Source organism: Chiloscyllium punctatum, chromosome 27, assembly GCF_047496795.1.
Source record: "Chiloscyllium punctatum isolate Juve2018m chromosome 27, sChiPun1.3, whole genome shotgun sequence".
Taxonomy (NCBI): Eukaryota; Metazoa; Chordata; class Chondrichthyes; order Orectolobiformes; family Hemiscylliidae; genus Chiloscyllium; species Chiloscyllium punctatum.
The window spans coordinates 2,091,569-2,158,381 of NC_092765.1; positions in this window are offsets into that span (position 1 = coordinate 2,091,569).

A 66,813-nucleotide genomic window follows, 5' to 3' on the forward strand; every position below is an offset into this window, starting at 1 on the left:
GGAGAGTGTTGTGTTGGGGAGGGTTGTGTTGGGGAGGGTTGTGTTGGGGATTGTTGTGTTGGGGATTGTTGTGTTGGGTAGTGTTGTGTTGGGAATTGTTGTGTTGGGGAGTGTTGTGTTTGGGTGTGTTGTGTTGGAGTGTGTTGTATTGGAGAGTGTTGTGTTGGGGAGTGTTCTGTTGGGGAGTGTTGTGTTGGAGAGTGTTGTGTTGGGGAGTGTTGTGTTGGGGAATGTTGTGCTGGGGAGTGTTGTGTTGGGGAATGTTGTGTTGGGGCGTGTTGTGTTGGGAATGTTGTGTTGGAGAGTGTTGTGTTGGAGAGAGCTGTGTTGGAGAGTGTTGTGTTGGAGAGTGTTGTGTTGGGGAGTGTTGTGTAGGAGAGTGTTGTGTTTGGGACTGTTGTGTTGCGGAGTGTTTGTTGGGGAGTGTTGTGTTGTGGAGTGTTGTGTTGGAGAGTGTTGTATTGGAGAGTGCTGTGTTGGGGAGCATTGTGCTGAGGACTGTTGTGTTGGGGAGTGTTGTGTTGTGGAGTGTTGTGTTGAGGAGTGTTGTGTGGGGATTGTTGTGTTGAGGAGTGTTGTGTTGGGGAGTGTTGTGTTAGGGAGTGTTGTGTTGGAGAGTGTTGTGTTGGAGAGTGTTGTGTTAGGGAGTGTTGTGTTGGAGAGTGTTGCGTTAGGGAGTGTTGTGTATGGGCGTGTTGTGTAGGGGAGTGTTGTGTTGGGGAGTGTTGTGTTAGGGAGTGTTGTGCTAATACTGTTGTTTTGGTGAGTGTTGTGTTGAGGAGTGTTGTGTTGGGGAGTGTTGTGTTGGGGAGTGTTGTGTTGAGGAGTGTTGTATTGAGGAGTGTTGTGTTGGGGAGCATTGTGTTAGGGAGTGTTTTGTTGGGGAGTGTTGTGTTAGGTAGTGTTGTGTTGGAGAGTGTTGTGTTGGAGAGTGTTGTGTTCGGGAGTGTTGTGTTAGAGAGTGTTGTGTTAGGGAGTGTCGTGTAGGGAGTGTTGTGTAGGGGAGTGTTGTGTTGGGGAGTGTTGTGTTAGGGAGTGTTGTGTTGGAGACTGTTGTGTTGGGGGATGTTGTGTTGGGAAGTGTTTTGTCGGGGAGTGCTGTATTGGAAAGTGTTGTGGTAGGGGAGTGTTGTGTTGGGGAGTGTTGTGTTGGAGAGTTTTGTAGTGGGGAGTGTTGTGTTGGAGAGTGTTGTATTGGGGAGTGTTGTGTTGGGGAGTGTTGTGTTGGGGGGTGTTGTGTTGGGGAGTGTTGTGTTGTGGAGTGTTGTGTTGGAGATTATTGTGTTGGAGAGAGTTGTATTGGGGAGTGTTGTGTTGGGGAGTGTTGCGTTCGAGAGGGTTGTGTTGGAGAGTGTTGTATTGGGGAGTGTTGCGTTGGGGAGTGTTGTGTTGGGGAATGTTGTGTTGGAGAGTGTTGTGTTGGGGAAAGTTGTGTTGTGGAATGTTGTGTTGGAGATTCTTGTGATGGAGAGAGTTATATTTGGGAGTGTTGTATTAGGGAGTGTTGTGTTGGAGATTCTTGTGTTGGAGAGAGTTGTATTGGGGAGTGTTGTGTTGGGGAGTGTTGTGTTAGAGAGGGTTGTGTTGGAGAGTGTTGTATTGGGGATTGTTGTGTTGGGGAGTGTTGTGTTGGAGAGTGTTGTGTTGGAGAGTGTTGTGTTGGTGAGTGTTGTATTGGAGAGTGTTGTGTTGGGGAGTATTGTGTTGGAGAGAGCTGTGTTGGAGAGTGTTGTGTTGGAGAGTGTTCTGTTGGTGAGTGTTGTGTAGGAGAGTGTTGTGTTTGGGACTGTTGTGTTGCGGAGTGTTTGTTGGGGGGTGTTGTGCTGAGGACTGTTGTGTTGGGGAGTGTTGTGTTGTGGAGTGTTGTGTTGAGGAGTGTTGTGTGGGGAGTGTTGTGTTGAGGAGTGTTGTGTTGGGGAGTGTTGTGTTGTGGAGTGTTGTGTTGAGGAGTATTGTGTGGGGAGTGTTGTGTTGAGGAGTGTTGTGTTGGGGAGTGTTGTGTTAGGGAGTGTTGTGTTGGAGAGTGTTGAGTTGGAGAGTGTTGTGTTAGGGAGTGTTGTGTTGGAGAGTGTTGTGTTAGGGAGTGTTGTGTAGGGAGTGTTGTGTAGGGGAGTGTTGTGTTGGAGAGTTTTGTAGTGGGGAGTGTTGTGTTGGAGAGTGTTGTATTGGAGAGTGTTGTGTTGGGGAGCGTTGTGCTGAGGACTGTTGTGTTGGGGAGTGTTGTGTTGTGGAGTGTTGTGTTGAGGAGTGTTGTGTGGGGAGTGTTGTGTTGAGGAGTGTTGTTTTGGGGAGTGTTGTGTTAGGGAGTGTTGTGTTGGAGAGTGTTGAGTTGGAGAGTGTTGTGTTATGGAGTGTTGTGTTGGAGAGTGTTGCGTTAGGGAGTGTTGTGTATGGGCGTGTTGTGTAGGGGAGTGTTGTGTTGGGGAGTGTTGTGTTAGGGAGTGTTGTGTTGGAGACTGTTGTGTTGGAGAGTGTTGTGTTGGGGAGTGTTGTGTTGAGACTGTTGTTTTGGTGAGTGTTGTGTTGAGGAGTGTTGTGTTGGGGAGTGTTGTGTTGGGGAGTGTTGTGTTGAGGAGTGTTGTATTGAGGAGTGTTGTGTTGGGGAGCATTGTGTTAGGGAGTGTTGTGTTGGGGAGTGTTGTGTTAGGTAGTGTTGTGTTGGAGAGTGTTGTCTTAGGGAGTGTCGTGTAGGGAGTGTTGTGTAGGGGAGTGTTGTGTTGGCAGTGTTGTGTTACGGAGTGTTGTGTTGGAGACTGTTGTGTTGGGGGATGTCGTGTTGGGAAGTGTTTTGTCGGGGAGTGCTGTATTGGAAAGTGTTGTGGTCGGGGAGTGTTGTGTTGGGGAGTGTTGTGTTGGAGAGTTTTGTAGTGGGGAGTGTTGTGTTGGAGAGTGTTGTATTGGGGAGTGTTGTGTTGGGGAGTGTTGTGTTGGGGGGTGTTGTGTTGGGGAGTGTTGTGTTGTGGAGTGTTGTGTTGGAGATTATTGTGTTGGAGAGTGTTGTATTGGGGAGTGTTGTGTTGGGGAGTGTTGCGTTCGAGAGGGTTGTGTTGGAGAGTGTTGTGTTGGGGAGTGTTGTGTTGTGGAATGTTGTGTTGGAGATTCTTGTGATGGAGAGAGTTATATTTGGGAGTGTTGTATTAGGGAGTGTTGTGTTGGAGATTCTTGTGTTGGAGAGAGTTGTATTGGGGAGTGTTGTGTTGGGGAGTGTTGTGTTGGAGATTCTTGTGTTGGAGAGTGTTGTATTGGGGATTGTTGTGTTGGGGAGTGTTGTGTTGGAGAGTGTTGTGTTGGAGAGTGTTGTGTTGGGGAGTGTTGTATTGGAGAGTGTTGTGTTGGGGAGTATTGTGTTGGAGAGTGTTGTGTTGGAGAGTGTTATGTTGGAGAGTTTTGGCTTGGGGAGTGTTGTGTTGGAGAGTGTTGTGTTGGGGAGTGTCATGTTGGGGAGTGTTGTATTGGCGAGTGTTGTGTTTGAGTGTGTTGTGTTGGAGAGTGTTGTGTTGGAGAGTGTTCTGTTGGGGAGAGTTGTGTTGGAGAGTGTTGTGTTGGGGAGAGTTGTGTTGGAGAGTGTTGTGTTAGAGAGTGTTCTGTTGGGGAGTGTTGTGTTGGGGAGTGTTGTGTTGGGGAGCGTTGTTTGGGGAGTGTTGTGTTGGGGAGGGTTGTGTTGGGGATTGTTGTGTTGGGGATTGTTGTGTTGGGTCGTGTTGTGTTGGGAATTGTTGTGTTGGGGAGTGTTGTGTTTGGGTGTGTTGTGCTGGAGTGTGTTGTATTGGAGAGTGTTGTGTTGGGGAGTGTTGTGTTGGGGAGTGTTTTGTTGGAGACTGTTGAGTTGGGGAGTGTTGTGTTGGTGAGTGTTGTGTTGGGGAGCACTGTGTTGTGTAGTCTTTTGTTAGGGAGTATTGTGCTGGTGCGTTGTTTTGGGCAGCGTTGTGTTGGGGTGTGTTGCATTGGTGAGTGGTTTGTTGGGGATTGTTGTGTTGGGGAGTGTTGTGTTGGGAGTGTTGTATTGGAGAGAGTTGTACTGGGGAGTGCTGTTTTGGGGAGTATTGTGTTGGATATTGTTGAGTTGGAGAGTGTTGTGTCGGAGAGTGTTGTGTTTTGGTGTGTTGCATTGGAGAGTATTGTGTTGGAGAGTGTTGTGTTGGGGAGAGTTGTATTGGGGAGTTTTATGTTGGGGAGTGTTGCGTTGGGGAGGGTTTTGTAGGGGAGTTTTGAGTTGGGGAGTGTTGTGTTGGGGAGTGCTTTGTTGGAGAGTCTTGTGTTTGGGAGTATTGTGCTGTAGAGTGTTGTGTTGGGGAGTGTCGTGTTGGGAAGTGTTTTGTCGGGGAGTGTTGTATTGGAAAGTGTTGTTGTAGGGAGTGTTGCATTGGGGAGTATTGTGTTGGGGGGTGTTGTGTTGGGGAGTCTTTTGTTGTGGAGTGTTGTGTTGGAGATTCTTGTGTTGGAGAGAGTTGTATTGGGGAGTGTTGTGTTGGGGAGTGTTGTGTTAGGGAGTGTTGTGTTGGAGAGTGTTGTGTTGGAGAGTGTTGTTTTGGGGAATGTTGTGCTGGGGAGTGTTGTGTTCGGGAGTGTTCTGTTTGGGAGTGTTGTGTTGGAGACTGTTGTGTTGGAGAGTGTTGTGATGGGGAGTGTTTTGTTGGGGAGTGTTCTGTTGGAGAGTGTTGTGTTGGGGAGTGTTGTGTTGGGGAGTGTTGTGTTGGGGAATGTTGTGCTGGGGAGTGTTGTGTTGGGGAATGTTGTGTTGGGGCGTGTTGTGTTGGGAATGTTGTGTTGGAGAGTGTTGTGTTGGAGAGAGCTGTGTTGGAGAGTGTTGTGTTGCAGAGTGTTCTGTTGGGGAGTGTTGTGTAGGAGAGTGTTGTGTTTGGGACTGTTGTGTTGCAGAGTGTTTGTTGGGGGGTGTTGTGTTGGGGAGCATTGTGCTGAGGACTGTTGTGTTGGGGAGTGTTGTGTTGTGGAGTGTTGTGTTGAGGAGTGTTGTGTGGGGAGTGTTGTGTTGAGGAGTGTTGTGTTGGGGAGTGTTGTGTTAGGGAGTGTTGTGTTGGAGAGTGTTGTGTTGGAGAGTGTTGTGTTAGGGAGTGTTGTGTTGGAGAGTGTTGCGTTGGGGAGTATTGTGTTGGAGAGTGTTGTGTTGGAGAGTGTTGTGTTGGAGAGTGTTGTGTTGGGGAGTGTCGTGTTGGGGAGTGTTGTATTGGCGAGTGTTGTGATTGAGTGTGTTGTGTTGGAGAGTGTTGTGTTGGAGAGTGTTCTGTTGGGGAGAGTTGTGTTGGAGAGTGTTGTGTTGGGGAGAGTTGTGTTGGAGAGTGTTGTGTTGGAGAGTGTTCTGTTGGGGAGTGTTGTGTTGGGGAGTGTTGTGTTGGGGAGCGTTATGTTTGGGAGGGTTGTGTTGGGGATTGTTGTGTTGGGGATTGTTGTGTTGGGTAGTGTTGTGTTGGGAATTGTTGTGTTGGGGAGTGTTGTGTTTGGGTGTGTTGTGTTGGAGTGTGTTGTGTTGGAGAGTGTTGTGTATGGGTGTGTTGTGTAGGGGAGTGTTGTGTTGGGGAGTGTTGTGTTAGGGAGTGTTGTGTTGGAGACTATTGTGTTGGAGAGTGTTGTGTTGGGGAGTGTTGTGTTAGGGAGTGTTGTGTTGGAGACTGTTGTGTTGGAGAGTGTTGTGTTGGGGAGTGTTGTGTTGAGACTGTTGTTTTGGTGAGTGTTGTGTTGAGGAGTGTTGTGTTGGGGAGTGTTGTGTTGTGGAGTGTTGTGTTGGGGAGTGTTGTGTTAGGTAGTGTTGTGTTGGAGAGTGTTGTGTTGGAGAGTGTTGTGTTCGGGAGTGTTGTGTTGGAGAGTGTTGTGTTAGGGAGTGTTGTGTAGGGAGTGTTGTGTAGGGGAGTGTTGTGTTGGGGAGTGTTGTGTTAGGGAGTGTTGTGTTGGAGACTGTTGTGTTGGGGGGTGTCGTGTTGGGAAGTGTTTTGTCGGGGAGTGCTGTATTGGAAAGTGTTGTGGTAGGGGAGTGTTGTGTTGGGGAGTGTTGTGTTGGAGAGTTTTGTAGTGGGGAGTGTTGTGTTGGAGAGTGTTGTATTGGGGAGTGTTGTGTTGGGGAGTGTTGTGTTGGGGGGTGTTGTGTTGGGGAGTGTTGTGTTGTGGAGTGTTGTGTTGGAGATTATTGTGTTGGAGAGAGTTGTATTGGGGAGTGTTGTGTCGGGGAGTGTTGCGTTCGAGAGGGTTGTGTTGGAGAGTGTTGTATTGGGGAGTGTTGCGTTGGGGAGTGTTGTGTTGGGGAATGTTGTTTTTGAGAGTGTTGTGTTGGGGAGTGTTGTGTTGTGGAATGTTGTGTTGGAGATTCTTGTGATGGAGAGAGTTATATTTGGGAGTGTTGTATTAGGGAGTGTTGTGTTGGAGATTCTTGTGTTGGAGAGAGTTGTATTGGGGAGTGTTGTGTTGGGGAGGTTGTGTTAGAGAGGGTTGTGTTGGAGAGTGTTGTATTGGGGATTGTTGTGTTGGGGAGTGTTGTGTTGGAGAGTGTTGTGTTGGAGAGTGTTGTGTTGGGGAGTGTCGTATTGGAGAGTGTTGTGTTGGGGAGTATTGTGTTGGAGAGTGTTGTGTTGGGGAGTGTTGTGTTGGAGAGTTTTGTCTTGGGGAGTGTTGTGTTGGAGAGTGTTGTGTTGGGGAGTGTTCTGTTGGGGAGTGTTGTGTTGGGGAGTGTTGTGTTGGGGAGCGTTATGTTTGGGAGGGTTGTGTTGGGGATTGTTGTGTTGGGTAGTGTTGTGTTGGGAATTGTTGTGTTGGGAATTGTTGTGTTTGGGTGTGTTGTGTTGGAGTGTGTTGAATTGGAGAGTGTTGTGTTGGGGAGTGTTGTGTTGGGGAGAGTTTTGTTGGAGACTGTTGAGTTGGGGAGTGTTGTGTTGGGGAGTGTTGTGTTGAGGAGTGTTGTATTGAGGAGTGTTGTGTTGGGGAGCGTTGTGTTAGGGAGTGTTGTGTTGGGGAGTGTTGTGTTAGGTAGTGTTGTGTTGGAGAGTGTTGTGTTGGAGAGTGTTGTGTTCGGGAGTGTTGTGTTGGAGAGTGTTGTGTTAGGGAGTGTTGTGTAGGGAGTGTTGTTTAGGGGAGTGTTGTGTTGGGGAGTGTTGTGTTGGGGAGAGTTGTATTGGGGAGTTTTATGTTGGGGAGTGTTGCGTTGGGGAGGGTTTTGTAGGGGAGTTTTGAGTTGGGGAGTGTTGTGTTGGGGAGTGCTTTGTTGGAGAGTCTTGTGTTTGGGAGTATTGTGCTGTAGAGTGTTGTGTTGGGGAGTGTCGTGTTGGGAAGTGTTTTGTCGGGGAGTGTTGTATTGGAAAGTGTTGTTGTAGGGAGTGTTGCATTGGGGAGTATTGTGTTGGGGGGTGTTGTGTTGGGGAGTCTTTTGTTGTGGAGTGTTGTGTTGGAGATTCTTGTGTTGGAGAGAGTTGTATTGGGGAGTGTTGTGTTGGGGAGTGTTGTGTTAGGGAGTGTTGTGTTGGAGAGTGTTGTGTTGGAGAGTGTTGTTTTGGGGAATGTTGTGCTGGGGAGTGTTGTGTTCGGGAGTGTTCTGTTTGGGAGTGTTGTGTTGGAGACTGTTGTGTTGGAGAGTGTTGTGATGGGGAGTGTTTTGTTGGGGAGTGTTCTGTTGGAGAGTGTTGTGTTGGGGAGTGTTGTGTTGGGGAGTGTTGTGTTGGGGAATGTTGTGCTGGGGAGTGTTGTGTTGGGGAATGTTGTGTTGGGGTGTGTTGTGTTGGGAATGTTGTGTTGGAGAGTGTTGTGTTGGAGAGAGCTGTGTTGGAGAGTGTTGTGTTGCAGAGTGTTCTGTTGGGGAGTGTTGTGTAGGAGAGTGTTGTGTTTGGGACTGTTGTGTTGCAGAGTGTTTGTTGGGGGGTGTTGTGTTGGGGAGCATTGTGCTGAGGACTGTTGTGTTGGGGAGTGTTGTGTTGTGGAGTGTTGTGTTGAGGAGTGTTGTGTGGGGAGTGTTGTGTTGAGGAGTGTTGTGTTGGGGAGTGTTGTGTTAGGGAGTGTTGTGTTGGAGAGTGTTGTGTTGGAGAGTGTTGTGTTAGGGAGTGTTGTGTTGGAGAGTGTTGCGTTGGGGAGTATTGTGTTGGAGAGTGTTGTGTTGGAGAGTGTTGTGTTGGAGAGTGTTGTGTTGGGGAGTGTCGTGTTGGGGAGTGTTGTATTGGCGAGTGTTGTGATTGAGTGTGTTGTGTTGGAGAGTGTTGTGTTGGAGAGTGTTCTGTTGGGGAGAGTTGTGTTGGAGAGTGTTGTGTTGGGGAGAGTTGTGTTGGAGAGTGTTGTGTTGGAGAGTGTTCTGTTGGGGAGTGTTGTGTTGGGGAGTGTTGTGTTGGGGAGCGTTATGTTTGGGAGGGTTGTGTTGGGGATTGTTGTGTTGGGGATTGTTGTGTTGGGTAGTGTTGTGTTGGGAATCGTTGTGTTGGGGAGTGTTGTGTTTGGGTGTGTTGTGTTGGAGTGTGTTGTGTTGGAGAGTGTTGTGTATGGGTGTGTTGTGTAGGGGAGTGTTGTGTTGGGGAGTGTTGTGTTAGGGAGTGTTGTGTTGGAGACTATTGTGTTGGAGAGTGTTGTGTTGGGGAGTGTTGTGTTAGGGAGTGTTGTGTTGGAGACTGTTGTGTTGGAGAGTGTTGTGTTGGGGAGTGTTGTGTTGAGACTGTTGTTTTGGTGAGTGTTGTGTTGAGGAGTGTTGTGTTGGGGAGTGTTGTGTTGTGGAGTGTTGTGTTGAGGAGTGTTGTATTGAGGAGTGTTGTGTTGGGGAGCGTTGTGTTAGGGAGTGTTGTGTTGGGGAGTGTTGTGTTAGGTAGTGTTGTGTTGGAGAGTGTTGTGTTGGAGAGTGTTGTGTTCGGGAGTGTTGTGTTGGAGAGTGTTGTGTTAGGGAGTGTTGTGTAGGGAGTGTTGTGTAGGGGAGTGTTGTGTTGGGGAGTGTTGTGTTAGGGAGTGTTGTGTTGGAGACTGTTGTGTTGGGGGGTGTCGTGTTGGGAAGTGTTTTGTCGGGGAGTGCTGTATTGGAAAGTGTTGTGGTAGGGGAGTGTTGTGTTGGGGAGTGTTGTGTTGGAGAGTTTTGTAGTGGGGAGTGTTGTGTTGGAGAGTGTTGTATTGGGGAGTGTTGTGTTGGGGAGTGTTGTGTTGGGGGGTGTTGTGTTGGGGAGTGTTGTGTTGTGGAGTGTTGTGTTGGAGATTATTGTGTTGGAGAGAGTTGTATTGGGGAGTGTTGTGTTGGGGAGTGTTGCGTTCGAGAGGGTTGTGTTGGAGAGTGTTGTATTGGGGAGTGTTGCGTTGGGGAGTGTTGTGTTGGGGAATGTTGTTTTTGAGAGTGTTGTGTTGGGGAGTGTTGTGTTGTGGAATGTTGTGTTGGAGATTCTTGTGATGGAGAGAGTTATATTTGGGAGTGTTGTATTAGGGAGTGTTGTGTTGGAGATTCTTGTGTTGGAGAGAGTTGTATTGGGGAGTGTTGTGTTGGGGAGGTTGTGTTAGAGAGGGTTGTGTTGGAGAGTGTTGTATTGGGGATTGTTGTGTTGGGGAGTGTTGTGTTGGAGAGTGTTGTGTTGGAGAGTGTTGTGTTGGGGAGTGTCGTATTGGAGAGTGTTGTGTTGGGGAGTATTGTGTTGGAGAGTGTTGTGTTGGGGAGTGTTGTGTTGGAGAGTTTTGTCTTGGGGAGTGTTGTGTTGGAGAGTGTTGTGTTGGGGAGTGTTCTGTTGGGGAGTGTTGTGTTGGGGAGTGTTGTGTTGGGGAGCGTTATGTTTGGGAGGGTTGTGTTGGGGATTGTTGTGTTGGGGATTGTTGTGTTGGGTAGTGTTGTGTTGGGAATTGTTGTGTTGGGAATTGTTGTGTTTGGGTGTGTTGTGTTGGAGTGTGTTGAATTGGAGAGTGTTGTGTTGGGGAGTGTTGTGTTGGGGAGAGTTTTGTTGGAGACTGTTGAGTTGGGGAGTGTTGTGTTGGGGAGTGTTGTGTTGAGGAGTGTTGTATTGAGGAGTGTTGTGTTGGGGAGCGTTGTGTTAGGGAGTGTTGTGTTGGGGAGTGTTGTGTTAGGTAGTGTTGTGTTGGAGAGTGTTGTGTTGGAGAGTGTTGTGTTCGGGAGTGTTGTGTTGGAGAGTGTTGTGTTAGGGAGTGTTGTGTAGGGAGTGTTGTTTAGGGGAGTGTTGTGTTGGGGAGTGTTGTGTTAGGGAGTGTTGTGTTGGAGACTGTTGTGTTGGGGGGTGTCGTGTTGGGAAGTGTTTTGTCGGGGAGTGCTGTATTGGAAAGTGTTTTGGTCGGGGAGTGTTGAGTTGGGGAGTGTTGTGTTGGAGAGTTTTGTAGTGGGGAGTGTTGTGTTGGAGAGTGTTGTATTGGGGAGTGTTGTGTTGGGGAGTGTTGTGTTGGGGGGTGTTGTGTTGGGGAGTGTTGTGTTGTGGAGTGTTGTGTTGGAGATTATTGTGTTGGAGAGAGTTGTATTGGGGAGTGTTGTGTTGGGGAGTGTTGTGTTCGAGAGGGTTGTGTTGGAGAGTGTTGTATTGGGGAGTGTTGCGTTGGGGAGTGTTGTGTTGGGGAATGTTGTGTTGGAGAGTGTTGTGTTGGAGAGTGTTGTGTTGGAGAGTTTTGTCTTGGGGAGTGTCGTATTGGAGAGTGTTGTGTTGGGGAGTATTGTGTTGGAGAGTGTTGTGTTGGAGAGCGTTGTGTTGGAGAGTTTTGTCTTGGGGAGTGTTGTGTTGGAGAGTGTTGTGTTGGGGAGTGTCGTGTTGGGGAGTGTTGTATTGGCGAGTGTTGTGTTTGAGTGTGTTGTGTTGGAGAGTGTTGTGTTGGAGAGTGTTCTGTTGGGGAGAGTTGTGTTGGAGAGTGTTGTGTTGGGGAGAGTTGTGTTGGAGAGTGTTGTGTTGGAGAGTGTTCTGTTGGGGAGTGTTGTGTTGGGGAGTGTTGTGTTGGGGAGCGTTATGTTTGGGAGGGTTGTGTTGGGGATTGTTGTGTTGGGGATTGTTGTGTTGGGTAGTGTTGTGTTGGGAATTGTTGTGTTGGGGAGTGTTGTGTTTGGGTGTGTTGTGTTGGAGTGTGTTGTGTTGGAGAGTGTTGTGTATGGGCGTGTTGTGTAGGGGAGTGTTGTGTTGGGGAGTGTTGTGTTGGGGAGTGTTGTTTTAGGGAGTGTTGTGTTGGAGACTGTTGTGTTGGAGAGTGTTGTGTTGGGGAGTGTTGTGTTGAGACTGTTGTTTTGGTGAGTGTTGTGTTGAGGAGTGTTGTGTTGGGGAGTGTTGTGTTGGGGAGTGTTGTGTTGAGGAGTGTTGTATTGAGGAGTGTTGTGTTGGGGAGCATTGTGTTAGGGAGTGTTGTGTTGGGGAGTGTTGTGTTAGGTAGTGTTGTGTTGGAGAGTGTTGTGTTGGAGAGTGTTGTGTTCGGGAGTGTTGTGTTGGAGAGTGTTGTGTTAGGGAGTGTTGTGTAGGGAGTGTTGTGTAGGGGAGTGTTGTGTTGGGGAGTGTTGTGTTAGGGAGTGTTGTGTTGGAGACTGTTGTGTTGGGGGGTGTCGTGTTGGGAAGTGTTTTGTCGGGGAGTGCTGTATTGGAAAGTGTTGTGGTAGGGGAGTGTTGTGTTGGGGAGTGTTGTGTTGGAGAGTTTTGTAGTGGGGAGTGTTGTGTTGGAGAGTGTTGTATTGGGGAGTGTTGTGTTGGGGAGTGTTGTGTTAGAGATTATTGTGTTGGAGAGAGTTGTATTGGGGAGTGTTGTGTTGGGGAGTGTTGTGTTGGAGATTATTGTGTTGGAGAGAGTTGTATTGGGGAGTGTTGTGTTGGGGAGTGTTGCGTTCGAGAGGGTTGTGTTGGAGAGTGTTGTATTGGGGAGTGTTGCGTTGGGGAGTGTTGTGTTGGGGAATGTTGTGTTGGAGAGTGTTGTGTTGGGGAGTGTTGTGTTGTGGAATGTTGTGTTGGAGATTCTTGTGATGGAGAGAGTTATATTTGGGAGTGTTGTATTAGGGAGTGTTGTGTTGGAGATTCTTGTGTTGGAGAGAGTTGTATTGGGGAGTGTTGTGTTGGGGAGTGTTGTGTTAGAGAGGGTTGTGTTGGAGAGTGTTGTATTGGGGATTGTTGTGTTGGGGAGTGTTGTGTTGGAGAGTGTTGTGTTGGAGAGTGTTGTGTTGGGGAGTGTCGTATTGGAGAGTGTTGTGTTGGGGAGTATTGTGTTGGAGCGTGTTGTGTTGGAGAGTGTTGTGTTGGATAGTTTTGTCTTGGGGAGTGTTGTGTTGGAGAGTGTTGTGTTGGGGAGTGTCGTGTTGGGGAGTGTTGTATTGGCGAGTGTTGTGTTTGAGTGTGTTGTGTTGGAGAGTGTTGTGTTGGAGAGTGTTCTGTTGGGGAGAGTTGTGTTGGAGAGTGTTGTGTTGGGGAGAGTTGTGTTGGAGAGTGTTGTGTTGGAGAGTGTTCTGTTGGGGAGTGTTGTGTTGGGGAGTGTTGTGTTGGGGAGCGTTATGTTTGGGAGGGTTGTGTTGGGGATTGTTGTGTTGGGGATTGTTGTGTTGGGTAGTGTTGTGTTGGGAATTGTTGTGTTGGGGAGTGTTGTGTTTGGGTGTGTTGTGTTGGAGTGTGTTGTATTGGAGAGTGTTGTGTTGGGGAGTGTTGTGTTGGGGAGAGTTTTGTTGGAGACTGTTGAGTTGGGGAGTGTTGTGTTGGGGAGTGTTGTGTTGAGGAGTGTTGTATTGAGGAGTGTTGTGTTGGGGAGCGTTGTGTTAGGGAGTGTTGTGTTGGGGAGTGTTGTGTTAGGTCGTGTTGTGTTGGAGAGTGTTGTGTTGGAGAGTGTTGTGTTTGGGAGTGTTGTGTTGGAGAGTGTTGTGTTAGGGAGTGTTGTGTAGGGAGTGTTGTTTAGGGGAGTGTTGTGTTGGGGAGTGTTGTGTTAGGGAGTGTTGTGTTGGAGACTGTTGTGTTGGGGGGTGTCGTGTTGGGAAGTGTTTTGTCGGGGAGTGCTGTATTGGAAAGTGTTTTGGTCGGGGAGTGTTGAGTTGGGGAGTGTTGTGTTGGAGAGTTTTGTAGTGGGGAGTGTTGTGTTGGAGAGTGTTGTATTGGGGAGTGTGGTGTTGGGGAGTGTTGTGTTGGGGGGTGTTGTGTTGGGGAGTGTTGTGTTGTGGAGTGTTGTGTTGGAGATTATTGTGTTGGAGAGAGTTGTATTGGGGAGTGTTGTGTTGGGGAGTGTTGCGTTCGAGAGGGTTGTGTTGGAGAGTGTTGTATTGGGGAGTGTTGCGTTGGGGAGTGTTGTGTTGGGGAATGTTGTTTTTGAGAGTGTTGTGTTGGGGAGTGTTGTGTTGTGGAATGTTGTGTTGGAGATTCTTGTGATGGAGAGAGTTATATTTGGGAGTGTTGTATTAGGGAGTGTTGTGTTGGAGATTCTTGTGTTGGAGAGAGTTGTATTGGGGAGTGTTGTGTTGGGGAGGTTGTGTTAGAGAGGGTTGTGTTGGAGAGTGTTGTATTGGGGATTGTTGTGTTGGGGAGTGTTGTGTTGGAGAGTGTTGTGTTGGAGAGTGTTGTGTTGGGGAGTGTCGTATTGGAGAGTGTTGTGTTGGGGAGTATTGTGTTGGAGAGTGTTGTGTTGGGGAGTGTTGTGTTGGAGAGTTTTGTCTTGGGGAGTGTTGTGTTGGAGAGTGTTGTGTTGGGGAGTGTTCTGTTGGGGAGTGTTGTGTTGGGGAGTGTTGTGTTGGGGAGCGTTATGTTTGGGAGGGTTGTGTTGGGGATTGTTGTGTTGGGGATTGTTGTGTTGGGTAGTGTTGTGTTGGGAATTGTTGTGTTGGGAATTGTTGTGTTTGGGTGTGTTGTGTTGGAGTGTGTTGAATTGGAGAGTGTTGTGTTGGGGAGTGTTGTGTTGGGGAGAGTTTTGTTGGAGACTGTTGAGTTGGGGAGTGTTGTGTTGGGGAGTGTTGTGTTGAGGAGTGTTGTATTGAGGAGTGTTGTGTTGGGGAGCGTTGTGTTAGGGAGTGTTGTGTTGGGGAGTGTTGTGTTAGGTAGTGTTGTGTTGGAGAGTGTTGTGTTCGGGAGTGTTGTGTTGGAGAGTGTTGTGTTAGGGAGTGTTGTGTAGGGAGTGTTGTTTAGGGGAGTGTTGTGTTGGGGAGTGTTGTGTTAGGGAGTGTTGTGTTGGAGACTGTTGTGTTGGGGGGTGTCGTGTTGGGAAGTGTTTTGTCGGGGAGTGCTGTATTGGAAAGTGTTTTGGTCGGGGAGTGTTGAGTTGGGGAGTGTTGTGTTGGAGAGTTTTGTAGTGGGGAGTGTTGTGTTGGAGAGTGTTGTATTGGGGAGTGTTGTGTTGGGGAGTGTTGTGTTGGGGGGTGTTGTGTTGGGGAGTGTTGTGTTGTGGAGTGTTGTGTTGGAGATTATTGTGTTGGAGAGAGTTGTATTGGGGAGTGTTGTGTTGGGGAGTGTTGTGTTTGAGAGGGTTGTGTTGGAGAGTGTTGTATTGGGGAGTGTTGCGTTGGGGAGTGTTGTGTTGGGGAATGTTGTGTTGGAGAGTGTTGTGTTGGAGAGTGTTGTGTTGGAGAGTTTTGTCTTGGGGAGTGTCGTATTGGAGAGTGTTGTGTTGGGGAGTATTGTGTTGGAGAGTGTTGTGTTGGAGAGTGTTGTGTTGGAGAGTTTTGTCTTGGGGAGTGTTGTGTTGGAGAGTGTTGTGTTGGGGAGTGTCGTGTTGGGGAGTGTTGTATTGGCGAGTGTTGTGTTTGAGTGTGTTGTGTTGGAGAGTGTTGTGTTGGAGAGTGTTCTGTTGGGGAGAGTTGTGTTGGAGAGTGTTGTGTTGGGGAGAGTTGTGTTGGAGAGTGTTGTGTTGGAGAGTGTTCTGTTGGGGAGTGTTGTGTTGGGGAGTGTTGTGTTGGGGAGCGTTATGTTTGGGAGGGTTGTGTTGGGGATTGTTGTGTTGGGGATTGTTGTGTTGGGTAGTGTTGTGTTGGGAATTGTTGTGTTGGGGAGTGTTGTGTTTGGGTGTGTTGTGTTGGAGTGTGTTGTGTTGGAGAGTGTTGTGTATGGGCGTGTTGTGTAGGGGAGTGTTGTGTTGGGGAGTGTTGTGTTGGGGAGTGTTGTTTTAGGGAGTGTTGTGTTGGAGACTGTTGTGTTGGAGAGTGTTGTGTTGGGGAGTGTTGTGTTGAGACTGTTGTTTTGGTGAGTGTTGTGTTGAGGAGTGTTGTGTTGGGGAGTGTTGTGTTGGGGAGTGTTGTGTTGAGGAGTGTTGTATTGAGGAGTGTTGTGTTGGGGAGCATTGTGTTAGGGAGTGTTGTGTTGGGGAGTGTTGTGTTAGGTAGTGTTGTGTTGGAGAGTGTTGTGTTGGAGAGTGTTGTGTTCGGGAGTGTTGTGTTGGAGAGTGTTGTGTTAGGGAGTGTTGTGTAGGGAGTGTTGTGTAGGGGAGTGTTGTGTTGGGGAGTGTTGTGTTAGGGAGTGTTGTGTTGGAGACTGTTGTGTTGGGGGGTGTCGTGTTGGGAAGTGTTTTGTCGGGGAGTGCTGTATTGGAAAGTGTTGTGGTAGGGGAGTGTTGTGTTGGGGAGTGTTGTGTTGGAGAGTTTTGTAGTGGGGAGTGTTGTGTTGGAGAGTGTTGTATTGGGGAGTGTTGTGTTGGGGAGTGTTGTGTTGGAGATTATTGTGTTGGAGAGAGTTGTATTGGGGAGTGTTGTGTTGGGGAGTGTTGTGTTGGAGATTATTGTGTTGGAGAGAGTTGTATTGGGGAGTGTTGTGTTGGGGAGTGTTGCGTTCGAGAGGGTTGTGTTGGAGAGTGTTGTATTGGGGAGTGTTGCGTTGGGGAGTGTTGTGTTGGGGAATGTTGTGTTGGAGAGTGTTGTGTTGGGGAGTGTTGTGTTGTGGAATGTTGTGTTGGAGATTCTTGTGATGGAGAGAGTTATATTTGGGAGTGTTGTATTAGGGAGTGTTGTGTTGGAGATTCTTGTGTTGGAGAGAGTTGTATTGGGGAGTGTTGTGTTGGGGAGTGTTGTGTTAGAGAGGGTTGTGTTGGAGAGTGTTGTATTGGGGATTGTTGTGTTGGGGAGTGTTGTGTTGGAGAGTGTTGTGTTGGAGAGTGTTGTGTTGGGGAGTGTCGTATTGGAGAGTGTTGTGTTGGGGAGTATTGTGTTGGAGCGTGTTGTGTTGGAGAGTGTTGTGTTGGAGAGTTTTGTATTGGGGAGTGTGGTGTTGGGGAGTGTTGTGTTGGGGGGTGTTGTGTTGGGGAGTGTTGTGTTGTGGAGTGTTGTGTTGGAGATTATTGTGTTGGAGAGAGTTGTATTGGGGAGTGTTGTGTTGGGGAGTGTTGTGTTCGAGAGGGTTGTGTTGGAGAGTGTTGTATTGGGGAGTGTTGCGTTGGGGAGTGTTGTATTGGGGAATGTTGTGTTGGAGAGTGTTGTGTTGGGGAGTGTTGTGTTGTGGAATGTTGTGTTGGAGATTCTTGTGATGGAGAGAGTTATATTTGGGAGTGTTGTATTAGGGAGTGTTGTGTTGGAGATTCTTGTGTTGGAGAGAGTTGTATTGGGGAGTGTTGTGTTGGGGAGTGTTGTGTTGGAGAATTTTGGCTTGGGGAGTGTTGTGTTGGAGAGTGTTGTGTTGGGGAGTGTCGTGTTGGGGAGTGTTGTATTGGCGAGTGTTGTGTTTGAGTGTGTTGTGTTGGAGAGTGTTGTGTTGGAGAGTGTTGTGTTGGGGAGAGTTGTGTTGGAGAGTGTTGTGTTGGAGAGTGTTGTATTGGGGATTGTTGTGTTGGGGAGTGTTGTGTTGGAGAGTGTTGTGTTGGAGAGTGTTGTGTTGGTGAGTGTTGTATTGGAGAGTGTTGTGTTGGGGAGTATTGCGTTGGAGAGTGTTGTGTTGGAGAGTGTTGTGTTGGAGAGTTTTGGCTTGGGGAGTGTTGTGTTGGAGAGTGTTGTGTTGGGGAGTGTCGTGTTGGGGAGTGTTGTATTGGCGAGTGTTGTGTTTGAGTGTGTTGTGTTGGAGAGTGTTGTGTTGGAGAGTGTTGTGTTGGTGAGTGTTGTATTGGAGAGTGTTGTGTTGGGGAGTATTGCGTTGGAGAGTGTTGTATTGGGGATTGTTGTGTTGGGGAGTGTTGTGTTGGAGAGTGTTGTGTTGGAGAGTGTTGTGTTGGTGAGTGTTGTATTGGAGAGTGTTGTGTTGGGGAGTATTGCGTTGGAGAGTGTTGTGTTGGAGAGTGTTGTGTTGGAGACTGTTGTGTTGGGGGGTGTCGTGTTGGGAAGTGTTTTGTCGGGGAGTGCTGTATTGGAAAGTGTTTTGGTCGGGGAGTGTTGAGTTGGGGAGTGTTGTGTTGGAGAGTTTTGTAGTGGGGAGTGTTGTGTTGGAGAGTGTTGTATTGGGGAGTGTTGTGTTGGGGAGTGTTGTGTTGGGGGGTGTTGTGTTGGGGAGTGTTGTGTTGTGGAGTGTTGTGTTGGAGATTATTGTGTTGGAGAGAGTTGTATTGGGGAGTGTTGTGTTGGGGAGTGTTGTGTTCGAGAGGGTTGTGTTGGAGAGTGTTGTATTGGGGAGTGTTGCGTTGGGGAGTGTTGTATTGGGGAATGTTGTGTTGGAGAGTGTTGTGTTGGGGAGTGTTGTGTTGTGGAATGTTGTGTTGGAGATTCTTGTGATGGAGAGAGTTATATTTGGGAGTGTTGTATTAGGGAGTGTTGTGTTGGAGATTCTTGTGTTGGAGAGAGTTGTATTGGGGAGTGTTGTGTTGGGGAGTGTTGTGTTGGAGAGTTTTGGCTTGGGGAGTGTTGTGTTGGAGAGTGTTGTGTTGGGGAGTGTCGTGTTGGGGAGTGTTGTATTGGCGAGTGTTGTGTTTGAGTGTGTTGTGTTGGAGAGTGTTGTGTTGGAGAGTGTTGTGTTGGGGAGAGTTGTGTTGGAGAGTGTTGTGTTGGAGAGTGTTGTATTGGGGATTGTTGTGTTGGGGAGTGTTGTGTTGGAGAGTGTTGTGTTGGAGAGTGTTGTGTTGGTGAGTGTTGTATTGGAGAGTGTTGTGTTGGGGAGTATTGCGTTGGAGAGTGTTGTGTTGGAGAGTGTTGTGTTGGAGAGTTTTGGCTTGGGGAGTGTTGTGTTGGAGAGTGTTGTGTTGGGGAGTGTCGTGTTGGGGAGTGTTGTATTGGCGAGTGTTGTGTTTGAGTGTGTTGTGTTGGAGAGTGTTGTGTTGGAGAGTGTTGTGTTGGTGAGTGTTGTATTGGAGAGTGTTGTGTTGGGGAGTATTGCGTTGGAGAGTGTTGTATTGGGGATTGTTGTGTTGGGGAGTGTTGTGTTGGAGAGTGTTGTGTTGGAGAGTGTTGTGTTGGTGAGTGTTGTATTGGAGAGTGTTGTGTTGGGGAGTATTGCGTTGGAGAGTGTTGTGTTGGAGAGTGTTGTGTTGGAGAGTTTTGGCTTGGGGAGTGTTGTGTTGGAGAGTGTTGTGTTGGGGAGTGTCGTGTTGGGGAGTGTTGTATTGGCGAGTGTTGTGTTTGAGTGTGTTGTGTTGGAGAGTGTTGTGTTGGAGAGTGTTGTGTTGGGGAGAGTTGTGTTGGAGAGTGTTGTGTTGGGGAGAGTTGTGTTGGAGAGTGTTGTGTTGGAGAGTGTTCTGTTGGGGAGTGTTGTGTTGGGGAGTGTTGTGTTGGGGAGCGTTGTGTTGGGGAGTGTTGTGTTGGGGAGTGTTGTGTTGGGGAGTGTTTTGTTGGAGACTGTTGAGTTGGGGAGTGTTGTGTTGGTGAGTGTTGTGTTGGGGAGCACTGTGTTGTGTAATCTTTTGTTCGGGAGTATTGTGCTGGAGCGTTGTTTTGGGCAGCGTTGTGTTGGGGTGTGTTGTATTGGTGAGTGGTTTGTTGGGGATTGTTGTGTTGGGGAGTGTTGTGTTGGGAGTGTTGTATTGGAGAGAGTTGTACTGGGGAGTGCTGTTTTGGGGAGTATTGTGTTGGATATTGTTGAGTTGGAGAGTGTTGTGTCGGAGAGTGTTGTGTTTTGGTGTGTTGCATTGGAGAGTATTGTGTTGGAGAGTGTTGTGTTGGGGAGAGTTGTATTGGGGAGTTTTATGTTGGGGAGTGTTGCGTTGGGGAGGGTTTTGCAGGGGAGTTTTGAGTTGGGGAGTGCTTTGTTGGAGAGTCTTGTGTTAGGGAGCATTGTGCTGTAGAGTGTTGAGTTGGGGAGTGTTTCATTGGGGAGTGTCATATTGGGGAGTGTTGTGATGGGGAGTGTTGTGTTGGGGAGTGTCGTGTTGGGAAGTGTTTTGTCGGGGAGTGTTGTATTGGAAAGTGTTGTTGTAGGGAGTGTTGTATTGGGGAGTGTTGTGTTGGGGGGTGTTGTGTTGGGGAGTCTTGTGTTGTGGAGTGTTGTGTTGGAGATTCTTGTGTTGGAGAGAGTTGTATTGGGGAGTGTTGTGCTGGGGAGTGTTGTGTTCGGGAGTGTTGTGTTGGAGAGTGTTGTGTTGGAGAGTGTTGTTTTGGGGAATGTTGTGCTGGGGAGTGTTCTGTTGGAGAGTGTTGTGTTGGGGAGTGTTGTGTTGGGGAGTGTTGTGTTGGGGAATGTTGTGCTGGGGAGTGTTGTGTTGGGGAATGTTGTGTTGGGGCGTGTTGTGTTAGGAATGTTGTGTTGGAGAGTGTTGTGTTGGAGAGAGCTGTGTTGGAGAGTGTTGTGTTGGAGAGTGTTCTGTTGGGGAGTGTTGTGTTGGGGAGTGTTGTGTAGGAGAGTGTTGTGTTTGGAACTGTTGTGTTGCGGAGTGTTTGTTGGGGAGTGTTGTGTTGTGGTGTGTTGTGTTGGAGAGTGTTGTATTGGAGAGTGTTGTGTTGGGGAGCATTGTGCTGAGGACTGTTGTGTTGGGGAGTGTTGTGTTGTGGAGTGTTGTGTTGAGGAGAGTTGTGTGGGGAGTGTTGTGTTGAGGAGTGTTGTGTTGGGGAGTGTTGTGTTAGGGAGTGTTGTGTTGGAGAGTGTTGTGTTGGAGAGTGTTGTGTTAGGGAGTGTTGTGTTGGAGAGTGTTGCGTTTGGGAGTGTTGTGTATGGGTGTGTTGTGTAGGGGAGTGTTGTGTTGGGGAGTGTTGTGTTAGGGAATGTTGTGTTGGAGACTGTTGTGTTGGAGAGTGTTGTGTTGGGGAGTGTTGTGTTGAGACTGTTGTTTTGGTGAGTGTTGTGTTGAGGAGTGTTGTGTTGGGGAGTGTTGTGTTGGGGAGTGTTGTGTTGAGGAGTGTTGTACTGAGGAGTGTTGTGTTGGAGAGTGTTGTGTTAGGGAGTGTTGTGTTGGAGAGTGTTGTGTTAGGGAGTGTTGTGTAGGGAGTGTTGTGTAGGGGAGTGTTGTGTTGGGGAGTGTTGTGTTAGGGAGTGTTGTGTTGGAGACTGTTGTGTTGGGGGGTGTCGTGTTGGGAAGTGTTTTGTCGGGGAGTGCTGTATTGGAAAGTGTTGTGGTAGGGGAGTGTTGTGTTGGGGAGTGTTGTGTTGGAGAGTTTTGTAGTGGGGAGTGTTGTGTTGGAGAGTGTTGTATTGGGGAGTGTTGTGTTGGGGAGTGTTGTGTTGGGGGGTGTTGTGTTGGGGAGTGTTGTGTTGTGGAGTGTTGCGTTGGAGGTTATTGTGTTGGAGAGAGTTGTATTGGGGAGTGTTGTGTTGGGGAGTGTTGCATTCGAGAGGGTTGTGTTGGAGAGTGTTGTATTGGGGAGTGTTGCGTTGGGGAGTGTTGTGTTGGGGAATGTTGTGTTGGAGAGTGTTGTGTTGGGGAGTGTTGTGTTGTGGAATGTTGTGTTGGAGATTCTTGTGATGGAGAGAGTTATATTTGGGAGTGCTATATTAGGGAGTGTTGTGTTGGAGATTCTTGTGTTGGAGAGAGTTGTATTGGGGAGTGTTGTGTTGGGGAGTGTTGTGTTAGACAGGGTTGTGTTGGAGAGTGTTGTATTGGGGATTGTTGTGTTGGGGAGTGTTGTGTTGGAGAGTTTTGTGTTGGAGAGTGTTGTGTCGGGGAGTGTTGTATTGGAGAGTGTTGTGTTGGGGAGTATTGTGTTGGAGAGTGTTGTGTTGGAGAGTGTTGTGTTGGAGAGTTTTGGCTTGGGGAATGTTGTGTTGGAGAGTGTTGTGTTGGGGAGTGTCGTGTTGGGGAGTGTTGTATTGGCGAGTGTTGTGTTTGAGTGTGTTGTGTTGGTGAGTTGTGTTGGAGAGTGTTGTGTTGGGGAGAGTTGTGTTGGAGAGTGTTGTGTTGGAGAGTGTTCTGTTGGGGAGTGTTGTGTTGGGGAGCGTTGTGTTGGGGAGCGTTGTGTTGGGGAGTGTTGTGTTTGGGTGTGTTGTGTTGGAGTGTGTTGTATTGGAGAGTGTTGTGTTGGGGAGTGTTGTGTTGGGGAGTGTTTTGTTGGAGACTGTTGAGTTGGGGAGTGTTGTGTTGGTGAGTGTTGTGTTGGGGAGCACTGTGTTGTGTAGTCTTTTGTTCGGGAGTATTGTGCTGGAGCGTTGTTTTGGGCAGCGTTGTGTTGGGGTGTGTTGTATTGGTGAGTGGTTTGTTGGGGATTGTTGTGTTGGGGAGCGTTGTGTTGGGGAGCGTTGTGTTGGGGAGTGTTGTGTTTGGGTGTGTTGTGTTGGAGTGTGTTGTATTGGAGAGTGTTGTGTTGGGGAGTGTTGTGTTGGGGAGTGTTTTGTTGGAGACTGTTGAGTTGGGGAGTGTTGTGTTGGTGAGTGTTGTGTTGGGGAGCACTGTGTTGTGTAGTCTTTTGTTCGGGAGTATTGTGCTGGAGCGTTGTTTTGGGCAGCGTTGTGTTGGGGTGTGTTGTATTGGTGAGTGGTTTGTTGGGGATTGTTGTGTTGGGGAGTGTTGTGTTGGGAGTGTTGTATTGGAGAGAGTTGTACTGGGGAGTGCTGTTTTAGGGAGTATTGTGTTGGATATTGTTGAGTTGGAGAGTGTTGTGTCGGAGAGTGTTGTGTTTTGGTGTGTTGCATTGGAGAGTATTGTGTTGGAGAGTGTTGTGTTGGGGAGAGTTGTATTGGGGAGTTTTATGTTGGGGAGTGTTGCGTTGGGGAGGGTTTTGTAGGGGAGTTTTGCGTTGGGGAGTGCTTTGTTGGAGAGTCTTGTGTTAGGGAGTATTGTGCTGTAGAGTGTTGTGTTGGGGAGTGTTTCATTGGGGAGTGTCGTATTGGGGAGTGTTGTGATGGGGAGTGTTGTGTTGGGGAGTGTCGTGTTGGGAAGTGTTTTGTCGGGGAGTGTTGTATTGGAAAGTGTTGTTGTAGGGAGTGTTGTATTGGGGAGTGTTGTGTTGGGGGGTGTTGTGTTGGGGAGTCTTGTGTTGTGGAGTGTTGTGTTGGAAATTCTTGTGTTGGAGAGAGTTGTATTGGGGAATGTTGTGTTGGAGTGTGTTGTGTTGGGGAGTGTTGTGTTGTGGAATGTTGTGTTGGAGATTCTTGTGATGGAGAGAGTTATATTTGGGAGTGTTGTATTAGGGAGTGTTGTGTTGGAGATTCTTGTGTTGGAGAGAGTTGTATTGGGGAGTGTTGTGTTGGGGAGTGTTGTGTTGGAGAGTTTTGGCTTGGGGAGTGTTGTTTTGGAGAGTGTTGTGTTGGGGAGTGTCGTGTTGGGGAGTGTTGTATTGGCGAGTGTTGTGTTTGAGTGTGTTGTGTTGGAGAGTGTTGTGTTGGAGAGTGTTGTGTTGGGGAGAGTTGTGTTGGAGAGTGTTGTGTTGGAGAGTGTTGTATTGGGGATTGTTGTGTTGGGGAGTGTTGTGTTGGAGAGTGTTGTGTTGGAGAGTGTTGTGTTGGTGAGTGTTGTATTGGAGAGTGTTGTGTTGGGGAGTATTGCGTTGGAGAGTGTTGTGTTGGAGAGTGTTGTGTTGGAGAGTTTTGGCTTGGGGAGTGTTGTGTTGGAGAGTGTTGTGTTGGGGAGTGTCGTGTTGGGGAGTGTTGTATTGGCGAGTGTTGTGTTTGAGTGTGTTGTGTTGGAGAGTGTTGTGTTGGAGAGTGTTGTGTTGGGGAGAGTTGTGTTGGAGAGTGTTGTGTTGGGGAGAGTTGTGTTGGAGAGTGTTGTGTTGGAGAGTGTTCTGTTGGGGAGTGTTGTGTTGGGGAGTGTTGTGTTGGGGAGCGTTGTGTTGGGGAGTGTTGTGTTGGGGAGTGTTGTGTTGGGGAGTGTTTTGTTGGAGACTGTTGAGTTGGGGAGTGTTGTGTTGGTGAGTGTTGTGTTGGGGAGCACTGTGTTGTGTAATCTTTTGTTCGGGAGTATTGTGCTGGAGCGTTGTTTTGGGCAGCGTTGTGTTGGGGTGTGTTGTATTGGTGAGTGGTTTGTTGGGGATTGTTGTGTTGGGGAGTGTTGTGTTGGGAGTGTTGTATTGGAGAGAGTTGTACTGGGGAGTGCTGTTTTGGGGAGTATTGTGTTGGATATTGTTGAGTTGGAGAGTGTTGTGTCGGAGAGTGTTGTGTTTTGGTGTGTTGCATTGGAGAGTATTGTGTTGGAGAGTGTTGTGTTGGGGAGAGTTGTATTGGGGAGTTTTATGTTGGGGAGTGTTGCGTTGGGGAGGGTTTTGTAGGGGAGTTTTGAGTTGGGGAGTGCTTTGTTGGAGAGTCTTGTGTTAGGGAGTATTGTGCTGTAGAGTGTTGTGTTGGGGAGTGTTTCATTGGGGAGTGTCATATTGGGGAGTGTTGTGATGGGGAGTATTGTGTTGGATATTGTTGAGTTGGAGAGTGTTGTGTCGGAGAGTGTTGTGTTTTGGTGTGTTGCATTGGAGAGTATTGTGTTGGAGAGTGTTGTGTTGGGGAGAGTTGTATTGGGGAGTTTTATGTTGGGGAGTGTTGCGTTGGGGAGGGTTTTGTAGGGGAGTTTTGCGTTGGGGAGTGCTTTGTTGGAGAGTCTTGTGTTAGGGAGTATTGTGCTGTAGAGTGTTGTGTTGGGGAGTGTTTCATTGGGGAGTGTCGTATTGGGGAGTGTTGTGATGGGGAGTGTTGTGTTGGGGAGTGTCGTGTTGGGAAGTGTTTTGTCGGGGAGTGTTGTATTGGAAAGTGTTGTTGTAGGGAGTGTTGTATTGGGGAGTGTTGTGTTGGGGGGTGTTGTGTTGGGGAGTCTTGTGTTGTGGAGTGTTGTGTTGGAAATTCTTGTGTTGGAGAGAGTTGTATTGGGGAATGTTGTGTTGGAGTGTGTTGTGTTGGGGAGTGTTGTGTTGTGGAATGTTGTGTTGGAGATTCTTGTGATGGAGAGAGTTATATTTGGGAGTGTTGTATTAGGGAGTGTTGTGTTGGAGATTCTTGTGTTGGAGAGAGTTGTATTGGGGAGTGTTGTGTTGGGGAGTGTTGTGTTAGAGAGGGTTGTGTTGGAGAGTGTTGTATTGGGGATTGTTGTGTTGGGGAGTGTTGTGTTGGAGAGTGTTGTGTTGGAGAGTGTTGTGTTGGGGAGTGTCGTATTGGAGAGTGTTGTGTTGGGGAGTATTGTGTTGGAGCGTGTTGTGTTGGAGAGTGTTGTGTTGGAGAGTTTTGTCTTGGGGAGTGTTGTGTTGGAGAGTGTTGTGTTGGGGAGTGTCGTGTTGGGGAGTGTTGTATTGGCGAGTGTTGTGTTTGAGTGTGTTGTGTTGGAGAGTGTTGTGTTGGAGAGTGTTCTGTTGGGGAGAGTTGTGTTGGAGAGTGTTGTGTTGGGGAGAGTTGTGTTGGAGAGTGTTGTGTTGGAGAGTGTTCTGTTGGGGAGTGTTGTGTTGGGGAGTGTTGTGTTGGGGAGCGTTATGTTTGGGAGGGTTGTGTTGGGGATTGTTGTGTTGGGGATTGTTGTGTTGGGTAGTGTTGTGTTGGGAATTGTTGTGTTGGGGAGTGTTGTGTTTGGGTGTGTTGTGTTGGAGTGTGTTGTATTGGAGAGTGTTGTGTTGGGGAGTGTTGTGTTGGGGAGAGTTTTGTTGGAGACTGTTGAGTTGGGGAGTGTTGTGTTGGGGAGTGTTGTGTTGAGGAGTGTTGTATTGAGGAGTGTTGTGTTGGGGAGCGTTGTGTTAGGGAGTGTTGTGTTGGGGAGTGTTGTGTTAGGTCGTGTTGTGTTGGAGAGTGTTGTGTTGGAGAGTGTTGTGTTCGGGAGTGTTGTGTTGGAGAGTGTTGTGTTAGGGAGTGTTGTGTAGGGAGTGTTGTTTAGGGGAGTGTTGTGTTGGGGAGTGTTGTGTTAGGGAGTGTTGTGTTGGAGACTGTTGTGTTGGGGGGTGTCGTGTTGGGAAGTGTTTTGTCGGGGAGTGCTGTATTGGAAAGTGTTTTGGTCGGGGAGTGTTGAGTTGGGGAGTGTTGTGTTGGAGAGTTTTGTAGTGGGGAGTGTTGTGTTGGAGAGTGTTGTATTGGGGAGTGTGGTGTTGGGGAGTGTTGTGTTGGGGGGTGTTGTGTTGGGGAGTGTTGTGTTGTGGAGTGTTGTGTTGGAGATTATTGTGTTGGAGAGAGTTGTATTGGGGAGTGTTGTGTTGGGGAGTGTTGTGTTCGAGAGGGTTGTGTTGGAGAGTGTTGTATTGGGGAGTGTTGCGTTGGGGAGTGTTGTATTGGGGAATGTTGTGTTGGAGAGTGTTGTGTTGGGGAGTGTTGTGTTGTGGAATGTTGTGTTGGAGATTCTTGTGATGGAGAGAGTTATATTTGGGAGTGTTGTATTAGGGAGTGTTGTGTTGGAGATTCTTGTGTTGGAGAGAGTTGTATTGGGGAGTGTTGTGTTGGGGAGTGTTGTGTTGGAGAGTTTTGGCTTGGGGAGTGTTGTGTTGGAGAGTGTTGTGTTGGGGAGTGTCGTGTTGGGGAGTGTTGTATTGGCGAGTGTTGTGTTTGAGTGTGTTGTGTTGGAGAGTGTTGTGTTGGAGAGTGTTGTGTTGGGGAGAGTTGTGTTGGAGAGTGTTGTGTTGGAGAGTGTTGTATTGGGGATTGTTGTGTTGGGGAGTGTTGTGTTGGAGAGTGTTGTGTTGGAGAGTGTTGTGTTGGTGAGTGTTGTATTGGAGAGTGTTGTGTTGGGGAGTATTGCGTTGGAGAGTGTTGTGTTGGAGAGTGTTGTGTTGGAGAGTTTTGGCTTGGGGAGTGTTGTGTTGGAGAGTGTTGTGTTGGGGAGTGTCGTGTTGGGGAGTGTTGTATTGGCGAGTGTTGTGTTTGAGTGTGTTGTGTTGGAGAGTGTTGTGTTGGAGAGTGTTGTGTTGGTGAGTGTTGTATTGGAGAGTGTTGTGTTGGGGAGTATTGCGTTGGAGAGTGTTGTATTGGGGATTGTTGTGTTGGGGAGTGTTGTGTTGGAGAGTGTTGTGTTGGAGAGTGTTGTGTTGGTGAGTGTTGTATTGGAGAGTGTTGTGTTGGGGAGTATTGCGTTGGAGAGTGTTGTGTTGGAGAGTGTTGTGTTGGAGACTGTTGTGTTGGGGGGTGTCGTGTTGGGAAGTGTTTTGTCGGGGAGTGCTGTATTGGAAAGTGTTTTGGTCGGGGAGTGTTGAGTTGGGGAGTGTTGTGTTGGAGAGTTTTGTAGTGGGGAGTGTTGTGTTGGAGAGTGTTGTATTGGGGAGTGTTGTGTTGGGGAGTGTTGTGTTGGGGGGTGTTGTGTTGGGGAGTGTTGTGTTGTGGAGTGTTGTGTTGGAGATTATTGTGTTGGAGAGAGTTGTATTGGGGAGTGTTGTGTTGGGGAGTGTTGTGTTCGAGAGGGTTGTGTTGGAGAGTGTTGTATTGGGGAGTGTTGCGTTGGGGAGTGTTGTATTGGGGAATGTTGTGTTGGAGAGTGTTGTGTTGGGGAGTGTTGTGTTGTGGAATGTTGTGTTGGAGATTCTTGTGATGGAGAGAGTTATATTTGGGAGTGTTGTATTAGGGAGTGTTGTGTTGGAGATTCTTGTGTTGGAGAGAGTTGTATTGGGGAGTGTTGTGTTGGGGAGTGTTGTGTTGGAGAGTTTTGGCTTGGGGAGTGTTGTGTTGGAGAGTGTTGTGTTGGGGAGTGTCGTGTTGGGGAGTGTTGTATTGGCGAGTGTTGTGTTTGAGTGTGTTGTGTTGGAGAGTGTTGTGTTGGAGAGTGTTGTGTTGGGGAGAGTTGTGTTGGAGAGTGTTGTGTTGGAGAGTGTTGTATTGGGGATTGTTGTGTTGGGGAGTGTTGTGTTGGAGAGTGTTGTGTTGGAGAGTGTTGTGTTGGTGAGTGTTGTATTGGAGAGTGTTGTGTTGGGGAGTATTGCGTTGGAGAGTGTTGTGTTGGAGAGTGTTGTGTTGGAGAGTTTTGGCTTGGGGAGTGTTGTGTTGGAGAGTGTTGTGTTGGGGAGTGTCGTGTTGGGGAGTGTTGTATTGGCGAGTGTTGTGTTTGAGTGTGTTGTGTTGGAGAGTGTTGTGTTGGAGAGTGTTGTGTTGGTGAGTGTTGTATTGGAGAGTGTTGTGTTGGGGAGTATTGCGTTGGAGAGTGTTGTATTGGGGATTGTTGTGTTGGGGAGTGTTGTGTTGGAGAGTGTTGTGTTGGAGAGTGTTGTGTTGGTGAGTGTTGTATTGGAGAGTGTTGTGTTGGGGAGTATTGCGTTGGAGAGTGTTGTGTTGGAGAGTGTTGTGTTGGAGAGTTTTGGCTTGGGGAGTGTTGTGTTGGAGAGTGTTGTGTTGGGGAGTGTCGTGTTGGGGAGTGTTGTATTGGCGAGTGTTGTGTTTGAGTGTGTTGTGTTGGAGAGTGTTGTGTTGGAGAGTGTTGTGTTGGGGAGAGTTGTGTTGGAGAGTGTTGTGTTGGGGAGAGTTGTGTTGGAGAGTGTTGTGTTGGAGAGTGTTCTGTTGGGGAGTGTTGTGTTGGGGAGTGTTGTGTTGGGGAGCGTTGTGTTGGGGAGTGTTGTGTTGGGGAGTGTTGTGTTGGGGAGTGTTTTGTTGGAGACTGTTGAGTTGGGGAGTGTTGTGTTGGTGAGTGTTGTGTTGGGGAGCACTGTGTTGTGTAATCTTTTGTTCGGGAGTATTGTGCTGGAGCGTTGTTTTGGGCAGCGTTGTGTTGGGGTGTGTTGTATTGGTGAGTGGTTTGTTGGGGATTGTTGTGTTGGGGAGTGTTGTGTTGGGAGTGTTGTATTGGAGAGAGTTGTACTGGGGAGTGCTGTTTTGGGGAGTATTGTGTTGGATATTGTTGAGTTGGAGAGTGTTGTGTCGGAGAGTGTTGTGTTTTGGTGTGTTGCATTGGAGAGTATTGTGTTGGAGAGTGTTGTGTTGGGGAGAGTTGTATTGGGGAGTTTTATGTTGGGGAGTGTTGCGTTGGGGAGGGTTTTGCAGGGGAGTTTTGAGTTGGGGAGTGCTTTGTTGGAGAGTCTTGTGTTAGGGAGCATTGTGCTGTAGAGTGTTGAGTTGGGGAGTGTTTCATTGGGGAGTGTCATATTGGGGAGTGTTGTGATGGGGAGTGTTGTGTTGGGGAGTGTCGTGTTGGGAAGTGTTTTGTCGGGGAGTGTTGTATTGGAAAGTGTTGTTGTAGGGAGTGTTGTATTGGGGAGTGTTGTGTTGGGGGGTGTTGTGTTGGGGAGTCTTGTGTTGTGGAGTGTTGTGTTGGAGATTCTTGTGTTGGAGAGAGTTGTATTGGGGAGTGTTGTGCTGGGGAGTGTTGTGTTCGGGAGTGTTGTGTTGGAGAGTGTTGTGTTGGAGAGTGTTGTTTTGGGGAATGTTGTGCTGGGGAGTGTTCTGTTGGAGAGTGTTGTGTTGGGGAGTGTTGTGTTGGGGAGTGTTGTGTTGGGGAATGTTGTGCTGGGGAGTGTTGTGTTGGGGAATGTTGTGTTGGGGCGTGTTGTGTTAGGAATGTTGTGTTGGAGAGTGTTGTGTTGGAGAGAGCTGTGTTGGAGAGTGTTGTGTTGGAGAGTGTTCTGTTGGGGAGTGTTGTGTTGGGGAGTGTTGTGTAGGAGAGTGTTGTGTTTGGAACTGTTGTGTTGCGGAGTGTTTGTTGGGGAGTGTTGTGTTGTGGTGTGTTGTGTTGGAGAGTGTTGTATTGGAGAGTGTTGTGTTGGGGAGCATTGTGCTGAGGACTGTTGTGTTGGGGAGTGTTGTGTTGTGGAGTGTTGTGTTGAGGAGAGTTGTGTGGGGAGTGTTGTGTTGAGGAGTGTTGTGTTGGGGAGTGTTGTGTTAGGGAGTGTTGTGTTGGAGAGTGTTGTGTTGGAGAGTGTTGTGTTAGGGAGTGTTGTGTTGGAGAGTGTTGCGTTTGGGAGTGTTGTGTATGGGTGTGTTGTGTAGGGGAGTGTTGTGTTGGGGAGTGTTGTGTTAGGGAATGTTGTGTTGGAGACTGTTGTGTTGGAGAGTGTTGTGTTGGGGAGTGTTGTGTTGAGACTGTTGTTTTGGTGAGTGTTGTGTTGAGGAGTGTTGTGTTGGGGAGTGTTGTGTTGGGGAGTGTTGTGTTGAGGAGTGTTGTACTGAGGAGTGTTGTGTTGGAGAGTGTTGTGTTAGGGAGTGTTGTGTTGGAGAGTGTTGTGTTAGGGAGTGTTGTGTAGGGAGTGTTGTGTAGGGGAGTGTTGTGTTGGGGAGTGTTGTGTTAGGGAGTGTTGTGTTGGAGACTGTTGTGTTGGGGGGTGTCGTGTTGGGAAGTGTTTTGTCGGGGAGTGCTGTATTGGAAAGTGTTGTGGTAGGGGAGTGTTGTGTTGGGGAGTGTTGTGTTGGAGAGTTTTGTAGTGGGGAGTGTTGTGTTGGAGAGTGTTGTATTGGGGAGTGTTGTGTTGGGGAGTGTTGTGTTGGGGGGTGTTGTGTTGGGGAGTGTTGTGTTGTGGAGTGTTGCGTTGGAGGTTATTGTGTTGGAGAGAGTTGTATTGGGGAGTGTTGTGTTGGGGAGTGTTGCATTCGAGAGGGTTGTGTTGGAGAGTGTTGTATTGGGGAGTGTTGCGTTGGGGAGTGTTGTGTTGGGGAATGTTGTGTTGGAGAGTGTTGTGTTGGGGAGTGTTGTGTTGTGGAATGTTGTGTTGGAGATTCTTGTGATGGAGAGAGTTATATTTGGGAGTGCTATATTAGGGAGTGTTGTGTTGGAGATTCTTGTGTTGGAGAGAGTTGTATTGGGGAGTGTTGTGTTGGGGAGTGTTGTGTTAGACAGGGTTGTGTTGGAGAGTGTTGTATTGGGGATTGTTGTGTTGGGGAGTGTTGTGTTGGAGAGTTTTGTGTTGGAGAGTGTTGTGTCGGGGAGTGTTGTATTGGAGAGTGTTGTGTTGGGGAGTATTGTGTTGGAGAGTGTTGTGTTGGAGAGTGTTGTGTTGGAGAGTTTTGGCTTGGGGAATGTTGTGTTGGAGAGTGTTGTGTTGGGGAGTGTCGTGTTGGGGAGTGTTGTATTGGCGAGTGTTGTGTTTGAGTGTGTTGTGTTGGTGAGTTGTGTTGGAGAGTGTTGTGTTGGGGAGAGTTGTGTTGGAGAGTGTTGTGTTGGAGAGTGTTCTGTTGGGGAGTGTTGTGTTGGGGAGCGTTGTGTTGGGGAGCGTTGTGTTGGGGAGTGTTGTGTTTGGGTGTGTTGTGTTGGAGTGTGTTGTATTGGAGAGTGTTGTGTTGGGGAGTGTTGTGTTGGGGAGTGTTTTGTTGGAGACTGTTGAGTTGGGGAGTGTTGTGTTGGTGAGTGTTGTGTTGGGGAGCACTGTGTTGTGTAGTCTTTTGTTCGGGAGTATTGTGCTGGAGCGTTGTTTTGGGCAGCGTTGTGTTGGGGTGTGTTGTATTGGTGAGTGGTTTGTTGGGGATTGTTGTGTTGGGGAGCGTTGTGTTGGGGAGCGTTGTGTTGGGGAGTGTTGTGTTTGGGTGTGTTGTGTTGGAGTGTGTTGTATTGGAGAGTGTTGTGTTGGGGAGTGTTGTGTTGGGGAGTGTTTTGTTGGAGACTGTTGAGTTGGGGAGTGTTGTGTTGGTGAGTGTTGTGTTGGGGAGCACTGTGTTGTGTAGTCTTTTGTTCGGGAGTATTGTGCTGGAGCGTTGTTTTGGGCAGCGTTGTGTTGGGGTGTGTTGTATTGGTGAGTGGTTTGTTGGGGATTGTTGTGTTGGGGAGTGTTGTGTTGGGAGTGTTGTATTGGAGAGAGTTGTACTGGGGAGTGCTGTTTTAGGGAGTATTGTGTTGGATATTGTTGAGTTGGAGAGTGTTGTGTCGGAGAGTGTTGTGTTTTGGTGTGTTGCATTGGAGAGTATTGTGTTGGAGAGTGTTGTGTTGGGGAGAGTTGTATTGGGGAGTTTTATGTTGGGGAGTGTTGCGTTGGGGAGGGTTTTGTAGGGGAGTTTTGCGTTGGGGAGTGCTTTGTTGGAGAGTCTTGTGTTAGGGAGTATTGTGCTGTAGAGTGTTGTGTTGGGGAGTGTTTCATTGGGGAGTGTCGTATTGGGGAGTGTTGTGATGGGGAGTGTTGTGTTGGGGAGTGTCGTGTTGGGAAGTGTTTTGTCGGGGAGTGTTGTATTGGAAAGTGTTGTTGTAGGGAGTGTTGTATTGGGGAGTGTTGTGTTGGGGGGTGTTGTGTTGGGGAGTCTTGTGTTGTGGAGTGTTGTGTTGGAAATTCTTGTGTTGGAGAGAGTTGTATTGGGGAATGTTGTGTTGGAGTGTGTTGTGTTGGGGAGTGTTGTGTTGTGGAATGTTGTGTTGGAGATTCTTGTGATGGAGAGAGTTATATTTGGGAGTGTTGTATTAGGGAGTGTTGTGTTGGAGATTCTTGTGTTGGAGAGAGTTGTATTGGGGAGTGTTGTGTTGGGGAGTGTTGTGTTGGAGAGTTTTGGCTTGGGGAGTGTTGTTTTGGAGAGTGTTGTGTTGGGGAGTGTCGTGTTGGGGAGTGTTGTATTGGCGAGTGTTGTGTTTGAGTGTGTTGTGTTGGAGAGTGTTGTGTTGGAGAGTGTTGTGTTGGGGAGAGTTGTGTTGGAGAGTGTTGTGTTGGAGAGTGTTGTATTGGGGATTGTTGTGTTGGGGAGTGTTGTGTTGGAGAGTGTTGTGTTGGAGAGTGTTGTGTTGGTGAGTGTTGTATTGGAGAGTGTTGTGTTGGGGAGTATTGCGTTGGAGAGTGTTGTGTTGGAGAGTGTTGTGTTGGAGAGTTTTGGCTTGGGGAGTGTTGTGTTGGAGAGTGTTGTGTTGGGGAGTGTCGTGTTGGGGAGTGTTGTATTGGCGAGTGTTGTGTTTGAGTGTGTTGTGTTGGAGAGTGTTGTGTTGGAGAGTGTTGTGTTGGGGAGAGTTGTGTTGGAGAGTGTTGTGTTGGGGAGAGTTGTGTTGGAGAGTGTTGTGTTGGAGAGTGTTCTGTTGGGGAGTGTTGTGTTGGGGAGTGTTGTGTTGGGGAGCGTTGTGTTGGGGAGTGTTGTGTTGGGGAGTGTTGTGTTGGGGAGTGTTTTGTTGGAGACTGTTGAGTTGGGGAGTGTTGTGTTGGTGAGTGTTGTGTTGGGGAGCACTGTGTTGTGTAATCTTTTGTTCGGGAGTATTGTGCTGGAGCGTTGTTTTGGGCAGCGTTGTGTTGGGGTGTGTTGTATTGGTGAGTGGTTTGTTGGGGATTGTTGTGTTGGGGAGTGTTGTGTTGGGAGTGTTGTATTGGAGAGAGTTGTACTGGGGAGTGCTGTTTTGGGGAGTATTGTGTTGGATATTGTTGAGTTGGAGAGTGTTGTGTCGGAGAGTGTTGTGTTTTGGTGTGTTGCATTGGAGAGTATTGTGTTGGAGAGTGTTGTGTTGGGGAGAGTTGTATTGGGGAGTTTTATGTTGGGGAGTGTTGCGTTGGGGAGGGTTTTGTAGGGGAGTTTTGAGTTGGGGAGTGCTTTGTTGGAGAGTCTTGTGTTAGGGAGTATTGTGCTGTAGAGTGTTGTGTTGGGGAGTGTTTCATTGGGGAGTGTCATATTGGGGAGTGTTGTGATGGGGAGTGTTGTGTTGGGGAGTGTCGTGTTGGGAAGTGTTTTGTCGGGGAGTGTTGTATTGGAAAGTGTTGTTGTAGGGAGTGTTGTATTGGGGAGTGTTGTGTTGGGGGGTGTTGTGTTGGGGAGTCTTGTGTTGTGGAGTGTTGTGTTGGAGATTCTTGTGTTGGAGAGAGTTGTATTGGGGAGTGTTGTGCTGGGGAGTGTTGTGTTCGGGAGTGTTGTGTTGGAGAGTGTTGTGTTGGAGAGTGTTGTTTTGGGGAATGTTGTGCTGGGGAGTGTTCTGTTGGAGAGTGTTGTGTTGGGGAGTGTTGTGTTGGGGAGTGTTGTGTTGGGGAATGTTGTGCTGGGGAGTGTTGTGTTGGGGAATGTTGTGTTGGGGCGTGTTGTGTTAGGAATGTTGTGTTGGAGAGTGTTGTGTTGGAGAGAGCTGTGTTGGAGAGTGTTGTGTTGGAGAGTGTTCTGTTGGGGAGTGTTGTGTTGGGGAGTGTTGTGTAGGAGAGTGTTGTGTTTGGAACTGTTGTGTTGCGGAGTGTTTGTTGGGGAGTGTTGTGTTGTGGTGTGTTGTGTTGGAGAGTGTTGTATTGGAGAGTGTTGTGTTGGGGAGCATTGTGCTGAGGACTGTTGTGTTGGGGAGTGTTGTGTTGTGGAGTGTTGTGTTGAGGAGAGTTGTGTGGGGAGTGTTGTGTTGAGGAGTGTTGTGTTGGGGAGTGTTGTGTTAGGGAGTGTTGTGTTGGAGAGTGTTGTGTTGGAGAGTGTTGTGTTAGGGAGTGTTGTGTTGGAGAGTGTTGCGTTTGGGAGTGTTGTGTATGGGTGTGTTGTGTAGGGGAGTGTTGTGTTGGGGAGTGTTGTGTTAGGGAATGTTGTGTTGGAGACTGTTGTGTTGGAGAGTGTTGTGTTGGGGAGTGTTGTGTTGAGACTGTTGTTTTGGTGAGTGTTGTGTTGAGGAGTGTTGTGTTGGGGAGTGTTGTGTTGGGGAGTGTTGTGTTGAGGAGTGTTGTACTGAGGAGTGTTGTGTTGGAGAGTGTTGTGTTAGGGAGTGTTGTGTTGGAGAGTGTTGTGTTAGGGAGTGTTGTGTAGGGAGTGTTGTGTAGGGGAGTGTTGTGTTGGGGAGTGTTGTGTTAGGGAGTGTTGTGTTGGAGACTGTTGTGTTGGGGGGTGTCGTGTTGGGAAGTGTTTTGTCGGGGAGTGCTGTATTGGAAAGTGTTGTGGTAGGGGAGTGTTGTGTTGGGGAGTGTTGTGTTGGAGAGTTTTGTAGTGGGGAGTGTTGTGTTGGAGAGTGTTGTATTGGGGAGTGTTGTGTTGGGGAGTGTTGTGTTGGGGGGTGTTGTGTTGGGGAGTGTTGTGTTGTGGAGTGTTGCGTTGGAGGTTATTGTGTTGGAGAGAGTTGTATTGGGGAGTGTTGTGTTGGGGAGTGTTGCATTCGAGAGGGTTGTGTTGGAGAGTGTTGTATTGGGGAGTGTTGCGTTGGGGAGTGTTGTGTTGGGGAATGTTGTGTTGGAGAGTGTTGTGTTGGGGAGTGTTGTGTTGTGGAATGTTGTGTTGGAGATTCTTGTGATGGAGAGAGTTATATTTGGGAGTGCTATATTAGGGAGTGTTGTGTTGGAGATTCTTGTGTTGGAGAGAGTTGTATTGGGGAGTGTTGTGTTGGGGAGTGTTGTGTTAGACAGGGTTGTGTTGGAGAGTGTTGTATTGGGGATTGTTGTGTTGGGGAGTGTTGTGTTGGAGAGTTTTGTGTTGGAGAGTGTTGTGTCGGGGAGTGTTGTATTGGAGAGTGTTGTGTTGGGGAGTATTGTGTTGGAGAGTGTTGTGTTGGAGAGTGTTGTGTTGGAGAGTTTTGGCTTGGGGAATGTTGTGTTGGAGAGTGTTGTGTTGGGGAGTGTCGTGTTGGGGAGTGTTGTATTGGCGAGTGTTGTGTTTGAGTGTGTTGTGTTGGGGAGAGTTGTGTTGGAGAGTGTTGTGTTGGGGAGAGTTGTGTTGGAGAGTGTTGTGTTGGAGAGTGTTCTGTTGGGGAGTGTTGTGTTGGGGAGCGTTGTGTTGGGGAGCGTTGTGTTGGGGAGTGTTGTGTTTGGGTGTGTTGTGTTGGAGTGTGTTGTATTGGAGAGTGTTGTATTGGGGAGTGTTGTGTTGGGGAGTGTTTTGTTGGAGACTGTTGAGTTGGGGAGTGTTGTGTTGGTGAGTGTTGTGTTGGGGAGCACTGTGTTGTGTAGTCTTTTGTTCGGGAGTATTGTGCTGGAGCGTTGTTTTGGGCAGCGTTGTGTTGGGGTGTGTTGTATTGGTGAGTGGTTTGTTGGGGATTGTTGTGTTGGGGAGCGTTGTGTTGGGGAGCGTTGTGTTGGGGAGTGTTGTGTTTGGGTGTGTTGTGTTGGAGTGTGTTGTATTGGAGAGTGTTGTGTTGGGGAGTGTTGTGTTGGGGAGTGTTTTGTTGGAGACTGTTGAGTTGGGGAGTGTTGTGTTGGTGAGTGTTGTGTTGGGGAGCACTGTGTTGTGTAGTCTTTTGTTCGGGAGTATTGTGCTGGAGCGTTGTTTTGGGCAGCGTTGTGTTGGGGTGTGTTGTATTGGTGAGTGGTTTGTTGGGGATTGTTGTGTTGGGGAGTGTTGTGTTGGGAGTGTTGTATTGGAGAGAGTTGTACTGGGGAGTGCTGTTTTAGGGAGTATTGTGTTGGATATTGTTGAGTTGGAGAGTGTTGTGTCGGAGAGTGTTGTGTTTTGGTGTGTTGCATTGGAGAGTATTGTGTTGGAGAGTGTTGTGTTGGGGAGAGTTGTATTGGGGAGTTTTATGTTGGGGAGTGTTGCGTTGGGGAGGGTTTTGTAGGGGAGTTTTGCGTTGGGGAGTGCTTTGTTGGAGAGTCTTGTGTTAGGGAGTATTGTGCTGTAGAGTGTTGTGTTGGGGAGTGTTTCATTGGGGAGTGTCGTATTGGGGAGTGTTGTGATGGGGAGTGTTGTGTTGGGGAGTGTCGTGTTGGGAAGTGTTTTGTCGGGGAGTGTTGTATTGGAAAGTGTTGTTGTAGGGAGTGTTGTATTGGGGAGTGTTGTGTTGGGGGGTGTTGTGTTGGGGAGTCTTGTGTTGTGGAGTGTTGTGTTGGAGATTCTTGTGTTGGAGAGAGTTGTATTGGGGAGTGTTGTGTTGGGGACTGTTGTGTTCGGGAGTGTTGTGTTGGAGAGTGTTGTGTTGGAGAGTGTTGTTTTGGGGAATGTTGTGCTGGGGAGTGTTGTGTTTGGGAGTGTTCTGTTGGGGAGTGTTGTGTTAGGAATGTTGTGTTGGAGAGTGTTGTGTTGGAGAGAGCTGTGTTGGAGAGTGTTGTGTTGGAGAGTGTTCTGTTGGGGAGTGTTGTGTTGGGGAGTGTTGTGTAGGAGAGTGTTGTGTTTGGAACTGTTGTGTTGCGGAGTGTTTGTTGGGGAGTGTTGTGTTGTGGTGTGTTGTGTTGGAGAGTGTTGTATTGGAGAGTGTTGTGTTGGGGAGCATTGTGCTGAGGACTGTTGTGTTGGGGAGTGTTGTGTTGTGGAGTGTTGTGTTGAGGAGAGTTGTGTGGGGAGTGTTGTGTTGAGGAGTGTTGTGTTGGGGAGTGTTGTGTTAGGGAGTGTTGTGTTGGAGAGTGTTGTGTTGGAGAGTGTTGTGTTAGGGAGTGTTGTGTTGGAGAGTGTTGCGTTTGGGAGTGTTGTGTATGGGTGTGTTGTGTAGGGGAGTGTTGTGTTGCGGAGTGTTGTGTTAGGGAATGTTGTGTTGGAGACTGTTGTGTTGGAGAGTGTTGTGTTGGGGAGTGTTGTGTTGGGGAGTGTTGTGTTGAGGAGTGTTGTACTGAGGAGTGTTGTGTTGGAGAGTGTTGTGTTAGGGAGTGTTGTGTTGGAGAGTGTTGTGTTAGGGAGTGTTGTGTAGGGAGTGTTGTGTAGGGGAGTGTTGTGTTGGGGAGTGTTGTGTTAGGGAGTGTTGTGTTGGAGACTGTTGTGTTGGGGGGTGTCGTGTTGGGAAGTGTTTTGTCGGGGAGTGCTGTATTGGAAAGTGTTGTGGTAGGGGAGTGTTGTGTTGGGGAGTGTTGTGTTGGAGAGTTTTGTAGTGGGGAGTGTTGTGTTGGAGAGTGTTGTATTGGGGAGTGTTGTGTTGGGGAGTGTTGTGTTGGGGGGTGTTGTGTTGGGGAGTGTTGTGTTGTGGAGTGTTGCGTTGGAGGTTATTGTGTTGGAGAGAGTTGTATTGGGGAGTGTTGTGTTGGGGAGTGTTGCATTCGAGAGGGTTGTGTTGGAGAGTGTTGTATTGGGGAGTGTTGCGTTGGGGAGTGTTGTGTTGGGGAATGTTGTGTTGGAGAGTGTTGTGTTGGGGAGTGTTGTGTTGTGGAATGTTGTGTTGGAGATTCTTGTGATGGAGAGAGTTATATTTGGGAGTGCTATATTAGGGAGTGTTGTGTTGGAGATTCTTGTGTTGGAGAGAGTTGTATTGGGGAGTGTTGTGTTGGGGAGTGTTGTGTTAGACAGGGTTGTGTTGGAGAGTGTTGTATTGGGGATTGTTGTGTTGGGGAGTGTTGTGTTGGAGAGTTTTGTGTTGGAGAGTGTTGTGTCGGGGAGTGTTGTATTGGAGAGTGTTGTGTTGGGGAGTATTGTGTTGGAGAGTGTTGTGTTGGAGAGTGTTGTGTTGGAGAGTTTTGGCTTGGGGAATGTTGTGTTGGAGAGTGTTGTGTTGGGGAGTGTCGTGTTGGGGAGTGTTGTATTGGCGAGTGTTGTGTTTGAGTGTGTTGTGTTGGGGAGAGTTGTGTTGGAGAGTGTTGTGTTGGGGAGAGTTGTGTTGGAGAGTGTTGTGTTGGAGAGTGTTCTGTTGGGGAGTGTTGTGTTGGGGAGCGTTGTGTTGGGGAGCGTTGTGTTGGGGAGTGTTGTGTTTGGGTGTGTTGTGTTGGAGTGTGTTGTATTGGAGAGTGTTGTATTGGGGAGTGTTGTGTTGGGGAGTGTTTTGTTGGAGACTGTTGAGTTGGGGAGTGTTGTGTTGGTGAGTGTTGTGTTGGGGAGCACTGTGTTGTGTAGTCTTTTGTTCGGGAGTATTGTGCTGGAGCGTTGTTTTGGGCAGCGTTGTGTTGGGGTGTGTTGTATTGGTGAGTGGTTTGTTGGGGATTGTTGTGTTGGGGAGCGTTGTGTTGGGGAGCGTTGTGTTGGGGAGTGTTGTGTTTGGGTGTGTTGTGTTGGAGTGTGTTGTATTGGAGAGTGTTGTGTTGGGGAGTGTTGTGTTGGGGAGTGTTTTGTTGGAGACTGTTGAGTTGGGGAGTGTTGTGTTGGTGAGTGTTGTGTTGGGGAGCACTGTGTTGTGTAGTCTTTTGTTCGGGAGTATTGTGCTGGAGCGTTGTTTTGGGCAGCGTTGTGTTGGGGTGTGTTGTATTGGTGAGTGGTTTGTTGGGGATTGTTGTGTTGGGGAGTGTTGTGTTGGGAGTGTTGTATTGGAGAGAGTTGTACTGGGGAGTGCTGTTTTAGGGAGTATTGTGTTGGATATTGTTGAGTTGGAGAGTGTTGTGTCGGAGAGTGTTGTGTTTTGGTGTGTTGCATTGGAGAGTATTGTGTTGGAGAGTGTTGTGTTGGGGAGAGTTGTATTGGGGAGTTTTATGTTGGGGAGTGTTGCGTTGGGGAGGGTTTTGTAGGGGAGTTTTGCGTTGGGGAGTGCTTTGTTGGAGAGTCTTGTGTTAGGGAGTATTGTGCTGTAGAGTGTTGTGTTGGGGAGTGTTTCATTGGGGAGTGTCGTATTGGGGAGTGTTGTGATGGGGAGTGTTGTGTTGGGGAGTGTCGTGTTGGGAAGTGTTTTGTCGGGGAGTGTTGTATTGGAAAGTGTTGTTGTAGGGAGTGTTGTATTGGGGAGTGTTGTGTTGGGGGGTGTTGTGTTGGGGAGTCTTGTGTTGTGGAGTGTTGTGTTGGAGATTCTTGTGTTGGAGAGAGTTGTATTGGGGAGTGTTGTGTTGGGGACTGTTGTGTTCGGGAGTGTTGTGTTGGAGAGTGTTGTGTTGGAGAGTGTTGTTTTGGGGAATGTTGTGCTGGGGAGTGTTGTGTTTGGGAGTGTTCTGTTGGGGAGTGTTGTGTTGGAGACTGTTGTGTTGGAGAGTGTTGTGATGGAGAGTGTTTTGTTGGAGAGTGTTCTGTTGGAGAGTGTTGTGTTGGGGAGTGTTGTGTTGGGGAGTGTTGTGTTGGGGAATGTTGTGCTGGGGAGTGTTGTGTTGGGGAATGTTGTGTTGGGGCATGTTGTGTTGGGAATGTTGTGTTGGAGAGTGTTGTGTTGGAGAGAGCTGTGTTGGAGAGTGTTGTGTTGGAGAGTGTTCTGTTGGGGAGTGTTGTGTTGGCGAGTGTTGTGTAGGAGAGTGTTGTGTTTGGGACTGTTGTGTTGCGGAGTGTTTGTTGGGGAGTGTTGTGTTGTGGTGTGTTGTGTTGGAGAGTGTTGTATTGGAGAGTGTTGTGTTGGGGAGCATTGTGCTGAGGACTGTTGTGTTGGGGAGTGTTGTGTTGTGGAGTGTTGTGTTGAGGAGTGTTGTGTGGGGAGTGTTGTGTTGAGGAGTGTTGTGTTGGGGAGTGTTGTGTTAGGGAGTGTTGTGTTGGAGAGTGTTGTGTTGGAGAGTGTTGTGTTAGGGAGTGTTGTGTTGGAGAGTGTTGCGTTAGGGAGTGTTGTGTATGGGCGTGTTATGTAGGGGAGTGTTGTGTTGGGGAGTGTTGTGTTAGGGAGTGTTGTGTTGGAGACTGTTGTGTTGGAGAGTGTTGTGTTGGGGAGTGTTGTGTTGAGACTGTTGTTTTGGTGAGTGTTGTGTTGAGGAGTGTTGTGTTGGGGAGTGTTGTGTTGGGGAGTGTTGTTTTGTGGAGTGTGTCTTGGAGACTGTTGTGTTGTAGAGAGTTGTGTTGAGGAGTGTTGTGTTGGAGAGTGTTGTGTTAGGGAGTGTTGTGTTGGAGAGAGTTGTGCTGAGGAGTGTGGTGTTGGAGAGAGTTGTGTTGGGGAGTGTTGTGTTGAGGAGTGTTGTATTAAGGAGTGTTGTGATGGGGAGCGTTGTTTTGGAGATTGTTGTTTTGGAGAGTGTTGTGTTGAGGAGTGTTGTGTTGAGGAGTATTGTGTTGGGGAGTGTTGTGTTGAGGAGTGTTTTTTTGGGGAGGGTTGTGTTGGAGAGTGTTGTGTCGGAGAGTGTTGCGTTAGGGAGTGTTGTGTTGGAGAGTGTTGTGTTAGGGAGTGTTGTGTTGGGGTGTGTTGTGTTAGGGAGTGTTGTGTTAGGGAGTGTTGTGTTGGAGAGTGTTGTGTTGGGGAGTGTTCTGTTGGGGAGTGTTGTGTTGGAGACTGTTGTGTTGGGGACTGTTGTGTTGGAGACTGTTGTGTTGTAGAGTGTTGTGTTGGGGAGTGTCGTGTTGGATAGTGTTGTGTTGGAGAGTGTTGTGTTGGAGAGCTTTGTCTTGGGGAGTGTTGTGTTGGGGAGTGTTGTATTGGGGAGTGTTGTGTTTGAGAGTGTTGTGTTGGAGAGTGTTCTGTTGGGGAGAGTTGTGTTGGAGAGTGTTGTGTTGGGGACAGTTGTGTTGTAGAGTGTTGTGTTGGAGAGTGTTCTGTTGGGGAGAGTTGTGTTGGGGAGTGTCGTGTTGGGGAGTGTTATATTGGAGAGTGTTCTGTTGGGGAGTGTTGTGTTAGAGACTGTTGTGTTGGGGAGTGTTGTGTTGGAGACTGTTGTGTTGTAGAGTGTTGTGTTGGGGAGTGTCGTGTTGGGGAGTGTTGTATTGGGGAGTGTTGTATTGGAGAGTGTTGTGTTGGAAAGTGTTGTGTTGGAGATTGTTCTTTTGGGGAGACTTGTGTTGGTGAGTGTTGTGCTGGAGAGTGTTGTGTGAGAGAGGGTTGTGTTGGGGAGTGTTGTGTAGGGGAGTGTTATGTTAGGAGTTTTGTAATGGAGAGTGTTGTGTTGGGGAATGTTGTATTGGGGAGTGTTGTGTTGGATAGTGTTGTGTTGGAGAGTGTTGTGTTGGAGAATGTCGTGTTGGGGAGTGTCGTGCTGGGGAGTGTTTTGTTGGGGAGTGTTGTGTTGGAGAGTGTTGTGTTGGGGAGAGTTGTATTGGGGAGTGTTGTGGTGGGGAGTGTTGTGTTGGAGAATGTTGTGTTGGAGACTGTCGTGTCGGAGATTGTTTTGTTGAGGAGTGTTGTGTTGGAGAGTGTTGTGTTAGGGTGTGTTATGTTGGAGAGTGTTGTGTTGGGGAGTGTTGTGCTGGAGAGTGTTGTGTTGGAGAGAGTTGTGTTAGAGAATGTTGTGTTGGGGAGGTTTGTGTTGGAGAGTGTTGTATTGGGGAGTATTACATTTGAGAGTGTTGTGTTGGAGAGTGTTTTGTTGGAGATTTTTCTGTTGGGGAGAGTTGTGTTGGAGAGTATTGTGTTGGAGAGTGTTCTGTTGGGGAGAGTTGTGTTGGGGAGTGTTGTTTTGGAGAGTGTTGTGTTGGAGATTGTTGTGTTGGGGAGTGTTGTGTTGGAGAGTGTTGTGTTGGAGATTGTTGTGTTGGGGAGTCTTGTGTTGGAGAGTGTTGTGTTGGGGAGTGTTGTGTTGGAGAGTGTTGTGTTGGAGAGTGTTCTGTTGGGGAGAGTTGTGTTGGGGAGTGTTGTGTTGGGGAGCGTTGTGTTGGGGATTGTTGTGTTGGGGATTGTTGTGTTGGGGAGTGTTGTGTTGGGTAGTGTTGTGTTGGGGATTGTTATCTTGGGGAGTGTTGTGTTGGGGAGTGTTGTGTTGGGGTGTGTTGTATTGGGGAATGTTGTGGTGGGGAGTGTTGTGTAGGGCAGTGTTGTGTTGGGTAGTGTTGTGTTGGAGAGTTTTGTGTTGGAGAATGTTGTGTTGGGGAGTGTTGTATTGGAGAGTGTTGTGTTGGGTAGTGTTGTGTTGGAGAGTGTTGTGTTGGGGAGCACTGTGTTGGGTAGTCTTTTGTTAGGGAGTATTGTGCTGGAGAGCTTTGTTTTGGGCAGCGTTGTGTTTGGGTGTGTTGTATTGGTGAGTGTTGTGTTGGAAAGTGTTGTGTTGGAGAGTGTTGTGTTGGAGAGAGTTGTGTTGGGGAGTGTTGTGTTGGGTAGTGTTGTATTGGGGATTGTTGTATTGGGTAGTGTTGTGTTTGAGAGTGTTGTGTTGGAGAGTGTTGTGTTGGAGAGTGTTCTATTGGGGAGAGTTGTGTTGGAGAGTGTTGTGTTAGGGAGAGTTGTGTTGGAGAGTGTTGTGTTGGAGAGTGTTCTGTTGGGGAGAGTTGTGTTGGGGAGTGTCGTGTTGGGGAGTGTTATGTTGGAGAGTGTTCTGTTGGGGAGTGTTGTGTTAGAGACTGTTTTGATGTGGAGTGTTGTGTTGGAGACTGTTGTGTTGTAGAGTGTTGTGTTGGGGAGTGTCGTGTTGGTGAGTGTTGTATTGGGGAGTGTTGTATTGGAGAGTGTTGTGTTGGAAAGTGTTGTGTTGAAGATTGTTCTTTTGGGGAGACTTGTGTTGGTGAGTGTTGTGCTGGAGAGTGTTGTGTTAGAGAGGGTTGTGTTGGGGAGTGTTGTGTAGGGGAGTGTTGTGTTAGGAGTTTTGTAATGGAGAGTGTTGTGTTGGGGAATGTTGTATTGGGGAGTGTTGTGTTGGATAGTGTTGTGTTGGAGAGTGTTGTGTTGGAGAGTGTCGTGTTGTGGAGTGTCGGGATGGGGAGTGTTTTGTTGGGGAGTGTTGTGTTGGAGAGTGTTGTGTTGGGGAGAGTTGTATTGGGGAGTGTTGTGGTGGGGAGTGTTGTGTTGGGGAGTGTTGTGTTGGAGATTGTTGTATTGGGTAGTGTTGCATTGGGGAGTGTTGTGTTGTGGAATGTTGTGTTAGAGATTCTTGGGTAGGGGAGTTTTCTGTTAGGGACTGTTGTGTTGGAGAGAGTTGTGTTGGAGACTGTTGTGTTAGAGACTGTTGTGTTGAGGAGTGTTGTGTTGGAGAGTGTTGTGTTGGGGAGAGTTGTGTTGGAGAGTGTTGTGTTAGAGACTGTTGTGTTGGGGAGTGTTGTGTTGGAGACTGTTGTGTTGTAGAGTATTGTGTTGGGGAGTGTCGTGTTGGTGAGTGTTGTATTGGGGAGTGTTGTATTGGAGAGTGTTGTGTTGGAAAGTGTTGTGTTGGAGATTGTTCTTTTGGGGAGACTTGTGTTGGTGAGTGTTGTGCTGGAGAGTGTTGTGTTAGAGAGGGTTGTGTTGGGGAGTGTTGTGTAGGGGAGTGTTGTGTTAGGAGTTTTGTAATGGAGAGTGTTGTGTTGGGGAATGTTGTATTGGGGAGTGTTGTGTTGGATAGTGTTGTGTTGGAGAGTGTTGTGTTGGAGAGTGTCGTGTTGGGGAGTGTCGGGTTGAGGAGTGTTTTGTTGGGGAGTGTTGTGTTGGAGAGTGTTGTGTTGGGGAGAGTTGTGTTGGAGAGTGTTGTATTGGGGAGTGTTGCATTGGGGAGTGTTGTATTGGGGGGTGTTGTGTTGGGTGTGTTGTATAGTGGAGTGTTGTGTTAGAGATTCTTGGGTAGGGGAGTTTAGTGTTAGGGACTGTTGTATTGGAGAGTGTTGTGTTGGAGACTGTTGTGTTGGAGACTGTTGTGTTGAGGAGTATTGTGTTGGAGAGTGTTGTGTTAGGGAGTTTTGTGTTGGAGAGTGTTGTGTTAGCGAATGTTCTGTTGGAGAAGGTTGTGTTGGAGAGTGTTCTGTTGGGGAATGTTGTGTTGGAGACTGTTGTGTCGGAGAGTGTTGTGTTGAGGAGTGTTGTGTTGGAGAGTGTTGTGTTAGGGAGTGTTTTGTTGGAGAGTGTTGTGTTGGGGAGTGTTGTGTTGGAGAGTGTTTTGTTGGAGAGTGTTGTGTTAGGGAATGTTGTGTTGGGGAGGTTTGTGTTGGAGAGTGTTGTATTGGGGAGTATTGCATTTGAGAGTGTTGTGTTGGAGAGTGTTGTGTTAGAGATTTTTGTGTTGGGGAGAGCTGTGTTGGAGAGTGTTGTGTTGGAGAGTGTTCTGTTGGGGAGAGTTGTGTTGGAGAGTGTTCTGTTGGGGAGTGTTGTGTTGGGGTGTGTTGTGTTGGGGTGTGTTGTATTGGGGAATGTTGTGGTGGGGAGTGTTGTGTAGGGCAGTGTTGTGTTGGGGAGTGTTGTGTTGGAGAATGTTGTGTTGGGGAGTGTTTTATTGGAGAGTGTTGTGTTGGAGAGTGTTGTGTTGGGGAGTGTCGTGTTGGTGAGTGTTGTATTGGGGAGTGTTGTATTGGAGAGTGTTGTGTTGGAAAGTGTTGTGTTGAAGATTGTTCTTTTGGGGAGACTTGTGTTGGTGAGTGTTGTGCTGGAGAGTGTTGTGTTAGAGAGTGTTGTGTTGGGGAGTGTTGTGTAGGGGAGTGTTGTGTTAGGAGTTTTGTAATGGAGAGTGTTGTGTTGGGGAATGTTGTATTGGGGAGTGTTGTGTTGGATAGTGTTGTGTTGGAGAGTGTTGTGTTGGAGAGTGTCGTGTTGGGGAGTGTCGTGCTGGGGAGTGTTTTGTTGGGGAGTGTTGTGTTGGGGAGTGTTGTGTTGGAGAGTGTTGTATTGGGGAGTGTTGCATTGGGGAGTGTTGTGTTGTGGAATGTTGTGTTAGAGATTCTTGGGTAGGGGAGTTTTCTGTTAGGGACTGTTGTGTTGGAGAGAGTTGTGTTGGAGACTGTTGTGTTGGAGACTGTTGTGTTGAGGAGTGTTGTGTTGGAGAGTGTTGTGTTGGGGAGTGTTGTGTTGGAGAGTGTTGTGTTGGAGAGTGTTCTGTTGTGGAGAGTTGTGTTGGGGAGTGTCATATTGGGGAGTGTTATGTTGGAGAGTGTTCTGTTGGGGAGTGTTGTGTTAGAGACTGTTGTGTTGGGGAGTGTTGTGTTGGAGACTGTTGTGTTGTAGAGTGTTGTGTTGGGGAGTGTCGTGTTGGTGAGTGTTGTATTGGGGAGTGTTGTATTGGAGAGTGTTGTGTTGGAAAGTGTTGTGTCGGAGATTGTTCTTTTGGGGAGACTTGTATTGGTGAGTGTTGTGCTGGAGAGTGTTGTGTTAGAGAGGGTTGTGTTGGGGAGTGTTGTGTAGGGGAGTGTTGTGTTAGGAGTTTTGTAATGGAGAGTGTTGTGTTGGGGAATGTTGTATTGGGGAGTGTTGTGTTGGATAGTGTTGTGTTGGAGAGTGTTGTGTTGGAGAGTGTCGTGTTGGGGAGTGTCGGGTTGAGGAGTGTTTTGTTGGGGAGTGTTGTGTTGGAGAGTGTTGTGTTGGGGAGAGTTGTGTTGGAGAGTGTTGTATTGGGGAGTGTTGCATTGGGGAGTGTTGTATTGGGGGGTGTTGTATTGGGGAGTGTTGTATTGTGGAGTGTTGTGTTAGAGATTCTTGGGTAGGGGAGTTTAGTGTTAGGGACTGTTGTATTGGAGAGTGTTGTGTTGGAGACTGTTGTGTTGGAGACTGTTGTGTTGAGGAGTGTTGTGTTGGAGAGTGTTGTGTTAGGGAGTTTTGTGTTGGAGAGTGTTGTGTTAGCGAGTGTTGTGTTGGAGAAGGTTGTGTTGGAGAGTGTTCTGTTGGGGAATGTTGTGTTGGAGACTGTTGTGTCAGAGAGTGTTGTGTTGAGGAGTGTTGTGTTGGAGAGTGTTGTGTTAGGGAGTGTTATGTTGGAGAGAGTTGTGTTGGGGAGTGTTGTGTTGGAGAGTGTTGTGTTAGGGAATGTTGTGTTGGGGAGGTTTGTGTTGGAGAGTGTTGTATTGGGGAGTATTGCATTTGAGAGTGTTGTGTTGGAGAGTGTTGTGTTAGAGATTTTTGTGTTGGGGAGAGCTGTGTTGGAGAGTGTTGTGTTGGAGAGTGTTCTGTTGGGGAGAGTTGTGTTGGAGAGTGTTCTGTTGGGGAGTGTTGTGTTGGGGTGTGTTGTGTTGGGGTGTGTTGTATTGGGGAATGTTGTGGTGGGGAGTGTTGTGTAGGGCAGTGTTGTGTTGGGGAGTGTTGTGTTGGAGAATGTTGTGTTGGGGAGTGTTGTATTGGAGAGTGTTGTGTTGGAGAGTGTTGTGTTGGAGAGTGTTGTGTTGGAGAGTGTTGTGTTGGGGATTGTTGTGTTGGGGAGTGTTGTGCTGGAGAGTGTTGTTTTGGAGAGTGTTGTGTTGGGGAGTGTTGTGTTGGGGATTGTTGTGTTGGGGAGTGTTGTGTTGGGGAGTGTTGTGTTGGAGACTGTTGAGTTGGGGAGTGTTGTGTTGGAGAGTGTTGTGTTGGGTAGTGTTGTGTTGGAGAGTGTTGAGACGGGGAGCACGGTGTTGGGTAGTCTTTTGTTAGGGAGTATTGTGCTGGAGAGCGTTGTTTTGGGCAGCGTTGTGTTGGGGTTTGTTTTATTGGTGAGTGTTGTGTTGGGGATTGTTGTGTTGGTGAGTGTTGGGTTGGGGAGCGTTGTGTTGGAGAGTGTTGTGTTGGAGATTATTCTTTTGGGGAGACTTGTGTTGGTGAGTGTTGTGCTGGAGAGTGTTGTGTGAGAGAGGGTTGTGTTGGGGAGTGTTGTGTAGGGGAGTGTTGTGTTAGGAGTTTTGTAATGGAGAGTGTTGTGTTGGGGAATGTTGTATTGGGGAGTGTTGTGTTGGATAGTGTTGTGTTGGAGAGTGTTGTGTTGGAGAGTGTCGTGTTGGGGAGTGTCGTGCTGGGGAGTGTTTTGTTGGGGAGTGTTGTGTTGGAGAGTGTTGTGTTGGGGAGAGTTGTATTGGGGAGTGTTGTGGTGGGGAGTGTTGTGTTGGAGAATGTTGTGTTGGAGACTGTCGTGTCGGAGATTGTTTTGTTGAGGAGTGTTGTGTTGGAGAGTGTTGTGTTAGGGTGTGTTATGTTGGAGAGTGTTGTGTTGGGGAGTGTTGTGCTGGAGAGTGTTGTGTTGGAGAGAGTTGTGTTAGAGAATGTTGTGTTGGGGAGGTTTGTGTTGGAGAGTGTTGTATTGGGGAGTATTACATTTGAGAGTGTTGTGTTGGAGAGTGTTTTGTTGGAGATTTTTCTGTTGGGGAGAGTTGTGTTGGAGAGTATTGTGTTGGAGAGTGTTCTGTTGGGGAGAGTTGTGTTGGGGAGTGTTGTTTTGGAGAGTGTTGTGTTGGAGATTGTTGTGTTGGGGAGTGTTGTGTTGGAGAGTGTTGTGTTGGAGATTGTTGTGTTGGGGAGTGTTGTGTTGGAGAGTGTTGTGTTGGGGAGTGTTGTGTTGGAGAGTGTTGTGTTGGAGAGTGTTCTGTTGGGGAGAGTTGTGTTGGGGAGTGTTGTGTTGGGGAGCGTTGTGTTGGGGATTGTTGTGTTGGGGATTGTTGTGTTGGGGAGTGTTGTGTTGGGTAGTGTTGTGTTGGGGATTGTTATCTTGGGGAGTGTTGTGTTGGGGAGTGTTGTGTTGGGGTGTGTTGTATTGGGGAATGTTGTGGTGGGGAGTGTTGTGTAGGGCAGTGTTGTGTTGGGTAGTGTTGTGTTGGAGAGTTTTGTGTTGGAGAATGTTGTGTTGGGGAGTGTTGTATTGGAGAGTGTTGTGTTGGGTAGTGTTGTGTTGGAGAGTGTTGTGTTGGGGAGCACTGTGTTGGGTAGTCTTTTGTTAGGGAGTATTGTGCTGGAGAGCTTTGTTGTGGGCAGCGTTGTGTTTGGGTGTGTTGTATTGGTGAGTGTTGTGTTGGAAAGTGTTGTGTTGGAGAGTGTTGTGTTGGAGAGAGTTGTGTTGGGGAGTGTTGTGTTGGGTAGTGTTGTATTGGGGATTGTTGTATTGGGTAGTGTTGTGTTTGAGAGTGTTGTGTTGGAGAGTGTTGTGTTGGAGAGTGTTCTATTGGGGAGAGTTGTGTTGGAGAGTGTTGTGTTAGGGAGAGTTGTGTTGGAGAGTGTTGTGTTGGAGAGTGTTCTGTTGGGGAGAGTTGTGTTGGGGAGTGTCGTGTTGGGGAGTGTTATGTTGGAGAGTGTTCTGTTGGGGAGTGTTGTGTTAGAGACTGTTTTGATGTGGAGTGTTGTGTTGGAGACTGTTGTGTTGTAGAGTGTTGTGTTGGGGAGTGTCGTGTTGGTGAGTGTTGTATTGGGGAGTGTTGTATTGGAGAGTGTTGTGTTGGAAAGTGTTGTGTTGAAGATTGTTCTTTTGGGGAGACTTGTGTTGGTGAGTGTTGTGCTGGAGAGTGTTGTGTTAGAGAGGGTTGTGTTGGGGAGTGTTGTGTAGGGGAGTGTTGTGTTAGGAGTTTTGTAATGGAGAGTGTTGTGTTGGGGAATGTTGTATTGGGGAGTGTTGTGTTGGATAGTGTTGTGTTGGAGAGTGTTGTGTTGGAGAGTGTCGTGTTGTGGAGTGTCGGGATGGGGAGTGTTTTGTTGGGGAGTGTTGTGTTGGAGAGTGTTGTGTTGGGGAGAGTTGTATTGGGGAGTGTTGTGGTGGGGAGTGTTGTGTTGGGGAGTGTTGTGTTGGAGATTGTTGTATTGGGTAGTGTTGCATTGGGGAGTGTTGTGTTGTGGAATGTTGTGTTAGAGATTCTTGGGTAGGGGAGTTTTCTGTTAGGGACTGTTGTGTTGGAGAGAGTTGTGTTGGAGACTGTTGTGTTAGAGACTGTTGTGTTGAGGAGTGTTGTGTTGGAGAGTGTTGTGTTGGGGAGAGTTGTGTTGGAGAGTGTTGTGTTAGAGACTGTTGTGTTGGGGAGTGTTGTGTTGGAGACTGTTGTGTTGTAGAGTATTGTGTTGGGGAGTGTCGTGTTGGTGAGTGTTGTATTGGGGAGTGTTGTATTGGAGAGTGTTGTGTTGGAAAGTGTTGTGTTGGAGATTGTTCTTTTGGGGAGACTTGTGTTGGTGAGTGTTGTGCTGGAGAGTGTTGTGTTAGAGAGGGTTGTGTTGGGGAGTGTTGTGTAGGGGAGTGTTGTGTTAGGAGTTTTGTAATGGAGAGTGTTGTGTTGGGGAATGTTGTATTGGGGAGTGTTGTGTTGGATAGTGTTGTGTTGGAGAGTGTTGTGTTGGAGAGTGTCGTGTTGGGGAGTGTCGGGTTGAGGAGTGTTTTGTTGGGGAGTGTTGTGTTGGAGAGTGTTGTGTTGGGGAGAGTTGTGTTGGAGAGTGTTGTATTGGGGAGTGTTGCATTGGGGAGTGTTGTATTGGGGGGTGTTGTGTTGGGGAGTGTTGTATAGTGGAGTGTTGTGTTAGAGATTCTTGGGTAGGGGAGTTTAGTGTTAGGGACTGTTGTATTGGAGAGTGTTGTGTTGGAGACTGTTGTGTTGGAGACTGTTGTGTTGAGGAGTATTGTGTTGGAGAGTGTTGTGTTAGGGAGTTTTGTGTTGGAGAGTGTTGTGTTAGCGAGTGTTCTGTTGGAGAAGGTTGTGTTGGAGAGTGTTCTGTTGGGGAATGTTGTGTTGGAGACTGTTGTGTCGGAGAGTGTTGTGTTGAGGAGTGTTGTGTTGGAGAGTGTTGTGTTAGGGAGTGTTATGTTGGAGAGTGTTGTGTTGGGGAGTGTTGTGTTGGAGAGTGTTTTGTTGGAGAGTGTTGTGTTAGGGAATGTTGTGTTGGGGAGGTTTGTGTTGGAGAGTGTTGTATTGGGGAGTATTGCATTTGAGAGTGTTGTGTTGGAGAGTGTTGTGTTAGAGATTTTTGTGTTGGGGAGAGCTGTGTTGGAGAGTGTTGTGTTGGAGAGTGTTCTGTTGGGGAGAGTTGTGTTGGAGAGTGTTCTGTTGGGGAGTGTTGTGTTGGGGTGTGTTGTGTTGGGGTGTGTTGTATTGGGGAATGTTGTGGTGGGGAGTGTTGTGTAGGGCAGTGTTGTGTTGGGGAGTGTTGTGTTGGAGAATGTTGTGTTGGGGAGTGTTTTATTGGAGAGTGTTGTGTTGGAGAGTGTTGTGTTGGGGAGTGTCGTGTTGGTGAGTGTTGTATTGGGGAGTGTTGTATTGGAGAGTGTTGTGTTGGAAAGTGTTGTGTTGAAGATTGTTCTTTTGGGGAGACTTGTGTTGGTGAGTGTTGTGCTGGAGAGTGTTGTGTTAGAGAGTGTTGTGTTGGGGAGTGTTGTGTAGGGGAGTGTTGTGTTAGGAGTTTTGTAATGGAGAGTGTTGTGTTGGGGAATGTTGTATTGGGGAGTGTTGTGTTGGATAGTGTTGTGTTGGAGAGTGTTGTGTTGGAGAGTGTCGTGTTGGGGAGTGTCGTGCTGGGGAGTGTTTTGTTGGGGAGTGTTGTGTTGGGGAGTGTTGTGTTGGAGAGTGTTGTATTGGGGAGTGTTGCATTGGGGAGTGTTGTGTTGTGGAATGTTGTGTTAGAGATTCTTGGGTAGGGGAGTTTTCTGTTAGGGACTGTTGTGTTGGAGAGAGTTGTGTTGGAGACTGTTGTGTTGGAGACTGTTGTGTTGAGGAGTGTTGTGTTGGAGAGTGTTGTGTTGGGGAGTGTTGTGTTGGAGAGTGTTGTGTTGGAGAGTGTTCTGTTGTGGAGAGTTGTGTTGGGGAGTGTCATATTGGGGAGTGTTATGTTGGAGAGTGTTCTGTTGGGGAGTGTTGTGTTAGAGACTGTTGTGTTGGGGAGTGTTGTGTTGGAGACTGTTGTGTTGTAGAGTGTTGTGTTGGGGAGTGTCGTGTTGGTGAGTGTTGTATTGGGGAGTGTTGTATTGGAGAGTGTTGTGTTGGAAAGTGTTGTGTCGGAGATTGTTCTTTTGGGGAGACTTGTATTGGTGAGTGTTGTGCTGGAGAGTGTTGTGTTAGAGAGGGTTGTGTTGGGGAGTGTTGTGTAGGGGAGTGTTGTGTTAGGAGTTTTGTAATGGAGAGTGTTGTGTTGGGGAATGTTGTATTGGGGAGTGTTGTGTTGGATAGTGTTGTGTTGGAGAGTGTTGTGTTGGAGAGTGTCGTGTTGGGGAGTGTCGGGTTGAGGAGTGTTTTGTTGGGGAGTGTTGTGTTGGAGAGTGTTGTGTTGGGGAGAGTTGTGTTGGAGAGTGTTGTATTGGGGAGTGTTGCATTGGGGAGTGTTGTATTGGGGGGTGTTGTATTGGGGAGTGTTGTATTGTGGAGTGTTGTGTTAGAGATTCTTGGGTAGGGGAGTTTAGTGTTAGGGACTGTTGTATTGGAGAGTGTTGTGTTGGAGACTGTTGTGTTGGAGACTGTTGTGTTGAGGAGTGTTGTGTTGGAGAGTGTTGTGTTAGGGAGTTTTGTGTTGGAGAGTGTTGTGTTAGCGAGTGTTGTGTTGGAGAAGGTTGTGTTGGAGAGTGTTCTGTTGGGGAATGTTGTGTTGGAGACTGTTGTGTCGGAGAGTGTTGTGTTGAGGAGTGTTGTGTTGGAGAGTGTTGTGTTAGGGAGTGTTATGTTGGAGAGAGTTGTGTTGGGGAGTGTTGTGTTGGAGAGTGTTGTGTTAGGGAATGTTGTGTTGGGGAGGTTTGTGTTGGAGAGTGTTGTATTGGGGAGTATTGCATTTGAGAGTGTTGTGTTGGAGAGTGTTGTGTTAGAGATTTTTGTGTTGGGGAGAGCTGTGTTGGAGAGTGTTGTGTTGGAGAGTGTTCTGTTGGGGAGAGTTGTGTTGGAGAGTGTTCTGTTGGGGAGTGTTGTGTTGGGGTGTGTTGTGTTGGGGTGTGTTGTTTTGGGGAATGTTGTGGTGGGGAGTGTTGTGTAGGGCAGTGTTGTGTTGGGGAGTGTTGTGTTGGAGAATGTTGTGTTGGGGAGTGTTGTATTGGAGAGTGTTGTGTTGGAGAGTGTTGTGTTGGAGAGTGTTGTGTTGGAGAGTGTTGTGTTGGGGATTGTTGTGTTGGGGAGTGTTGTGCTGGAGAGTGTTGTTTTGGAGAGTGTTGTGTTGGGGAGTGTTGTGTTGGGGATTGTTGTGTTGGGGAGTGTTGTGTTGGGGAGTGTTGTGTTGGAGACTGTTGAGTTGGGGAGTGTTGTGTTGGAGAGTGTTGTGTTGGGTAGTGTTGTGTTGGAGAGTGTTGAGACGGGGAGCACGGTGTTGGGTAGTCTTTTGTTAGGAAGTATTGTGCTGGAGAGCGTTGTTTTGGGCAGCGTTGTGTTGGGGTTTGTTTTATTGGTGAGTGTTGTGTTGGGGATTGTTGTGTTGGTGAGTGTTGGGTTGGGGAGTGTTGTGTTGGAGAGTGTTGTGTTGGGGAGTGTTGTTTTTGAGAGTGTTGTGTTGGGGAGTATTGTGTTGGGGTTTGTTTTATTGGTGAGTGTTGTGTTGGAGAGTGTTGTTGTGGGCAGCGTTGTGTTGGGGTTTGTTTTATTGGTGAGTGTTGTGTTGGAGAGAGTTGTGTTGGGGAGTGTTGTATTGGAGAGAGTTGTACTGGGGAGTGCTGTTTTGGGGAGTGTTGTGTTGGATAATGTTGAGTTGGAGAGTGTTGTGTTGGAGAGTGTTGTGTTGGGGTGTGTTGCGTTGGAGAGTATTGTGTTGGAGCGTGTTGTGTTGGGGAGAGTTCTACTGGGGAGTTTTGTGTTGGGGAGTGTTGCGTTGGGGAGGGTTTTGTAGGGGAGTTTTGAGTTGGGGAGTGTTGTGTTGGGGAGACCTTTGTTGGAGAGTCTTGTGTTAGGGAGTATTGTGCTGTAGAGTGTTGTGTTGGGGAGTGTTTCATTGGGGAGTGTTGTATTGGGGAGTGTTGTATTGGAGAGTGTTGTGTTGGGGAGTATTGTGTTGGAGAGTGTTGTGTTGGAGAGTGTTGTGTTGGAGAGTTTTGTCTTGGGGAGTGTTGTGTTGGAGAGTGTTGTGTTGGGGAGTGTCGTGTTGGGGAGTGTTGTATTGGGGAGTGTTGTGTTTGAGAGTGTTGTGTTGGAGAGTGTTGTGTTGGAGAGTGTTGTGTGGGGAGTGTTGTGTTGTGGAGTGTTGTGTTGGAGATTCTTGTGTTAGAGAGAGTTGTATTGGGGAGTATTGTGTTGGAGAGTGTTGTGTTGGAGAGTGTTGTGTTGGAGAGTTTTGTCTTGGGGAGTGTTGTGTTGGAGAGTGTTGTGTTGGAGAGTGTTCTGTTGGGGAGAGTTGTGTTGGAGAGTGTTGTGTTGGAGAGTGTTCTGTTGGGGAGTGTTGTGTTGGGGAGTGTTGTGTTGGGGAGCGTTGTGTTGGGTAGCATTGTGTTGGGGATTGTTGTGTTGGGGAGTGTTGTGTTGGGGATTGTTGTGTTGGGGATTGTTGTGTTGGGGAGTGTTGTGTTTGGGTGTGTTGTATTGGGGAGTGTTGTATTGGAGAGTGTTGTGTTGGGGAGTGTTGTGTTGGGGAGTGTTGTGTTGGAGATTGTTGAGTTGGGGAGTGTTGTGTTGGAGAGTGTTGTGTTTGGTAGTGTTGTGTTGGAGAGTGTTGTGTTGGGAAGCACTGTGTTGGGTAGTCTTTTGTTAGGGAGTATTTTGCTGGAGAGCGTTGTTTTGGGCAGCGTTGTGTTGGGGTGTGTTGTATTGGTGAGTGTTGTGTTGGGGATTGTTGTGTTGGGGAGTGTTGTGTTGGGGAGTGTTGTGTTGGAGAGTGTTGTGTTGGGGTGTGTTGTTTTTGAGAGTGTTGTGTTGGGGAGTGTTGTGTTGGAGAGTGTTGTGTTGGGGAGTGTTGTTTTTGAGAGTGTTGTGTTGGGGAGTGTTGTTTTTCAGAGTGTTATGTTGGAGAGTGTTTTTTGGAGAGTGTTGTGTTGGAGAGAGTTGTGTTGGGGAGTGTTGTATTGGAGAGAGTTGTACAGGGGAGTGCTGTTTTGGGGAGTATTGTGTTGGATATTGTTGTGTTGGAGAGTGTTGTGTTGGAGAGTGTTGTGTTGGGGTGTGTTGCGTTGGAGAGTATTGTGTTGGAGAGTGCTGTGTTGGGGAGAGTTGTATTGGGGAGTTTTGTGTTGGGGAGTGTTGCGTTGGGGAGGGTTTTGTAAGGGAGTTTTAAGTTGGGGAGTGTTGTGTTGGGGAGTGCTTTGTTGGAGAGTCTTGTGTTAGGGACTATTGTGCTGTAGAGTGTTGTGTTGGGGAGTGTTTCATTGGGGAGTGTTGTATTGGGGAGTGTTGTGATGGGGAGTGTTGTGTTGGGGAGTGTCGTGTTGGGAAGAGTTGTGTTGGGGAGTGTTGTGTTGGAGAGTGTTGTATTGGGGAGTGTTGTGTTGGGGGGTGTTGTGTTGGGGAGTGTTGTGTTGTGGAGTGTTGTGTTCGAGATTCTTGTGTTGGAGAGAGTTGTATTGGGGAGTGTTGTATTGGGGAGTGTTGTGTTAGAGAGGGTTGTGTTGGAGAGTGTTGTATTGGGGAGTGTTGCATTGGGGAGTGTTGTTTTGGGGGGTGTTGTGTTGGAGAGTGTTGTGTTGGAGAGTGTTGTATTGGGGAGTGTTGTTCTGGAGAGTGTTGTATTGGGGAGTGTTCTGTTGGAGAGTGTTGTGTTGGAGAGTGTGTGTTGGGGAGTGTTGTGTTGGATAGTGTTGTGTTGGAGAGTGTTGTGTTGGGCAGAGTGGTGTTGGAGAGTGTTGTGTTGGGGAGTGTTGTGTTGGATAGTGTTGTTTTGCAGAGTGTTGTGTTTGGGAGTGTTGTATTGGGGAGTGTTGTGTTGGATAGTGTTGTGTTGGGGTGTGTTGTATTGGGGAGTGGTCTGTTGGATAGTGTTGTGTTGGAGAGTGTTGTCTTGGAGAGTGTTGTTTTTGCTAGTGTTGTGTTGGAGAGTGTTGTGTTGGAGAGTGTTGTGTTGGAGAGAGTTGTGTTGGGGAGAGTTTTGTTGGAGAGTGTTCTGTTGGGGAGTGTTGTGTTGGAGAGTGTTGTGTTGGAGAGTGTTGTGTTGGAGAGTGTTGTGTTGGGGTGTGTTGCGTTGGAGAGTATTGTGTTGGAGAGTGCTGTGTTGGGGAGAGTTGTATTGGGGAGTTTTGTGTTGGGGAGTGTTGCGTTGGGGAGGGTTTTGTAAGGGAGTTTTAAGTTGGGGAGTGTTGTGTTGGGGAGTGCTTTGTTAGAGAGTCTTGTGTTAGGGAGTATTGTGCTGTAGAGTGTTGTGTTGGGGAGTGTTTCATTGGGGAGTGTTATATTGGGGAGTGTTGTGATGGGGAGTGTTGTGTTGGGGAGTGTCATGTCGGGAAGAGTTGTGTTGGGGAGTGTTGTGTTAGAGAGTGTTGTGTTGGAGAGTGTTGTGTTGGAGAGTGTTGTGTTGGGGTGTGTTGCGTTGGAGAGTATTGTGTTGGAGAGTGCTGTGTTGGGGAGAGTTGTATTGGGGAGTTTTATGTTGGGGAGTGTTGCGTTGGGGAGGGTTTTGTAAGGGAGTTTTAAGTTGGGGAGTGTTGTGTTGGGGAGTGCTTTGTTAGAGAGTCTTGTGTTAGGGAGTATTGTGCTGTAGAGTGTTGTGTTGGGGAGTGTTTCATTGGGGAGTGTTGTATTGGGGAGTGTTGTGATGGGGAGTGTTGTGTTGGGGAGTGTCATGTTGGGAAGAGTTGTGTTGGGGAGTGTTGTGTTGGAGAGTGTTGTATTGGGGAGTGTTGTGTTGGGGGGTGTTGTGTTGGGGAGTGTTGTGTTGTGGAGTGTTGTGTTCGAGATTCTTGTGTTGGAGAGAGTTGTATTGGGGAGTGTTGTGTTGGGGAGTGTTGTGTTAGAGAGGGTTGTGTTGGAGAGTGTTGTATTGGGGAGTGTTGCATTGGGGAGTGTTTTTTTGGGGGGTGTTGTGTTGGAGAGTGTTGTGTTGGAGAGTGTTGTATTGGGGAGTGTTGTTTTGGAGAGTGTTGTATTGGGGAGTATTCTGTTGGAGAGTGTTGTGTTGGAGAGTGTGTGTTGGGGAGTGTTGTGTTGGATAGTGTTGTGTTGGAGAGTGTTGTGTTGGGCAGAGTGGTGTTGGAGAGTGTTGTGTTGGGGAGTGTTGTGTTGGATAGTGTTGTTTTGCAGAGTGTTGTGTTTGGGAGTGTTGTATTGGGGAGTGTTGTGTTGTATAGTGTTGTGTTGGAGAGTGTTGTGTTGGGGTGTGTTGTATTGGGGAGTGTTCTGTTGGAGAGTGTTGTGTTGGAGAGTGTTGTCTTGGAGAGTGTCGTTTTTGCTAGTGTTGTGTTGGAGAGTGTTGCGTTGGAGAGTGTTGTGTTGGAGAGAGTTGAGTTGGGGAGAGATTTGTTGGAGAGTGTTCTGTTGGGGAGTGTTGTGTTGGAGAGTGTTGTGTTGGAGAGTGTTGTGTTGGAGAGTGTTGTGTTGGGGTGTGTTGTTTTTGAGAGTGTTGTGTTGGGGAGTGTTGTGTTGGAGAGTGTTGTGTTGGGGAGTGTTATTTTTGAGAGTGTTGTGTTGGGGAGTGTTGTTTTTGAGAGTGTTATGTTGGAGAGTGTTTTTTTGGAGAGTCTTGTGTTGGAGAGAGTTGTGTTGGGGAGTGTTGTATTGGAGAGAGTTGTACAGGGGAGTGCTGTTTTGGGGAGTATTGTGTTGGAGAGTGTTGTGTTGGAGAGTGTTGTGTTGGAGAGTGTTGTGTTGGGGTGTGTTGCGTTGGAGAGTATTGTGTTGGAGAGTGCTGTGTTGGGGAGAGTTGTATTGGGGAGTTTTGTGTTGGGGAGTGTTGCGTTGGGGAGGGTTTTGTAAGGGAGTTTTAAGTTGGGGAGTGTTGTGTTGGGGAGTGCTTTGTTGGAGAGTCTTGTGTTAGGGAGTATTGTGCTGTAGAGTGTTGTGTTGGGGAGTGTTTCATTGGGGAGTGTTATATTGGGGAGTGTTGTGATGGGGAGTGTTGTGTTGGGGAGTGTCATGTTGGGAAGAGTTGTGTTGGGGAGTGTTGTGTTGGAGAGTATTGTATTGGGGAGTGTTGCATTGGGGAGTGTTGTTTTGGGGAGTGTTGTGTTGGGGAGTGTTGTGTTAGAGAGGGTTGTGTTGGAGAGTATTGTATTGGAGAGTGTTGCATTGGGGAGTGTTGTTTTGGGGGGTGTTGTGTTGGAGAGTGTTGTGTTGGAGAGTGTTGTATTGGGGAGTGTTGTTTTGGAGAGTGTTGTATTGGGGAGTGTTCTGTTGGAGAGTGTTGTGTTGGAGAGTGTGTGTTGGGGAGTGTTGTGTTGGATAGTGTTGTGTTGGAGAGTGTTGTGTTGGGCAGAGTGGTGTTGGAGAGTGTTGTGTTGGGGAGTGTTGTGTTGGATAGTGTTGTTTTGCAGAGTGTTGTGTTTGGGAGTGTTGTATTGGGGAGTGTTGTGTTGGATAGTGTTGTGTTGGAGAGTGTTGTGTTGGGGTGTGTTGTATTGGGGAGTGTTCTGTTGGAGAGTGTTATGTTGGAGAGTGTTGTCTTGGAGAGTGTCATTTTTGCTAGTGTTGTGTTGGAGAGTGTTGCGTTGGAGAGTGTTCTTTTGGAGAGTGTTGTGTTGGGGAGTGTTGTGTTGGGGGGTGTTGTGTTGGGGAGTGTTGTGTTGTGGAGTGTTGTGTTCGAGATTCTTGTGTTGGAGAGAGTTGTATTGGGGAGTGTTGTGTTGGGGAGTGTTGTGTTAGAGAGGGTTGTGTTGGAGAGTGTTGTATTGGGGAGTGTTGCATTGGGGAGTGTTGTTTTGGGGGGTGTTGTGTTGGAGAGTGTTGTGTTGGAGAGTGTTGTATTGGGGAGTGTTGTTCTGGAGAGTGTTGTATTGGGGAGTGTTCTGTTGGAGAGTGTTGTGTTGGAGAGTGTGTGTTGGGGAGTGTTGTGTTGGATAGTGTTGTGTTGGAGAGTGTTATGTTGGGCAGAGTGGTGTTGGAGAGTGTTGTGTTGGGGAGTGTTGTGTTGGATAGTGTTGTTTTGCAGAGTGTTGTGTTTGGGAGTGTTGTATTGGGGAGTGTTGTGTTGGATAGTGTTGTGTTGGGGTGTGTTGTATTGGGGAGTGTTCTGTTGGAGAGTGTTTTGTTGGAGAGTATTGTCTTGGAGAGTGTTGTTTTTGCTAGTGTTGTGTTGGAGAGTGTTGCATTGGGGAGTGTTGTTTTGGGGGGTGTTGTGTTGGAGAGTGTTGTGTTGGAGAGTGTTGTATTGGGGAGTGTTGTTCTGGAGAGTGTTGTATTGGGGAGTGTTCTGTTGGAGAGTGTTGTGTTGGAGAGTGTGTGTTGGGGAGTGTTGTGTTGGATAGTGTTGTGTTGGAGAGTGTTATGTTGGGCAGAGTGGTGTTGGAGAGTGTTGTGTTGGGGAGTGTTGTGTTGGATAGTGTTGTTTTGCAGAGTGTTGTGTTTGGGAGTGTTGTATTGGGGAGTGTTGTGTTGGATAGTGTTGTGTTGGGGTGTGTTGTATTGGGGAGTGTTCTGTTGGAGAGTGTTGTGTTGGAGAGTGTTGTCTTGGAGACTGTCGTTTTTGCTAGTGTTGTGTTGGAGAGTGTTGCGTTGGAGAGTGTTGTGTTGGAGAGAGTTGTGTTGGGGAGAGATTTGTTGGAGAGTGTTCTGTTGGGGAGTGTTCTGTTGGAGAGTGTTGTGTTGGGGTGTGTTGCGTTGGAGAGTATTGTGTTGGAGAGTGCTGTGTTGGGGAGAGTTCTATTGGGGAGTTTTGTGTTGGGGAGTGTTGCGTTGGGGAGGGTTTTGTAAGGGAGTTTTAAGTTGGGGAGTGTTGTGTTGGGGAGTGCTTTGTTGGAGAGTCTTGTGTTAGGGAGTATTGTGCTGTAGAGTGTTGTGTTGGGGAGTGTTTCATTGGGGAGTGTTATATTGGGGAGTGTTGTGATGGGGAGTGTTGTGTTGGGGAGTGTCGTGTTGGGAAGAGTTGTGTTGGGGAGTGTTGTGTTGGAGAGTGTTGTATTTGGGAGTGTTGTGTTGGGGGGTGTTGTGTTGGGGAGTGTTGTGTTGTGGAGTGTTGTGTTCGAGATTCTTGTGTTGGAGAGAGTTGTATTGGGGAGTGTTGTGTTGGGGAGTGTTGTGTTAGAGAGGGTTGTGTTGGAGAGTGTTGTATTGGGGAGTGTTGCATTGGGGAGTGTTGTTTTGGGGGGTGTTGTGTTGGAGAGTGTTGTGTTGGAGAGTGTTGTATTGGGGTGTGTTGTTTTGGAGAGTGTTGTATTGGGGAGTGTTCTGTTGGAGAGTGTTGTGTTGGAGAGTGTGTGTTGGGGAGTGTTGTGTTGGATAGTGTTGTGTTGGAGAGTGTTGTTTTGGGGAGAGTGGTGTTGGAGAGTGTTGTGTTGGGGAGTGTTGTGTTGGATAGTGTTGTTTTGCAAAGTGTTGTGTTTGGGAGTGTTGTATTGGGGAGTGTTGTGTTGGATAGTGTTGTGTTGGAGAGTGTTGTGTTGTGGTGTGTTGTATTGGGGAGTGTTCTTTTGGAGAGTGTTGTGTTGGAGAGTGTTGTCTTGGAGAGTGTTGTTTTTGCTAGTGTTGTGTTGGAGAGTGTTGTGTTGGAGAGTGTTGTGTTGGAGAGAGTTGTGTTGGGGAGAGTTTTGTTGGAGAGTGTTGTGTTGGAGAGTGTTGTCTTGGAGAGTGTTGTTTTTGCTAGTGTTGTGTTGGAGAGTGTTGTGTTGGAGAGTGTTGTGTTGGAGAGAGTTGTGTTGGGGAGAGTTTTGTTGGAGAGTTATGTGTTGGAGAGTGTTGTGTTGGAGAGTGTTGTGTTGGGGAGTGTTGTGTTGGATAGTGTTGTTTTGCAGAGTGTTGTGTTGAGGTGTGTTGTATTGGGGAGTGTTGTGTTGGGGAGTGTTGTGTAGGGGAGTTTTGTGTTAGGGAATGTTGTGTTGGGGAGTGTTGTGTTTGAGCTGTGTTGCCCTGTTTTCTGTTGGACCGTGTCATCGTAATAAACCTTTTTCTGTTCAACAGCTTTGTCATGCAGCCACATAAGTCCATATTGTGCTCATTCTGCTGCACTGTGCCCAGGCTTTTATCAACCACCTCTTACACAATTACGAACGGGTCAGAAATCAAAGTGAGCTACTCATGTGGTCAAGAACCAAGCCCTCAGTGATGGCCGATGTCCAAACATAATTCCCGCTGCCCTCAGTACTCTGCTCAAAGGCAGGGAACATTGGCAATATACCGGTGAGTAATTGCTGTGTACGCAACAACAGCAGACCCAGGTCTCTCAGCAACAATGACGGGAAACAGCATCACCCTGAGCTCAGGACGGTGAGTGACTGGGAGGGGTACTTGCAGATGGTAGTGTTCCCATACACTCACTGCTTTTTCCTTCTGGATGTTGGAGGTTGTGGATTTGAAGGTGATGCTGAGGAGCCTTGGAGAGCTGTTCTGTAAAGAAAATGACTAACTGAATGGAGAAATAAAGGCATTAATTGAATAAAATAAAATAAAATGCACTGTGCATCATGTAAAGCTGGTGAGAAACCACTGGATACAGGAGTGGGACTGTAAAGGACTTTTAAGACCTCACTATAGAAAAATCACCAAATGCTCCGAACAAAAACTAGAGAAAAGACTGGTGAATCTCAAGCTTTCATGAACGGTTTGTTGTTAAAGAAAGTTATAAGATTTGTTAAAAAGACTTGTGTGTGAATACAGTATATAATGAAAACCTGCTCAATAGCAACAGAGAAAACACATGCATATGCATACAGACAGACACACACACACTTGTACACACACATACATGCACAGATACACACGTGCACACAAACACAATACACAAATACACATGACACATTCACAAACACAAGCACATACACATGGACATACATACTTGCACATACATGCACGCACACACACATAAATACACACATGCACACACACATTCACACACAGACATGGAAATTTAGGTCGGCCATCAGCCAGCGATTACACAAACATTTCTGTCTCAGATTTACATCCTCATGACTTCACCTCAAGATAATAGTAATAATAATTCTCCTCAGAAGCTGCCTGACTAGCTGTGCTTTTCCAGCACCACACTCTTTGAATCTGATCTCAAGCATCTGTAGTACTCAATTTCTCCCAATTGAGATAATAATATCCTAGAATATTTTAAGTTTGAGTGTAAGCACTGATGCTAAGTAAACTTAAAACAAAGTTGTTTCTGCTGTAAATATACTGTAGATATAATATGCTCCAAGATAATTTTGCTGATCTTAAACCCCTAGGAAGGTGGATAGTTCACTACAGAGTAAAGGTGACCTAGGGAGCAACTTTTTCACACAGAGGATGGAATGAGCTGCTAGAGGATGTGGTGGGGGCTGGTACAATTGCAACATTTAAAAGGCATTTGGATGGGTACATGAATAGGAAGGGTTTGGAGGGATATGGGCCGGGTGCTGGCAGGTGGGACTAGATTGGGTTGGGATATCATCTGGTCGGCATAGACAGGTTGGACCGAAGGGTCTGTTTCCATGCTGTACATCTCTATGACTCTATGAACCTATGACCCTTTTGTAGCTGCTAAAGTTGATTAACTTAGTTGGTGAGGTGAAATTTCTCTTTGTTGAGTTTTTAAGCTGACAGAAAGTTTGAGTGGAGAGGTTGACCTTTCTGGGGCAGGGTTGGGGAGTTCAGGGGTAAAGGTAATCAAACTGTTCATGGCTGCAGTGCATCTTGCTGTTAGTACACATTGGTTCCCGTGTGTCGGTGGAGGGATTAAGTGTTTAAATTGTTGTGTGGGGTGCAAGCTAATCAGGTGGGCTGCTTTCCCCAGAACCATTAAACAATGAAAGAAATTGCTGGAGAAACTCACTTGGTCTGACAGCATCTGAGGGGAGAGAACTATGATTAATGTTTCCCCTGAATCATGTTGAGCTTCATGTGATTTGTCAGGGTTACACCATATTCCCGATGTGTGCCTTTTCAATGGTGGCCTTTGGGGAATTGGAGGTGAGTCACTTCCCACAGAATTCCCAGCCAATGGGCTGCTCTTGCAGCTGCCATGTTTACACAAGAGGAACAGCTCCTTTTCTGGTCAATGATAACCTCCAGCCCCCACCATCCCAGGACATTCTGTGATGGTAATGCCATTAAGTGTCATGGGGAGATTGATCCTCTCTTAGAATCCCTACAGTAATGGACAGGTCATTTGGCCCATCAGGACCACACCAACTCTCCAAACAACATTCCACCCAAACCCACTATCCCACCCGCCCTATCACTGTAAACCTGTGATTCCCATGGTCATTCCATAAACTGTATATATATGGACTGAGGGAGGAAACTGACATATCCAGAGGTAAACAGCACATACACAGGGAGAACATGCAAACTCCACATGGACAAACGCCCAAGGGTGGAATCAAACCTGGGTCCCTGCAGCTGCAAGGCAGTACTGCTAACCACTGAACCACCTGTTCTGTCAAACCAACCTGAATATCCTACTCTGCTGCATTTGAACAAAGACTGGTTGTATCTGCAGCCACAATTTTGATCTTATGATGGAGGGAAGGTCATTGATGAAGCAGCTGAAGATCGTTGTACATAGGACACGCCCCTGAGGAACTCTTGCAGAGATGATCTGACACTCTGGCAGGAGGGAACATATTTCCGCTGATGGGTGAGTGCCGAACCAGAGGACACAACTTAAAAATACGGGGTAGACCATTTAGGACAGAGATGAGGAGAAACTACTTCACCCAGAGAGTTGTGGATGTGTGGAATGCTCTGCCCCAGAGGGCAGTGGAGGCCCAGTCTCTGGATTCATTTAAGAAAGAATTGGATAGAGCTCTTAAAGATAGTGGAGTCAAGGGGTATGGAGATAAGGCTGGAACAGGATACTGATTAGGAATGATCAGCCATGATCATATTGAATGGCGGTGCAGGCTCGAAGGGCAGAATGGCCTACTCCTGCATCTATTGTCTATTGTCTATTCTCTATTGTCCTCCAACATCACAGCCATCTTCCTATGTGCCAGGTAGGACACTCCAATCAGTGCAGAGATTCCTCCTTCTGTACATACCACTCTCCCTATGTTTTGATAGACCAGTACAGAGAACATTGGGAGGAACTTGGAAAAGTAGCTGTGGTTAGGGATTCAGGTGGGAACAGGCAGTTTGTAAATCTTTTGTTCTGTACAGTTAGTAAGTATTTGTGTATTGTGGAATTCCATTACCCAAGAACCGATAGCTCACCCTCAGGACATAATACAAAAAATTAAAGCACAGAGTGCAATGTTGACAGTTCCCAGCTCTAGGTAATGCTGTCACATAATAGCTAATTTAGATATTCAGTAGCCTGAAGCTAGGGAGGAGAAAGGTTAGTCAGAATTCACTCTTTTTACCAGCAATTGTTGCTAAACCACTTTATAATGTTACACAAACATATAATTCATATAAAAGGTGCAGTGAAGAGGCAGAATCCTTGGTCAGAATACTTCAAACTGCCCTGGAAAAGGATGGTAACTGGCCTGGGACACATTTTACATTGAGAATAATATCCACAATTTGAAGTTCCTTTTAATGTCATTTCTTTATAATCCTGTAGTTCCAAGGAGCCAGTGTTTAGGATTCCAATCTGAATGTACTCAAATCTGCTGCATACCCCTATGACAAGCTCCCAGGCCTAGTTTATATATTCTCAATTCCATGGAAAGGAGTGGAATTTCCTTATGACAACATTGGGAGCATCCACCTCCTTTGTTTCTGAGCCAAAAGGGATTGGTTCGATTTCCAACCATGCAAGAATGAGCTTATCCTCCAGGTACAGAGAGTGTTTACAGAGAGCTGCACTGTCACCATTGGCTTTCAATGAAGTGTGCAGGGTTTCGGGCTTTACAAATGGAGGCATAAAGTAGAAAAGAAATGAATATTTCTACATCTTTATAAATTACTAGATATACATCCCAGCTGAAGTATAGTATTCAGTTCTGGCTACTGCATTTCAGGAAAGATGTCACATCAAAGCAAAATGTGCAAGGCAGATTTAGTGGGCGAGGAACTCGAGAGCAGAGAGGATCAGGAGCTGATTGGACAAAGTTAAAAAGTCACAGGTTCTAGTCCAACAGGTTTATTTGGAGGCACTAGCTTTCGGAGTCTGCTCCTTCATCAGGTGGTTGTGGAGGACACAATTGTAAGGCACAGAATTTATAGCAAAAATTTACAGTGTGACGTAATTGAAATTATACATTGAAAAATATCTTGATTGTTTGTTAAGTCTCTCATCTGTTAGAATGACCATGTCAGTTTCACTTCCTTCAACTGTAAATCACAAAACTTTTTTTTAAAAGTTACTTTCTCAGATTAACTTTAATAATTGGTGTCAGCCCAGATAATGTGTTGAAGGTGTTAGCCCCCTGTGTGCTGTTGTCTGTGCCGTAATGTTTAGACTGATTCTAATCTAAAAAATGAATTAATAGAATCTTACATGGATTCATGCAGTTTTTGAGCAAAGTACAATGTAACTCTGCAAGTACAAATTCACCCCACAAACGTATGTGTGTGTGTGTGTGTGTATACAACCCTGTCACGGTAGATGCTGCAAGACGTTTCAGAGGGTGGACATGGATACCACCATTACACGTGGGGACACCTCCCACCCTGTACGTGTCAGATACTCATGTGACTCAGCCAACATTGTCTATCTCATACACTGCTGACAATGATGCCCTGAGGCATGGTATATTGGTGAGATTGAGCAGGGGGGATGGATGGTGTATTGGTGAGATTGAGCAGGGGCGATGGATGGTATATTGGTGAGATTGAGCAGGGGCGATGGATGGTATATTGGTGAGATTGAGCAGGGGCGATGGATGGTATATTGGTGAGATTGAGCAGAGGTGATGGATGGTATATTGGTGAGATTGAGTAGAGGTGATGGATGGTGTATTGGTGAGATTGAGCAGGGGCGATGGATGGTATATTGGTGAGATTGAGTAGAGGCGATGGATGGTATATTGGTGAGATTGAGCAGGGGCGATGGATGGTATATTGGTGAGATTGAGCAGGGGCGATGGATGGTATATTGGTGAGATTGAGCAGGGGCGATGGATAGTATATTGGTGAGATTGAGCAGGGGCGATGGCAATGGATGAATGGGCACCGCACAACAATCAACAGACAGGAGGGTTCCCTCCCAGTCAGAAAAGTCAGGTCAGCGGATGTGTCACAGTCTGGGGGAGTGGGCAGTGGTCACTGCTGTACGGTCAGTGGATGTATCACAGTCCGGGGAAGTGGGCAGTGGTCACTGCTCTATGGTCAGCGATTGTGTCACAGTCTGGGGAAGTGGGCAGTGGTCACTGCTGTACGGTCAGTGGATGTGTCACAGTCCGGGGGAGTGGGCAGTGGTCACTGCTCTATGGTCAGCGGATGTGTCACAGTCCGGGGGAGTGGGCAGTGGTCACTGCTCTATGGTCAGCGGATGTGTCACAGTCCGGGGAAGTGGGCAGTGGTCACTGCTCTATGGTCAGTGGATGTGTCACAGACTGGGGGAGTGGGCAGTGGTCACTGCTGTACGGTCAGCGGATGTGTCACAGTCCGGGGGAGTGGGCAGTGGTCACTGCTGTACGGTCAGCGGATGTGTCACAGTCCGGGGGAGTGGGCAGTGGTCACTGCTCTATGGTCAGCGGATGGATCACAGTCCGGGGAAGTGGGCAGTGGTCACTGCTCTATGGTCAGCGGATGTATCACAGTCCGGGGGAGTGGGCAGTGGTCACTGCTCTATGGTCAGTGGATGTGTCACAGTCCGGGGGAGTGGGCAGTGGTCACTGCTCTATGGTCAGTGGATGTGTCACAGTCCGGGGGAGTGGGCAGTGGTCACTGCTGTACGGTCAGTGGATGTATCACAGACTGGGGGAGTGGGCAGTGGTCACTGCTGTACGGTCAGTGGATGTATCACAGACTGGGGGAGTGGGCAGTGGTCACTGCTGTACGGTCAGTGGATGTATCACAGACTGGGGGAGTGGGCAGTGGTCACTGCTGTACGGTCAGTGGATGTGTCACAGTCCGGGGGAGTGGGCAGTGGTCACTGCTCTATGGTCAGCGGATGTGTCACAGTCCGGGGGAGTGGGCAGTGGTCACTGCTCTATGGTCAGCGGATGTGTCACAGACTGGGGGAGTGGGCAGTGGTCACTGCTGTACGGTCAGTGGATGTGTCACAGTCCGGGGGAGTGGGCAGTGGTCACTGCTGTACGGTCAGCGGATGTGTCACAGTCCGGGGGAGTGCGCAGTGGTCACTGCTCTATGGTCAGCGATTGTGTCACAGTCTGGGGGAGTGGGCAGTGGTCACTGCTCTATGGTCAGCGGATGTGTCACAGTCTGGGGGAGTGGGCAGTGGTCACTGCTGTACGGTCAGCTGCAGGCAGGGGAAATAGCATATTGTCAGTCAGGGAGCTGCCAACTCACCTGCAGGGGACTGCTCCATCAGGTCTCGGAGCTGCGTGTCGGAGTCAGTCAGAGATCTGGGGCAATCACTGTCTTGGAGGTTGGGGCATTGATCAGGGAGGAGGGTATGAGGTGGGCTGTCAGGGCAGCTGGGGGAGTCATTGTCGAAAAGGTGGGGCAACCAAGGCTCCTGGAGTGAGGTTCCTAAGAGACATGAGTAAGAGCTAGAGACAAGGCGAGAGACCGGACAAAGTGAAGGTATGTGAAGGGCATGGTAGCCTGGGGAAGGGCGGGTTATTAGCAGTGACCATCTCCTCAGGGGGGAGTGGAGGGGATCAGGGTGGACCATCATTAAGTTGTAATAGAGTGGGCAGGGAGGAGGTGTGGTTCAATGTGGGGAGTCTCCACATTGTAGGGGTGGGGAAGAAACAGTCTCAGTTGAGTGAGGTCAAGGGGATATAGTGGGGTATCTGGTGACCGGGTGGGGCCCAGGGTTGACGATGTCCCCACACATACACTTGAAGTATGAACCTGTAAACTGCTCCAACATTCAATTTGCAATCATTCCATCATCCATTAACAATGTAGAGTGAACACATGCAGGGCTCAAATCCTGCTCAAACGCAATTTGCACCATGGTGTTTGCAAATTGAACTTTGTCAGCTCAACGAATTCTGAACTGAGCAGTGATGAAATAAAAAATAAAGGTGATTGTGAGTTATTGGTGACCCCGTCACTTGTGCTATTTCCAAAGGAGGTGTTGGAGGTGGAGCTGATGACTTTGTTATCTGTGATGTTGGGTTAATGATGGCTCCATTAGATGTAACAAGAAGGTGAATGCTTTAAGATTTGTTTAAAGAGTTGTAGCTTGGGTGCCAGGTTATCTTGTTGTGGGTGTGTTCACTGAGCTGGGAAGCTGATTTGCAGATGTATCGCCCCCCCCTGTCCAGGTCAGGGCTTTGGACCCTCCTGTGAGGTGCTGCCGTACTGTGTCTTCAGGAATTTATTTGGCTCCATTCCTGCTGCTTCCGGTTGTAATGGCCGGTATATTGGGTCCTGGTCAATGTGCTTGTTGATGGAGTCTGTGGATGAGTGCCATGCTTATAGAAATTCTCTGGCTGTCCTCTGTTTAGCTTGTCTTATGATTGTTGACTAGGACAACAAAATGATCATAGGACAAGCCAACCAGAGGACAGCAAACATATCCAAAACCATGGAAAGGTGGAAGGTTGGTGTGGGTCTGGAATGGGAAGGGGCCAGAGTCTGTCTGTCACTTGGTTAGTGGGGCACCTTTACCAAGATGGCACCCAGACTGAGGTTGAAGCTGATATAGACATGGACCTCAGTATCAAGGTGTAGTCTGTCCCACTGTGTGTGGGGGGGGGGTGAACCCTGTCCC